General features: G+C 44.6%; 1 long non-coding RNA gene across 1 annotated transcript; it reads right to left on the bottom strand.

The window, feature by feature from the left end:
- Positions 1-42,528: 42,528 nt before the first annotated feature.
- On the bottom strand, positions 42,529-47,364 carry LOC142658633 (uncharacterized). Its single transcript, XR_012850138.1, has 3 exons — positions 47,214-47,364; positions 43,118-43,165; positions 42,529-42,725 (listed from the first exon to the last, which is right to left on the bottom strand). It is a non-coding gene; the product is annotated as an uncharacterized LOC142658633 (long non-coding RNA).
- Positions 47,365-72,089: the final 24,725 nt, after the last annotated feature.

The following is a 72,089-nucleotide window of genomic DNA, read 5'->3' as shown; positions in this document are numbered from 1 at the left end:
ATTTCATCCCTTTTGGCTGAAGTTGATTGGTTCGTCTGACCGTATTCCAGATCAGATAGATCAGTTTTTACAAATCAATGACTCATCCATATCACACACATTACGCTGGGACTCGTTCAAGGCATACCTCAGGGTTTGTTTGAAATCGTCTGTATCATATGTTAAAATAACTTCGGCACGGGTGGAGAGGGAGTTGGAGGAACAGGTCTCAGAAGCAGAGGCAAAATATGTTACAGACCCCACCGATATCCACAGAGCGTCTTGGTTGGGCTTAACTAAATTATATAAAAGGCAGATCCATCTTAAGTCCAAACGTAAGCTATTTTTCACCAGACAATATTACTTTGAAATGGGGAATCAATCCAGTCAATTACTGGCCCATCTTATAAAGCGAGCTAATGATACTAGCACGGTGTTGGGAATTCGAGACTCTGACGGATCAATTATCACTGAAGCTGGAGGTATTACATCTAGATTCAGGACATATTATACTGAATTATACAACTCCTCCACCCCTCACTCTATGGCAGATAATCTAGAGTATTTAGGTGGGCTCACATTCCCTACTTTAACACCTGATCAACAGTCTATGGTAGATGCCCCCTTTACACTAGAAGAACTACAGGAAGCTATCCGTGATATGGCCCTTAATAAATCCCCTGGCCCGGATGGCCTACCAATTGAAATTTACAACAAATACATAGATAATATAGCCCCGCTTCTTCTAGACACCCTTAACCAGGCGGCTAACTTACACACTCTCCCTCCCACATTTTATGATGCTACCATTATTGTTCTTTTAAAACCAGGTAAAGAACCTCTTGATTGTAGTTCATATCGACCCATATCATTAGTCAATGTAGACTATAAAATTCTAACGAAATTATTAGCTAAAAGGCTGAATGAAGTCATCCTCTCTATCATACACGCAGATCAAACCGGATTTATGCCAGGGAAATCTACCGGTATCAATATTAGAAAGGTACAGACCATAGTACAATTGGGCAGGGCACATGACATGCAATGGGCAATTGCCTCTCTGGACACCATGAAGGCTTTTGACTCGGTAGAATGGCCGTTCTTATGGGCCTGCTTGGAACGTTTTGGCTTTGGTCCTCAATTTTGTCATTGGATCAGATTAATATACAAATCTCCTAGGGCTAACGTGGTGGTAAATAATACTCCTTCTCTCCCGTTCTCACTTTTCAGGGGCACCCGACAAGGTTGTCCGTTATCACCCGCCCTATTTGCGATTGCCATAGAGGCACTGGCGATTCGGCTCAGAGCCTCCCCAGACCTTACTGGTATACAATGGAAGGGCAGAACTTCTGTAGTAGGCCTCTACGCAGACGACATGGTCCTTTTTTTGGATAACCCAAACTCCTCGTTTCATGTAGCGGCCAGGTTATTAGATGAATTTTCAAAGTACTCAGGTCTGAAAGTTAATTGGCAGAAATCGGCCATTTTATATACAGCTAAACATCCGACTCCAGACCCATATATGTCACAATATGGCCTTGAACCTGTCTCTAGCTTTAAATATCTGGGAGTGACTATAGTTCAAGATCATGGCCAAACTCGAGATACAGCCTTAACCCCATTACTGACTAAGGTAGGAGATAGATTTAGGAAATGGGCTAAACTCCCGTTATCTGTGGCAGGACGCATCAATTTGGTTAAGATGGTAGTCCAGCCCCAATGTACGTATATCTTGCAACACATGCCTGTTATAGTCCCCATATCGTTTTTCAAATCTCTTAATACCTTGATAATACGCTTTATATGGGGATCTTCTAGGTCTAAACTTAGTCTAGCCACACTGCAGCGGCCAAAACTTGAAGGGGGAATGGCCTTAACGGATTTCCACTTATACTACCTGGCAGGACAGCTCTGCAATATCCAAGGTTGGGTGCGGGATTCCCCTCTGTCTGACACAGATTACTATTTAGCCTCCCTGGTGGCAGGAAAAAATCTGATTAGCTTCCTGGAATACCCTAAGTTTACCCCCCATGCAGACCTACTTCCTATACATGTTCCGGCATTGGCGGTCTGGCGCGCAGCCAAGAAAATACTTGTATACCATGATGTAATCCCGGAACTCCCTCTGTGGCATAATCCCACATTACCATGCCTTCAGTCATTGACTGATGCACGGGTGTGGCTGGATATGGGCATCACCAAATTAGGAGATATGTATGATAGTGGTTTGATCCTTACATTCCTACAGGTCAAAGAGATACATAATACTCCAGACTTGCAGTGGTTTAAATATTTACAAGCACGTCACGCCATACATACTCAATTCCCACCTCATTCCACGATCATCTCAGCGTACCCTCTTATAGGCATACTGAAATCTCAAGGCCCTAAGGGTCTTATCACAGCCCTATACACACATCTGATCTCGGCTAAAATTAACCATACCCCACTCCCGGTCCAGGCCAAGTGGAAGACACAAATACCAGACCTTTCACTGGAAGATTTGACTGACATCTTAAATTCACATTTGACAGTATCTCCGGCTATCAATAATAAACTCATACAATTATACATTATACACCAAGCTTATCTCACCCCAGTGAGATTACACCGAATGGGAAAAGTACCTACTTCAGCATGTCATAGATGTGGTCAGTCAGAGGCAGATTTCTGGCACCTTATGTGGGAATGTTCATACATATTAACATTTTGGACGAAGGTATATGAGGTTATTACTCCGTTATTGCCTAGTTCTCTGACGTTTTCCCCGAAGATAGCCCTATTGGGACTCATTGATGATGAAAACTGGACACGTCACACTGGTATTTTTATTAGAGAATCTTTATTTTTGGCTAGGAAAACAATAGCCATGCACTGGATGGCAGACACAGTTCCATCAATAATCTCCTGGAAACGACTGGTTGATACCGTTGTTACATACGAACAGCTGGTATACTCCCACAGAGGGTGTCCGGACAAATTTCAGGGAGTGTGGGGACAATGGTTAGACTCCAGAGTAGCTCCTGATGATAGCTTTATTCCGCACAGTGCCGTAACTACCGCCGTAGCAGCAGTAGCGGCTGCTACGGGGCCCGCGGCATGAGGGGGTCCGTGTCGCCCGCCGGCACGGGCCCCCACCATGGCCAGAGGCTCCGCTAGCAGCCGCTATGGCTGCTACAGCGGGACGCCACTGAACACTACGGCAGAGCAGGGAGGTATCTCCCCGCTCTGCCATTAACTGCTACCCGACCGCTGGCTGTATTTTTACGGCCAGTGGTCAGGGTCCTTAAAACCCGAGCCATAGACTTTCTACGGCTCGGGTTTTAACTTGCTGCCCGCGCAATCGGGCAGCTGAATGTCGGGTCTCCGGCTGTCAGTGACTGCCGGGGACCATGAGGAGAGGATAGAAGCAGCTTTCGCTGCTTCTGTCTTCTCTGATCACTTGTACACAGCGCTGAGTGCGCGCTGTGTACAGGAATAGAGACAGCAGCAGCGGCGCGGTCTCTATTCCGCCCGGTGATCATGTGACTGGTCACATGATCGCCGGGTGCCGTTACTGACAGACTGCTGCTGCTGGGTCTTACTAGACCCAGCACAGCCCTGTTAGTGACAATCGTCACTATGAGAGGGCTGATTTCCCCTGTAACTGGGGCTGCTGTACAGCTCCAGTTACAGGGGAAAAACATGGTGTAAAAGAAAGAAAAAAAATATATAAAGTTCCCCAAAGGTCTTTTCTGACCTTTGGGGGACAGACCATAGTAATAAAAAAATAATAAAGTAACGTGCAAAAAAAATGTAAATAATAAATACACATAAAATACCCACCCCAAAAAAAACATCCCCCCCCGCCAATCATTGTTGTAACGCCAGCGCTGACCTAATATAGTCATGTAATATATTAAAATTGACGGTAGACAATGACGATCACAAATAAAAGGTCTATTTTAGGGTAAAACTATGTTATTACCAAAAAAAAAAATAGCTGAAATGTAAAAAAGCTTATTTTTTTACTATTATTTTCAAACTTTATGAATACAAATTCTAAAATAGCAAAAAAGGTGTGTATAAAAACGATAAAAAAAGAAATCTGCATTGTCTACGGAAAAAACGTCGCAAAAATCACGTCGTTAGCACAACAAATAAAAAAAGTTATAGCCATTTAACTAACACATTCTAAAAATGGCTAAACGGTGTCTGGTCCTGAAGGCGCAAAATACATGTATCCCCTCTCCACAGGATCTCCACAGGATAGGGGATACATGTGTGATCGCTGGCAGCGATAGGGAGAACGGGGGACTGAAAGTCCCCTGAACTTCTCCAGCACAAACCTCGGACTTCCGGGGTCTGTGTCGGCAGCTCCGTAGAAATGAATGGAGCACCGGTCGTGCTTGTGCGCATGCGTGACCAGCGCTCCTTTCATTTTTATTGAGCTGCGCAGACGCCGGAAGTCAGAGGTTAGACATGGAGAAGTTCAGGGGACTTTCAGTCCCCCGTTCTCCCTATCGCTGCCAGCGATCACTCATGTATCCCCTATCCTGTGGAGAGGGGATACATGTATTTTGTAGGACACACTGTAGGTCACATTTTTTTGGGAGGGGGGACGCTGTATGGCGTTCCCTACAGGGGGGGAACGCTATATGGCGTTCCGTACAGGGGGAGGTGGCTGTATGGCTTTTCCTACAGGGGGGGAGCTGTATGGCGTTCCCTACAGGGGGGCTGTATGGCGTTCCCTACAGGGGGGCTGTATGGCGTTCTCTGCAGGGGGGCTGTATGGCGTTCTCTGCAGGGGGCTGTATGGCGTTCTCTGCAGGGGGGCTGTATGGCGTTATCTACAGGGGGGGCTGTATGGCGTTCTCTAGGGGGGGGCTGTATGGCATTATCTACAGGGGGCTGTATGGCGTTATCTACAGGGGGGCTGTATGGCGTTATCTACAGGGGGATGTATGGCGCTATCTACAGAGGGGGGCTGTATGGCGTTATCTACAGGGGGGGGGGCTGTAAAAAAGGCACTATCTACAAGGGGGGGCTGTGTGACACCCAGGGGAGGGGGGGGCCCAGTCAAAAGTTTGCTATGGGGCCCAGTCTTTCCTAGTTACGCCCCTGATTCCGCAATAGGGTAATTTAATCCCCCGATTCTCAGGCAGGGGATAGGGCTCTAATATCTGTGACCTTGTAGCGCGACATAGGCGACCTGTTTTGTTTTGTTTGATCTATCTATATAAATGTTCCCTTTTGTATATGGAAAACAGCATGTAAGAATCCTGTAATTCACTATTTAATCGACTAGTAGATTATTGCTATAAAGATAACTGTCTTTAATGGTTATATTATATACTGTATATATACTGTCATCATGGATATTGTCATGTTATATCCAATTGCTGTGATACTCTGTATTTGATATTTTGAATAAACGAATTAAAAAAAAAAAAAAATAGAAGTTATATGTACTGTAACTGCTTACTAATTGCCCATTGGTGACCAAATGAGGTGAACTGATATAATATTAGATTACTTTAGCAAATTATAAAGCACAAACTTGAGAATGTATTTTATTAAAGGGGTTTTACAATATTTCAAAATAGTGTGCAAATGATTTACTGCAGTCAAATTTGTCAATTATTAATATACTGTCTATAGCTGAAATGCCTCTAAAAGTCAGTCTCACCTGCAGTCACATGACCTGGTGTTTATCTCCGGTCCTGTACATTGTACACATGGTTATGTCTCCTCTTCCCCTCCCTGAAGTATGGGATGACACACATGACATGCCTCTTATCTGCACTGCTCCCTGCTATCGCGCCTCCCGGTCTCTGGAGGGATTGTGTTTCACATGCTGGGCAGCAGATAGTGCAGAGTCTAGCAGAGGGGTTAGGGGCTGTCTGAGGGGGCCGTCCCCCTCTTTCTTTACACAAACTGCAACACCACCTATGTGGTATATTTGGCAACCTGCACTATATGTCAGTTACAATATGTGGGATGTACCATAAGAAAACTCAAAATTCGCCTGGGAGAACATAATAATGGAATCCACAGCACAGCAATACCCCCCCCCCCCCCAAATGTTTCCAGTCTCTCCAAACATTTTAGAGATTGTCATAACAAATTCACACAGGGTCTGTCTGTTCTAGCCATAGAGTACATTTTCCCAGACGAGGAGGGGATTGGAGGAGAGCGCTGCTAATACGTGAAGCCTTCTGGATTCTGAAATTAAATACACGATCTCCTGTAGGCCTTGACTTTAAAAAAAAATTTCTTTTTTTTTACTAATTTTCAGAGTAACTTGCATTGTTTTGCTATGGATAGCATCCATCCTTTTGTTATTCTAGCAATTTGCTATGTCCATACACCTGTTTCAATGTTGTCATCTTGACCTCTAGCCTGAGGATCATGTGACCCCTAAGCACTGCCTCTTTTAGGTATTTAACTTGTTAATTGTGTCAGTAACATTAGCTACGACTAAGGACACACAGGGTTTGCACCTGAAACCTGCTCAGCGTACTGCTCCATGCATCTCCCCATGCAAGCCTCTCAGGCCAAATGCCATTGGTGAGTTAAACTACAACATTTTTCTTTTTCACAGTATTTTGTTGCTCGCCTTGGACAATCCCTACTTGTTAGAAGGGTCCCTGGACAATAAGCTGATCAGAATGTGTTCCCCTCCTGGGACCCACACCGAACAGCTATAATCTGCGGAGAAGCCTGTCCACATGTGTTCAATTTTCCTGCAGCACCACCAAAGAAAAAAAAAATATGCATAATACAGTGCTAAATTCTCTAATAGAATGTAAGAATTAAAAAAGAAAACTTTTTATGGACTTGTTTTTGGGGAGTGAGTTGTAGATTTTCATGGCACCATTTAATGTACCACAATTACAAAACAAAATACAAATGGGTATGCAAAACTAAAAACAAATTCTTCGTTGGGTGAAATGGGCAAAAAACAGCAACTCCGCCATTGCTTTTTTTGGCTTCATTTTTACGGTGACCATCGGGCTGTAAAAATGACATGTTCACCTTATTCTACAGGGTTGATATGGTTGCGGAGATGTTTACATTTATATTGTTTTTTTTATTTCACCACTTTTACAAAGACAAAAACTATATACTGCAATTTTAATCTATTGCCTCTGGAAGGGCTTAATTGGATAGCAGACCTGGGGCCTTCATTAGACCCCAAAGTTGCCATGACTGCCATCGACACCCTGCAATCTCGTCGCGGGTGGACGGGAGGGCTGTCGAAATGGACCGCCTCCCTCTTTTTAATGCTTTAGAGCCTGCGCAACTTCTAAGGGTTAAATAGGCGGTATCAAAGCGATCTTTGATTCCGCCCATTGCAGTGAGGTCTCGGCTGTAGGAACATGTACATGACAATGTGTTTAGGGCAACCCCTGTCCATATATGGACATCATGGAATTTTGGTCCCCTGCACAGACCACCCTTAATTTGCCAGTGCAGAGAGTTGCCTGATAGAGCAGCTCCCACACTGCCTGTTTTAGTGGGACCATGTACTACATGGTGGCCAATTCATTTGAAAATGGGGCCATGTAATACTACGTTTTCTTTGCAACGCAGCCTGGTGGAAATGAGTGGCTGCCCGAGCCTCCTCTGGTGATAACAGCTGATCACTGGAGGTTACAGCAGCCAGGCACGTGGCATTCAGTTGATCTCCCCGTATGTATGTGCTAAATAACTAATGGGATCAAAAAGAAAATTAGACTGCCACTTACTAAGCATCAATATTTCTATTTCTTTTTAATGATGCATCAGATAATTATAATTATGTCTTTTGATCTATGGGCATAGATAAAAAGGCATCTTTTACAGAGGTAGGGCCATCTAAAGGGCATCGCATCCTAATTGAAACATGTAATCCATCCGCATGCTGAAATCGATTTTTAATATTTTTTTATTTCTACAAAACAAAATCTTGTATTAGAATTTCTTCAGCTGTATTGCACATGCGGTACTACTTTAATTCCCTATGGAGCAGCAAGACACCTCCTGGTTCTCATCGTTTCTGATGCAGAATACTCCATCAATATTCAACACCGTATACTCTGTATACTAATCAAATATCATTAAATGGTTCAGCTCTATAAATAAACAATTCATTAAAAAAGACACGTAAACATACAGAAGCATTAGGTGGTAAGAAGTTACTGCAGAGGCAGCCTAGGAGAACGGAGGGGATTAAGGGGCACAAGAAGAAGGAACTTTGAGATGAATAATTCTTAAAATAACACGTGAAAATTTTGAATCCTAGCTAGGCTTTCCTTCACCTATGGCAAAAGATCAGTTCACTGCCCTAAGCCTGTATATAAATACCATTTTGATGGTTGTACTTTTTGGTACATCCTTCACTGGCCACAACAGCCTCCGTCTCACTGCGTCCCCGTAAAAGGTCTATAAAAAGGTCAGTCAGTGTGATTAGTGCAACTTTCTAAATAGCTTTTATTAAAAATTATTTTTACTTTTTGAGATACAGCTGCTCTGTATTCTCTATACACAGCAGCTGTATCTTTCAATAAATCCTGCTTCTATCAGGTCCGCGGGACTGATGGGTTCAGTGACAACAGGTCCTGTGTTTTTCTGACACGCAGGATCCACCTGTAATCTATCACAACTAAGTTATGACCTTAGATGTGATAGATTACAGGTGGATCCTGTGTGTCAGAGACCCGTAGGACCTGCTGGCACTGAACCCGTCAGGTCCGTGGGACTTACGGATTCAGATCAAAGAGCACAATACAGCTGCTCTGTATAGAGAATACAGAACAGCTGTATCTAAAAATGTAAAAATTATTTTTAATAAAAACTATTTTGAAAATTGCACCAATCACACTGAATGGCCTTTTTTCTTTAAAATAATAAATAAAAATAAATTGCCGCTCAAAAGTGTACATAGCCTTTAAAGAGGCTCTGTCACCAGTTTAATACTTCTCTGTCTCCTACCTAATCTAATAAACGCTTTGATATAGATAACTACAGTGTTGTTGTTTTTTTAAAAAGTTTTTTATTGACAAAGTTCTGAGAATTTTTAGATTTATGCTAATTTTTTCTAAATGCCTAACTGGGCGGTCTTTTTTTGTTTAACCAAGTGGGCGTTGTAAAGAAAAGTGTATAGCGCTGACTAATCAGCGTCGTACAGTTCTCCTCATTCATGCCCAGCTTTATTCACATCACAGTGTGCTCTCGCGAGATCATGCTGTGACGTGACTTCCACAGGCAGGTCCTTCACCGATGCGACGGGAGAATGTCCAGACATCGCCTCCAGCCATGCCAGGACTGCTGCTGGCATGGCTGGAGGCAATGTTGGGTCGCTCCAGTGAAGGACCTGCGGGAGGAAGTGACATCCCAGCGTGATCTCGTGAGATCACGCTGTGCTTTGAATAAAGCTGGGCATTATTGAATAGAAGTGTATGACACTGATTGGTCAGCGTCATACACTTTTCTTCACAACAACAACTTGGTTAAACGAAAAAAAAAAACGCCCAGTTGGGCATTTAGAAAAAAATAGCATAAAATCTAAAAATGACCAGAACTTTGTCAATAATTAAAGTTTTAAAAAAAACATGAACACAGTAGTTATCTACATCAAAGCGTTTATTAGATTAGGTAGGAGATAGAGAAGTATTAAACTGGTGACAGAGCCTCTTTAAATAGAATTGGGTTTTCCTTTGTTCTAGTTATTTGGTTTGAATTGTAGCCCTTATTCACACGACAGGGTTTCCCGGCCGGGTGACGGCCGTTCATAAAACTGCTGTCACTGCTGTTTCTCAGCCATTTTGGATCCGTTCCGTTTCTGTTCCGGGCCGTGTTTCCGTTTTTAACGGCCGATTTTGACCCGTTTTGCATCAGCTTTTTTACCTGAATTTCATTTGTAAACTTTTTGCCACACACTTCCCGCTGTAGATAATGCTACACACTGCCCTCTGTAGATACTGCCACAGCCCCCCTGTAGGTAGTGTCACACAGCTCCCTGTAAGTAGTGCCACACAGCTCCCTGTAAGTAGTGCCACACAGGCTCCCTGTAAGTAGTGCCACACAGCCCCCTGTAGGTAATGCCACACAGCCCCCTGCAAGTAATGCCACACGGCCCTCTGTAGGTAGTGCCACACGGCCCTCTGTAGGTGTCACACAGCCCCCCATAGGTACTGTCACACAGCTCCCCGTAGGTAATGCCACACAGCTCCCTGCAGGTAATGCCACACAGCCCCCTGTAGGTAGTGCCACGCAGCCCACTGTAGGTAGTGCCACACAGCCCTCTGTAGGTAGTGCCACACAGCCCCCCATAGGTAATGTCCCACAGCCCCCCGTAGGTAATGCCACACAGCTCCCTGTAGGGAATTCCCCCAGGGCATTGCTGACGTTCTGGCCGGGGATTTCGCTCCTAGAGAAGCCCCTGATGTTAATATCATATATGGACAGTGACATTAGGGGCTTCTCCTGAAGCGCAATCCCCAGGCAGAGCGGTGCTGATGCTCTGGTCGGGGATTCCGCTCCAGAAAGAGCCCCTGTTGTTACTGTCCATTTATGGATAGTGACGTCCGTGCCTTCTCCAGGAGCACAATCCCCGGCCATCAGCAACGCTCTGCCTGGGGATTGCGCTTCAGAAGGAGCCCCTAATGTAACTGTCCATATATGGATATTAACATCAGGGGCTTCTCTAGGAGCGGAATCCCCGGCCAGAGCGTCGGCATTGCCCTGGGGGAATTCCACTCCAAGACAAGGTCTCCCTCTAGGAGTGTAATCCCCGGCAAGAGCGTCGGCAATGCTCTGACCGGGGATTCCACTCGTGGAGGAGCCATGACAGCAGCATCAGCACCCGGCGGATGAGTGGTCCCCCGAGTGCTGACGCCTGCCTTGCTTGAATGGCGGCCTGCAAAAAACAGACCAGGTTAGGACATGTTCTATAATTTTCAGAACAGAGCAACAGATCTGCATGGAAACAAAAGAAAGGAGATGCATCAGTCTTTTTATATTATATATATATATATATATATATATAATCTGTTCGTATGGATCCACTTCTGGCTTTGGCTCGAAGAACTGAGCCAAAAACTGCATCTAAACTTTGTGTGCGATCCTGTCCTAAAGAAAAGCCCTTATTGCCCTGTTAAAAATAAATTTCAAATGTCTGTTTTTTTCCGGGGGTTTTGCCAACTGAAAAGGCATCCAGGTCTAAATGTGCTTAGTGGTGCTGTCATTATAGGTGATGTAACCAGACATTAGTTGCTAATAGTTTAGTTTCGACTCTGTTAAAAAAATAGGGCTCCCACAGAGGTGGATGGGCCCTTACTTTACCTCCATATGCCTAGCCGTCAAAATGGTCATGACTCCATTAAAAATGAAATACATGATGTGAACAGAAGGGGTGTTGGCAGACTCTATTGATACCCAGGGCATCTTTGAGGGCTGGTTAAGGGGGGCACACAATTACAATTGAATGTGGGCCAGGCGATACAGGGTATTGGGCAAAGGACCCAGAGCATGTGACCCTGGTGCCTAAAGCCAGCAACACTGATTGTAAACAGAACCTAAGTTACTGGAAGTACTTTCAAATGTTTACTCCAGATGTTTTAATTCTTTAGCATCCCTTTCTAATGTGTAGTCATTTTATATTGGAACCATATATGACTGCTATGATTGGTATAAATAAACAGGCGGCATTATAAGAGTACTGATTGTTATAACCTCATTCGAATTACTGCTAAATATTTATAGCTCTATTCAGCATACTGTGTTAGGCTTAGTCTAAATTTAAAATTCACACTCTATTTACGCTGCAAATTTTATACAGAAATAGATACAGTTCTTGTTTTCTTTGTGTGAAAATGAAGCCTCCAACATTTTATGGTTAGTGAACTTCCAAAGTGAGATAAAATAAAGGATCATTTCCCCTTCCAATAATAGCTAGAAAAAAAGCAAACATATTACCAAGAAATATGTCTGCTGTTGTTGGCTAGAAAAGTCAGTTAATTGAGTAAATGCACTCCTCAACATTGAAATTGCAACACCAAGAAGGAAAAGTTTTGGAATTGTGAAAATCACAAGATTGATAGACATGTTAATGATATGCAAATGATAAAAAATTAGAACAAAATATTCCAATAATTTTGTTTTATTCAGTATAGGGTATAAGCGCCATGCGCAGAAATACACGCACTTACACGCCTTGGCATGCTATCAATGAGGTATTAATGGTTGTCTGAGGAATGTTAGGCCACGCTGAATGCACTTGGGCACGCAAATCATTAAGATTGGCTGCTGGCAGCTCCCTTTGCAATTGCAGACCAATGACATCCCAGTTGTGCTCGATGGGAGACAAGTCCGGAGCCGCTGCAGGCTATGGTAGCACGTTTAGGAAACGCAGGCTTGTCCCAGTAGCACGAGCAACATGTGGCCTGGCGTTGTCCAGTTGAAAAACAGCTTCTGGAGAAATGGCTGTACCACTGGTTCAACGACCAAATCAATGTAACGCCGAGATGTTATTGTAACTAAAATGAAGACTAGAGGGGTCCGGGTGCCATACATTATGCCACCCCACACCATAATCCCAGGAGTAGGACTTAGTGTGATATTCCGTTTTTGCAGACCTCTTTATGGCTTTGCCCATATGGCCTACAGACCAAAAGCGTGACTCATCGCTGAAAAGGACATACCTCCATTCCAGTCTCCATTGCCATCTTGCTGTGTACCATGATAGCCTTTGAACGCAGTGGCGTGTGGTCAGAGAAGCACCTGTAGCTAGACATCTGGCTGGTAGCCCAATGTCGTGCAAACACCGTCTGATGGTTTGTGTCTATACTGGTTGCCACTCTAGGCATGGGATGTGACTTCCAATTTCACTTGCAGTACAGAATGGATTACTACGTGCTATTCTTCAGATCAGACGATCCGTCCATTCAGAGTTTCGCCTCTGTGCACATCTTTTTTTTAAACTCGTTTTATTAAAAGTAACTGTCAGAGTCAAACCATCACATACATCAGTAGAACATTATACATTCAATAGTACATATGTCAGAAGAATCAATATATACAAAGGGAATACTCGCAGGTATTCATCATAATAACCCGTGGTTCGCAGACCACACACACATACTACAGGATTCTCAACTCAAACCAGCCCGACCTTTATTACATTACATCATGAAAATAGGAATACTCCCACATTTCAATATTCTATCGCCTCGCCCCAATCCTCTTGTACATCATACCCTGAAGCACCTGGACGTGTCATCTTCCCTAGTCTTTTACCCTCTCCCACCCCCAGCTTGTGCCAGATCAGCTGTCAGCCCTTGGATTGTACAATGAGTGAGACTCGATGAGCACCAACCATCCCAGATCAAATCAAATTTAGCTGCCTTACCCCGATGTTTGTACACTATTTTCTCAAATGGAAGCATGTCATTGACCATTTTGCGCCATTGCGCTACTGTCGGGGACCTATCCGCCATCCATCTCATAGCCACCGCCTTTCTTGCCATAAACAGTGTTTCTCTGAGAAAAATCTTCTCATATAATGACCATTGCTCCTCATTTAACAGTCCCAGTAAACACACCTCCGGCCTGCAAGCTATCGTCCTACCCATCACTGCCGTTAATAATGCAACCACCTCCTCCCAAAAACAAAGAATCCGGTGACAACCCCACATTAGGTGTATAAAGTCTGCCCTCATCTCTCCACACCTATGACATTGTGAGGACTCCATTCTTCCCATACGATGCAACTTTACGGGCGTTAAATAACATTGGTGTATGATGAACAGTTGCACTAGTTTATTATTTGCAGCTGGTGAAACCAGCAGATGGGAGCCCTGCGCCTCCCTCCAGTCCTCTGCTGTGAGTTGTGGAATTAATGCACGCCACCTATCCTCCACCCCCAGGGGTTCCATTCGCATCTTAGCCTCCATTAGATAAGAATAAATTTGGGAGACAACACCCCTCGTAAACGGCGTGCTCAACCTCGCCACCAAGTCACAGCTAGAGTGTGTCACGGAATTCACTGGGAATTGTGCTAATAGAGCATGGTGAAGCTGTATGCAATATAATTCATCCCCTGGCGGTATATTAAATGCTGCCCGAATCTCACTCACCGTCATTACCAACCCTTCTTCCGTTAGCAATTGTGATATAGCAACTACCTCTCTAGATGACCAGTAACTCTTCCCTACCAACCCGTGCAGATGGGAAAAGCTCGGATTATCCCATAGCGGGCTCTCCGCCACCACCCCCACACATCCCAGTAAATCTTTAGCCTGTTGCCAGACTCGTCTCGCCAGCTTATGTAAGGGTAACAGGGAGCGGTGTCTAAAATCATGCGGCTCCAGTATCGGCCACAAATTTTTTAAGCCCAGTACCCGAGCTAGATGATTCTCCGCATTAGTCTCTAGGGGGGGGGAGACCCAAGAAATCAAGTACCTGAGCTGCCCCGCCAAATAATATAGAAAAACATCCGGTAACGCAGCCCCAGCCTCGTCTTTAGGTCTTTGTAAAATCGACAGCTTGAGCTTAGATCTCCCCCCCCCCCCCACACAAACGGCGCGAACATCGAGTTTATTAGTTTAAAGAACTTTTTAGGCACCAACACATCCATGTGCTCCAACACATACAAGAACTTTGGCATCACTATCATTTTTAATAGATTAACGCGTCCTGCTACTGATAAAGGCAGGCCCTTCCACACCTGTAGTTTGTCCCTTAGATACGTGACCAAGGGTATTACATTTAACCCATACGATTTAGAGCTATCTCTAGCAATATTAATCCCTAGGTATTTGAACTCTGATCTTACCGGCAGTCCGCTAAACTGGGTGCCCCATCCACAATTATCCTGTCTCAATGGCATCAGATACGATTTAGACCAGTTAATTAGTAACCCTGAGTACCTTCCAAAATCGTTAATGAGGGAAATAGCCCTGGGGAGGGTTGCATTGGGGTTCGCCATGAACAACGCCATATCGTCCGCATATAATCCTATCCGGTCCTCTCTGTCTCCTATTCTAATTCCCATATATGCAGGATCCTTCCTGATGTTAAGAGCCAGTGGCTCAATGGCCAAAGCGAAGAGAAGTGGTGAAAGTGGGCACCCCTGCCTCGTGCCCCTATGGAGGCCAAAGGAAGGGGACAGGGCCCCATTCACCAACACCTGCGCTCGTGGAGCTTTATACAACAAGGAGACCCATTTAATAAATCTCTCCCCAAACCCAAATCTTCGCAGCACTGCCAGCAGATAAGGCCATTCTACCGAGTCAAATGCCTTTTCCGCATCCAGAGATGCCACCGCCCAGTCCTGCTGCTCCTCCCATCCAATCTGTGTCACCACCTGTACCCGCCTAATATTTTCTGAGGTGGACTTGCCAGGAATAAAACCGCACTGGTCTGAATGGATGATCTCTTTTATCACTCTGCAGAGTCTACTAGCTAACATCTTAGTCAAGATTTTGTAATCTACTGTCAGCAGCGAGATCGGTCTATATGAACCACAATCTTCTGGCTTTTTGTCTGGTTTTAGCAACACTATTATGGTGGCGTCACACATGGATTCCGGAAGAGCGGAATTCCTATAGCTGTGTTCAAACAGGGCCAGCAATTGGGGGGCCAGCAGCTCTCCATATTGTAAATATACCTCCAGAGGAATACCATCCGGCCCTGAAGCCTTCCCCTTGGCCAACGAAGCCATTCCTTCCAAAATCTCATCTAACGTAAATGGAGCCTCAAGCGATGCCATCCCCTCCGCTGTCAATGTGGGGAACCTTATTCCATCCAAGTATCTCTCCATCTCCTCCATCCTATAATCAACTTTTGATGCATACAGCTGATCATAAAACTGTGTAAATTGCTCGAGAATCTCTCCCGGGGAGGTGTATATCTCATCTCCAGGCCCCGCAATGCCCATCACCGGGGGGGATCTAGAACTGTTTCGTACCATTTGTGCCAGAATTTTACCCGACTGGTTGCCCAATTCAAAATGGGATTGTTTGCTAAAGAATAAGCTACGCGATGTCTTATCCCTCAGGATCTGTAAATATTGTCTACCCAGATTCAGCCAAGCATTCCGGTTAGCTGGCGTGAACAAATACCCCTTCCGCCTGTGAACATTGATATGCTATATCCTCCTCCTGCATGGCGGATGCCCGTTTTACATAGGATATGGAGGATCGGAGACACCCCCTTAAATAGGCCTTGAGAGTATCCCACACCAATGACCGATTCTCCATCTGAGCATGTGATTCTATAAATATTGATAACTGATCCGGTATGCGATCATTCTGTTGGATGAGCTGAAGCCAAAACGGGTGTATTTTACCCATCCCCCTTCTGCCTACCTGCGGCCTTTTTAATGTCAATAAGATCGGACTATGATCCGAGATCCCCCTCGGTAAATGATCCACTGTTTCTATCTCCAGGAAAACCGCATGTGATCCAAATATATAATCAATTCTGGACAACGCGTTGTACTGCAAGGTGTGACATGTAAATTCTCTAATCCCTTCATGTGTCGCCCTCCACAAGTCCATCCATCCCATTTCTTTTACCAACATGCTCAACTGAGTGGGCCTACCAGGGCCTCTACTCCCATTCCCCTGCAGTCTATCCATATCTGGGTCCATAACCAAGTTGAGGTCCCCCATCATGATCACTCGAACCCCCGGGTATGCTGCTACAAATCGGACTGCCTCCTGAATTACTGCCAATGAGGCTGGTGGAGGATTATACACCCCCAGGATCACATATGGGCAGTCATCTATAACCGCATGTAAAAAAATGTACCGCCCCTCCGGGTCTACATTGGATTGTAGCAATTTCCATCGAAGCTCTGCATGTACTAAGATGGCCACCCCTCTGGAGTACGAAGTGTGCGAAGCATGACCCGCCCATTGTACCCAGGGCTTATTCAACTGCGCCACAGTGTCCGGTGTCATGTGTGTTTCTTGTAGACACGTTATATGTGGACGCTGTCCCCGCACAGCAGCAAATATCATATGCCTCTTTTCAGCAGACCCCATTCCCCGGACATTCCAGGACATTAACCGTAATCCTGCCATTTCATGTTGTTAACACACATTGGAGCACCATTGCCCTTGATTCTATCCCCCAACCCCTGAGTAACAATTATCCCATTCCCGTATGCATTCCCCTCCATGACTCGTAGGTGTGCAATATCAAAGCCGTGTTCTGTGGTAATGTGAGTTGACTCAATATCCTTCATAACACCTTCAAAAACAAACATTGCTCAACAGGAGCTAACCTTTGTAGCCTATACTCTAGGGGGTAGTTTCTACGGCTAGCGTGTTTCTGCCGCAAATACACTATCTGTATGAGTGTAGCGCCCCTCCGAGCCAGCATCCCCAGGTACTTATAGAAACATTTTTAATACCTGACGTATAATATCAGTCCCCCATACCTTCCATTTAGAACATATAAGGATGTTACTATGGGGCTTGAACTGCCAACCTTATAACATGGGCCTCATGCCCCCCATAACAATTTGCAGATAATATGGTACATCATCACATCATTATCTTAGAAGGATACTTTCAGCTGGAACGTCTGTACTATAAGCAATATGGGGTATCTATGAGTTCCATATGTCAGACATAACTTCCATCCTGCACAGCCACAGCACTCATCTTCGGGGAGATTGCCTATGCTTTCTCGTAATCCATTCTTCCGCCTCAGTTGGATTCGTAAAAAATATGGCTCTGTCTCCATCCACAACCCGCAATCTAGCCGGATATGCCATCGAATAAGGAATCTGCAGGTCTCGTAGTCGGCGCTTGATAGGGACATAGGACGCCCTCTGTCTCTGCAAATCAGGAGAAAAATCCGGATATATGGACACAGAAGCATTTCCAAATCGAATCCCTCCGGCCTTCCGAGCTTCCAGCAGCACCGTATCCCGATCTTTGCAGTTCAGCATCCGAGCAAGCAGAGGTCTTGGGGGAGCACCCGGAGGTGGTAATCGTGCTGGGACCCTGTGCGCCCTTTCTACCACATACGCCAGCGAGAATGGTGCATCTGGGAAGGTCTCCTTCAGCCATTTCTCCACAAACTCTCCCGATCTCTGCCCCTCTGCCCTCTCCGGCAGCCCCACAATGCGGAGATTATTACGGCGCGATCTATTTTCCAGATCGTCGGCTTTCTGGCGCCACAAATCCACTTTACGGTGCAGATCCTGTATAGCCGCCGGTACATTAGCAGTGAGATCTTCCAAGGCCGAAATCCTGCCCTCCGTCTCCGTCACTCTTTCCCGCACATTCTGCAGGTCCTGCCTCAATAGGCCCACGTCCACTCTCACCTCATCTATCTTCGCCGTGAGTGTCGTACGTGTCTCAAGGATGGCTGTCAGCAGCTTATCCGATGCCTCCTGCAACGTGAGTCCCGCATCCCGTTCAGAGGGAGCTGATGTGGATGTCCCTGCCATTGCCGCGGCCTGCCCAGCAGAGCACTCGCCGGCGCCATCTTGGATTACCACGCGGGCATAGGATTTCAGTTTTTCCGCCGCATTCATCGCTTTAGGCGGGCTCATCTTTTTTTTGGAAGATGTCCTTCCCTTCTGACGTAGCTGGTAAGGAATTTTGGCAACTTTCACGGATTACAGTACCGTCAGGAGGATATAATGCAGGATGCCAGCCCGGAGCTATCGCCACACACGTCCTCTCACATCAGTAGCTGGCCACGCCCCCCTCTGTGCACATCTTGCTGTCATTGCTGTTCGTTGCTGTAATTGCCGTTCTCCTAACCTCCAGGACATGCAATGTTGAACAGTGCTGACATCTCGGCCTATGTGTGTAGCGAACTGCCGGAGGGATAAACCAAGGTCTCTCAGTTCAAGGATTCTGTTCCTCTGTTTGCGACAAGTGGCGATAACTGGCACGTGGATGAACAGGTGACGTCTCACAACCATCTCACAACACTTGATCCGATTTTTGAGGTTTCATGTGACTAAAAAACGTTGCTTTCAATCTGGATTTATGTCCCTCCCACATGCCACAAATTGGAGCTAGGTGCTTGAAAATGTGATCATTTGCAGACAACTGCTACTTCCTCGTTTTCTATAACCTTACGGCTTGCCTTTCTTGGTGTTGCAATTTCAATGTCGAGGAGTGTATTATAACAAAGTAAGGCCCTGTCCACATCTGCATTGGAGGCTCTGTTAGGGGCCTCCGTTGCAGATTCTGCAAAAAATACAAGAAGCAATAGCGCAACATGCAGCGCTATCGTTTCCAGTTAACCCACGGACTCTCCAATGGAATCCATTATTGATAATGGCTTCTACTGGGTACCGCTTTTCTCCGTTGTTCGATGGAGCCTGCGCTTCTGCCAGTTCTGTTCTTCTGCTCCTCTGACAGAGCAGAACTACGGAATGCCGAACGTATATGTGAACAGAGCCTTAACAGCAATGCATACAATGCACATCATATTTGCTACCCATGTACTATTTATTATCCATCATCTCCTGCACAAGCATATACTGCAGCATTGTACAGAAAATATTCCCACATGAATCCTTGTCCTCACAGTCTAAATTCTGTCATACAGAACAATAATTCATATATTATGAAAAGATGGAGAGCGCTTAAATTGGTTGTACAAAAGTTAAAAAAAAAATAGAAAATTGTAGTGAAACAAAAGAAAAAACACATTACTTATTTGTTAATCCCCCGCCTATTCAGCGCTGATGCTTTAGTGTTCTCCCACCGGTCTTTGTTTACATTCCAGCAGTAATGACCAATCACTGGCCTCAGAAGTCACATGCTATACTTACTGATATAAATGCAGCAGTCAGTGATCCAGTCATCGATACTAGAATGTAAAGAAAGACTGGTGTTTTTGTTTTTTTTACATTTGTACTTTTATTACATTTTCTTTATGTAATGCCGGGGTAGCGAGACAGACAGGTGAGCCCTAATCTACCCGCGACTCAGTCCCTGCCTACTTGCAACGGCCCGTCCTAGGCGACGGCGTACAACTGGGCGACGGTCCCTACGCTCACTATGTGCACGACAGACAAACAGACAAGGGTACACAGAAGCTAGGGGAACGGGGCAGTTGCCCACGGCAACACCGTGAGCAACAAGAGTAGTGAGCGAGCCGAGTCAAACCAGGAGTGTACAAGGTACCAAACGCAGAACAAGAGAGTAGTGAATGAGCCGAGTCAAACCAGGAGTGTATGAGGTACCAAACGCAGAGCAGGAGAGTAGTCAGTAAGCCAGGATCTATATGGAGCATAGGACAAAAGTACAAGCAGCAGCAGCAGAGCCAGGAAACCGACAGAATAACAGGCAAAGGAGGAGCAGGAAGTGAAGGTATAAATAGACAGAGGGCGGGAGCTAGCTCCATCTGGCCAGGCTGTGATAGGCTCTCCCACTCCTCAGCCTCCCAGCCTGATTGGTAGAAGGAGGAGTCACTCGATCAGACCTAGGAGCAGGTGCAGACTGACTAACCACGGGCGTCGACACAGAAGCTGTGTCTGGCAGATCCTTTATAGTACCCCCCCTTTTAGGAGGGGCCACTGGACCCTTTCTAGGTGGACCTGGCTTATTGGGGAACCGAAGATGAAACCTCCTGAGCAATACTGCAGCGTGAACATCCCAGGCGGGTACCCAAGTCCTCTCCTCAGGCCCGTATCCTCTCCAATGGACCAGGTACTGGAGAGAGCCTTGGACCATCCTGCTGTCCACAATCTTGGCCACCTCGAATTCTACCCCTTCAGGGGTGAGAACAGGGAACGGAGGTTTCCTTGAGGGAGCCAAGGACGGGGAGCAGCATTTCAGGAGGGAAGCATGAAACACGTCGTGTATTCAAAAAGACGGGGGTAACTCCAGTCGGAAGGAGACAGGGTTAATGACTTCAATGACCTTGTACGGCCCTATATACCGGGGAGCAAACTTTTTGGACGGGACTTTAAGGCGCAAATTTTTTGAAGACCGCCACACCAGATCCCCGACCACAAACAAGGGGTTAGCAGAACGTCTTCTATCTGCCTGATTCTTTTGTATGCTCTGGGACGCCTCTAGGTTCTTCTGAACCTGGACCCAGACTGTGCACAGTTCCCAATGAACGACATCTACCTCAGGATTGTTGGAACCACCAGGTGAAACGGAGGAGAACCGTGGATTAAACGCAAAATTACAGAAAAAGGGGGAGACCCCTGACGAGTTACTGACCCGGTTATTAAGGGAAAATTCCGCGAGGGAAATGAAGGAGACCCAATCATATTAACAGTCAGAGATAAAACACCTTAAATATTGTTCTAGAGACTGATTAGTCCTCTCGGTTTGGCCATTAGTTAAAGGATGGAAGGCCGAGGAGAAGGACAGATCAATCTCCAACTTTTTACAGAAGGCTCTCCAAAACAATGAAACAAATTGTACCCCTCTGTCAGAAACAATATTGACAGGAACCCCATGGAGACGCAGGATGTGTTTGATAAACAAGGTAGCTAACGTCTTAGCATTGGGTAGTTTCTTGAGGGGCACAAAGTGGCACATCTTACTGAAGCGGTCTACTACAACCCACACCACCGACTTGCCTTGAGATGGAGGCAGATCGGTGATCAAATCCATGGAGATATGGGTCCAAGGTCTCTGGGGAATGGGTAAAGAACATAGTAAGCCCGCTGGTCGGGACCTGGGAGTCTTGGACCTAGCACAAATTTCACAAGCGGCGACGTAGGCCTTAACGTCTTTAAGCAACCCAGGCCACCAATAGTTTCTGCCAATGAGGTGCTTGGTACCCAGGATGCCTGGATGGCCAGATAGTGCAGAGTCATGATTTTCCCTGAGTACCATTAGCCAGAATTGCAGGGGAACAAACAGCTTGTTCTCAGGAAGGTTCCTGGGAGCTGAACCTTGATCAGCCGCAATTTCGGAGACTAAGTCAGAATCAACAGAGGAAATGATTATACCTGGGGGCAAAACACAAGCAGGATCTTCCTCCGCAGGAGGGCTGGCCATAAAGCTATGCGACAGTGCATCAGCTTTAATATTTTTAGACCCAGCCCTATAGGTGACCAAAAAGTTGAATCTAGTAAAGAACAACGCCCATCGAGCTTGTCTCGGGTTTAGCCTCCGGGCAGATTCTAGGAAAACCAGATTCTTGTGGTCGGTAAGGACCGTAGCCTGGTGCCTAGCCCCCTCCAGGAAGTGGCGCCACTCTTCAAATGCCCATTTAATGGCTAAGAGTTCGCAGTTGCCAATGTCATAGTTACTCTCAGTGGATGAGAACTTCCTGGAGAAGTAGGCACAGGGATGGAGATGGGTGAGGGACCTGGTACCCTGGGACAAGACAGCACCCACTCCCACCTCGGAGGCGTCAACCTCCACGATGAATGGTTCCATTTGGTTAGGCTGAATCGGCACTGGGGCCGAGATAAAGTACTTCTTAAGGACCTCAAAAGCCTGGACCGCCTCAGGAGGCCAGTGGAGGAGATCAGCACCTTTTGCGAGTGAGATCCGTAAGAGGCTTAGCGATGACCGAGAAGTTAGCAATAAATCTCCTGTAATAATTAGCAAACCCCAGGTAGCACTGTAACGCCTTCAGGGAGGCAGGTTGGACCCATTCAGCCACAGCCTGAACCTTGGCAGGGTCCATGCGGAATTCATGAGGAGTGAGGATTTGAAGCAAAAATGGTATCTCCTGCACCCCAAACACACATTTTTCGGTTTTAGCAAACAGTTTGTTTTCCCGAAGGGCCTGGAGCACCTTCCTGACATGCTCAATGTGGGAGGACCAGTCCTTGGAAAACACAAGTATGTCATCAAGGTACACTACAAGAAATACCCCCAGGTAGTCTCTTAAAATCTCATTTATGAAATTCTGGAAGACCGCGGGAGCATTACACAACCCAAAGGGCATGACGAGGTATTCGAAATGACCTTCGGGCGTGTTAAACGCAGTCTTCCACTCATCCCCTTTTTGATGCGGATAAGGTTATAAGCCCCCCATAGATCTAACTTAGAGAACCATTGGGCCCCCTGAACCTGATTGAAGAGATCAGGAATCAAAGGAAGGGGATACTGGTTCCCTACAGTGACCTTATTCAAGTTTCGGTAATCGATGCACGGCCTAAGACCACCATCCTTCTTCCCTACGAAGAAGAAGCCAGCACCTACCGGAGAAGTAGAGGGGCGAATGTAACCCTTGGCCAGGCATTCCTGGATATACTCTCTCATGGCTTCACGTTCGGGACAAGAGATTAAATATCCTACCCTTAGGGAGCTTAGCTCCTGGCACCAAATCAATTGCGCAATCCTATTCTCTATGAGGAGGTAACACTTCGGAGGCTTTTTTAGAATAAACATCAGCGAAGTCCTGAATAAACTCAGGTAGAGTGTTCACCTCCTCAGGGAGAGAAATAAAATTAACAGAAAAACATGACGTCATGCATTCATTACCCCATTTGGTAAGATCCCCAGTATTCCAGTTAAACGTGGGATTATGCATCTGCAACCAGGGAGGGCCTAAAACCAAATCGGACGATAATCCCTGCATCACCAGTACAGAGCACTGCTCCAAATGCATGGAGCCAACAAGGAGTTCAAAAACAGGGGTATGCTGTGTAAAATAACCATTAGCAAGAGGAGTGGAGTCGATACCCACTATCGGGACAGGTTTTGGCAAATCAATCAATGGCATAACTAGAGACATAGCAAATTCCACAGACATAATATTAGCAGAAGACCCTGAATCCACGAAGGCACTGCCGGTAGCAGACCTACCACCAAAAGAGACCTGAAAGGGAAGGAAGATCTTATTAGGTTTCATATTCACGGGAAATACCTGTGCGCCCAAGTGACCTCCCCGATGGTCACTTAGGTGCGGAAGTTTTCCTGCGCTTATTCTTACGCCTAGGACAGTTGTTCACTTGATGCTTGTCATCCCCACAGTAGAAGCAGAGACCATTCTTCCTGCGGAACTCTCTACGTTGTTGGGGAGACACGGAGGCCCCGAGTTGCATAGGTGCATCCGAGTTTTCCGTGGAAGAACGAAGCAACGGAACCTCGGGAGCCATCATGGGGGAGCCAGAGGAGGCACAAAAACGTTCAAGTCGTCGTTCCCTGAGACGTCGGTCAAGACGTACCGCTAAAGCCATAACCTGATCTAGAGAGTCAGAAGAGGGATAGCTAACTAACAGGTCCTTCAGGGCGTTCGACAGACCCAATCTAAACTGGCACCTCAAGGCAGGGTCATTCCACCGAGAAGCTACACACCACTTCCTAAAGTCCGAACAGTACTCCTCAACGGGTCTCTTACCCTGACGTAAGGTCACCAGCCGACTCTCGGCAAAGGCAGTCCTGTCAGTCTCGTCATATATGAGCCCAAGAGCAGAAAAAAAAAGGTCAACAGAGGAAAGTTCAGGGGCGTCGGGAGCCAAGGAGAAGGCCCATTCTTGAGGCCCGTCCTGGAGCCGGGACATAATTATACCCACTCGCTGGCTCTCAGAACCTGAGGAGTGGGGCTTTAGACGAAAATAGAGCTTACAACTCTCCCGAAAGGAGAAAAAGGTCTTCCGGTCCCCTGAGAACCACCGGTCAGGCAACTTGAGGTGGGGTTCAAGAGGTGAGGTGGGGGGCACTACCAGGGTAGCATCATGCTGGTCGCCCCTCTGAGCCAGGGCTTGGACCTGTAGGGAGAGGCCTCAAGTTGCTGAGCCAGGGTCTCAAGGGGGTCCATAGTTGTGTCAGAGACCAGGGTAGAAAAGGTATATGGGCCTGTGATTATGTAATTCCGGGGTAGGGAGACAGACAGGTGAGCCCTAATCTACCCGCCACTCCCTGCCTACTTGCAACGGCCCGTCCTAGGCGACGGCAAACAACTGGGCGACGGTCCCTACGCTCACTATGTGCACGACAGACAAACAGACAAGGGTACACAGAAGCTAGGGGAACGGGGCAGTTGCCCACGGCAACACCGTGAGCAACAAGAGTAGTGAGCGAGCCGAGTCAAACCAGGAGTGTACAAGGTACCAAACGCAGAACAGGAGAGTAGTGAACGAGCCGAGTCAAACCAGGAGTGTACGAGGTACCAAACGCAGAGCAGGAGAGTAGTCAGTAAGCCAGGGTCTATATGAAGCAGAGGACAAATGTACAAGCAGCAGCAGCAGCAGAGCCAGGAAACCGACAGAATCACAGGCAAAGGAGGAGCGGGAAGTGAAGGTATAAATAGACAGAGGGCGGGAGCTAGCTCTGTCTGGCCAGGCTGTGATAGGCTCTCCCACTCCTCAGCCTCCCAGCCTGATTGGTAGAAGGAGGGGTCACTCGATCAGACCTAGGAGCAGGTGCAGACTGACTAACCACGGGCGTCGACACAGAAGCTGTGTCTGGCAGATCCTTTACACTTTAGCCACGTTTTTGGGACTCTTGAACAACCCTATAGTCGTAGCGATGTAACTATTGAAGCAAACTCATGCCTGTCACAGACTTACTTGGTATAAGGGTGTACAGGACCAAACTCCACTTAATGTATAGCCAGAGGCATAACTATATTCTACTGCACTCGGGTTAAAGATTCAGTTTGGCGCCCCCCCCCCCCTAACTTTTTCCCTGACATCTCTTTCCCCCTCGCCATGTTTGCTTTTTGTACCAATCAATGCGGTGATTTTTTTTTCCCTTTTTTTTTCTGTAACTCGAGCATAAAACCATTTTCACATTTTACAAGTAATATAGTTATATAAGGTAGTTAACATAACAATAAATTAAAATAAAATAAAGAGGTCAGTGTGCCTGACTAAAACAGATTGTATAACTGAGGCTAATAAGATTACATGGTGACATAATGAACAGCCTTCTCTTGTAGATAGTGCCACACACTGCCCCTTGTAGATAGTGCCACACACCGCCCCTTGTAGATAGTGCCACACACCGCCCCTTGTAGATAGTGCCACACACCACCCCCTTGTAGAAACTGCCACACACCCCCTCTGTATAAAGTGCTATATCCCCCTCCCTGTAGATAGCACCATTGGGGCTCCCTCTAGGAGTGGAATCCACAGCTAGAGCATTGCCGATGCTCTGGCCAGGGATTCCTCTCCTGGAGGAACCTTTGATATCACTGTCCATATATGTATAGTGATGTCAGTGGCTTCTCCAGGAGCGGAATCCCCAGCCCCCCCTTCCTTCCCTTGTAGTTGCGCCTGGGGCACATGCCCCCCCCAGCCCCCCTCCCCAGCTACGTCTCTGGTATAGTGTATCGGTACAGACTCAAGTAGCACCAGGTAACACAAAAACCAGCAGAAGGAACTTAAATACTTTATTGGCTTTCTGCATCTAAGGGGGTTCAATGAGTCATTCCCCTTCATCAGGAGGTGGATGAATTATTAAACTTCTGAAAATTCTCTATATTAACTAATATCTTATACAACCTCTTTAAGTAGCAATGTCACTACGTATATATCTAAAAGCTCCTCTCCATATAATTAAATCACTGTTTTGAACTTGTAAAAAGTATGCTCTACAATTGCATCTTATTACTTCAATTCTCTCCCACATAATAATTTGTAGTCTTTTCACCTCTTGTTACACTCCATTCCCCCAGTTTTTTTAATATGTAAACCCTGGCTGCTGTCTAAATCTATTGTATTAATTTGAATGTATATCCAGATATATAACCAACTTTATCTCCACATAAATACCCCATTGTTTTTTTTCTCATGTTTTATTTACATAAAATTAACAATGAGATCACTTGTCTTTTTCCTCTTCTCTACAACCCCTAAAGAATTTTCTGTTCCTTCCACAATATATTTCTTTAAATCTTGAGGATTATAACTTAGATGTTTTGATTTAAAGATGGCCTGTCAACTTTTCTGACATGTCTGCTTTTAGTAATTATTTTTCTTATATATATTTATCTTTTCTTTTAAATGTCTGTTGGGCTATTCCTTTGTTACGCCTAATGGAAATGTATGAATGATTTGACAACTGGACATTTCCATTCTCCTTGTCAATAGGGTTCATCCCCTAAAGTGTTGGATTGTGTAGGGATATGCCATATCGACAAGGTAGCACCAATTTATTTATTTAGACATTTCCTATACATTTAAATCTAAGTTTAGCCAAATTCACTTAAATGGATGTGAGCGGTTATACCAGACAGAACCCATGGACAGGTGTGGCACTGTTTCTGGAAGAAAGAAATAATGTTTTTCAAATTTGTATAACCCCTTTAAAATTCGTACAATACCAGGTTGAAACAGAAGATTACCAAAGATTTCTAAAGCCATTAAAGGATTTATTGGGAATTTATATATTTTTTTAATTTAGTTCCATTCAATTTCTAATGGCATAATTTATAATATTCGATTCAGACATTTATAATTTAATAGGTTATTCTTTTAGACTTAAATTTTCTGAGAGGTCTCGTGATGAAAATCCTTTCCTACCACTATACAGAATTATTGTTTTCCATGATAGCCTAGGTTTCTTGTAATCCCAAATACATTTTACAATATTCTTCTGCAGCTTTGTTTAATAATTCAATTTCAATCAGTAGACATCTAAAAAAATATATAGCATTCTTGGCAATATGACAAAACTGCAGGGCGCCAAAACCCTGCCATTAACCAAAGCTACTCCATTAGGGCCCATCCTCCAGTTCCCCATAAAAAAAATACATAGACTAAACTTTCTTTCAAATGGAATGTATCATCAGAAAGTGACATACAGTATTCAATTCATGTTTTTATTATTAAAAAAATAACTATTTTTAAATTTAAATATGTGTGTATATGTGTGTATGTATATATATGTATGTGTATGTGTGTGTGTGTGTGTGTGTGTGTGTGTGTGTGTGTGTATGTATATATATATATATATATATATATATATATATATATATACTTACTAATTTCACATTGGCTACTAGAGCTACGATGGGCTGGAATTTCCTGTTTTCCGCAGTTTGTTGACTGAGGGTCAGTGTTTTTTTTTAACGGCCATCACACGGCTTCATGTATTTCTATGGGGCTATTCACTGTTGTTTTAACGGAACACATGAGCGGCCCTTGAAAAAAGTAGGACATGTCCTATTTTTGTCAGTTTTCATGGATCCCTCAATTGACTCAAGTCTATGAGGGATCCGTAAAAATGGGTGCCGCACAGGTGCAAATCGGCCATAAAAAAAGGAAGTTTTTCACGGCCGATTTAACACACGTTCGTCCGAATAAGGCGTTACAATATAGATAAACAGATAAGGCTATGTATGAATCTCTTATGTTCCCTGGTCTCTGGGGGAGGAGGTTGTACTCTATCACTTCCTAAAGACTGTAATAGTCTATGAATACCATTAAATTCAGTTGCAATAATGTTCACCCACCACGATGCTCTGTCTATACAGACAGTACAGCAAGGAAATGCGTGCCTCCAATATGTCCGCCCTCAGGGAAGTCTTTAAAAATAAACAGCTACAACCATGATAAATTATAAGCACATTTTTTTTCTCGTCTACCAATTCAAATCGAAATAAAATTAAATGGTTCATGGAGAAATTACCAGCTCTCTAGGTGTATTATCAAAAAACATATGTTTGTCCTTATTTACTAATATTAATAAATGCAGATAAAACCACAATTCTGAAATATGCATGTACCTCTATATAAAAAAATAAAATCTAAAAAAACACACAATACAAAAATATCAATGCTTGTTGTACACCAATACAGTTAAAGTATTTAATGCAATAACATATGGTTATTGTAATATAACTAAATAGCATGGGAATAAAGCTGAATTAGCAAGGCAGTTATATTTAAAAAAAAAAAAAAAATGCTTAACCACGGGACCCATGTGGTTAAACACTCATTTTAGCCAGTTGATAATACCAGCAGTAATGATCATAAATTGAAAACGACCACCGTTAATTATACACGTAGGAACTCCAGTCATAAATATGGATTAAAAACACAAACAGAAAAAATGGGACATAAATATCATCAAAACCACAAAAAAGGCCATACTCACTAGGTAGGTGGGTGGGTGAAAACCCGTTCCCATCAGGACGCAGACGGGTCAAAGAATGCTGCAGAAGGAGTGTGCATTAAATAGTGATAGCCCTTCCCACTAGTCTTGAGGGGAGTGGCGAACTAAGTGCTCAAAGGTGTGCGATAAATGTGTGTCAGTGTAGTGCTAGGGTGTGAATGTATGGTAAAAAATAAATATGTATGAATGAAAGTGTCAGAACTGTGTAATAATGTAATAAAAATAAATAAATAAATAAATAAATGTGATGAATAGGGGTCAGTGCTGTGAACAGTACATGGGGTGTCAGTACTATGTGTAATACGTGGAGGGATAATGTGCTGGTCGTCAGGCATGGCGTATCTTGCCGAATAACAGCCTATTTGTAACGCCGCTAGTGTTAGCTAAAGCGGGCTGCTCTGCATTCCAAACCAAACGCCAGCACATCATGCCCTCCCAGCATATAAGACCCGGCTGCGTCCTGAAAAAAAGTGTAGTATACGTAGTAAGAAATATCCATGAAACATGGGGTATTAGTTGTTATTTTGGCCAAAATACGCAAAGCTCGCAACCCAACGTCAAGGGTCCCCAGTGCCTTGCGAGTCCCTAACCAGAACTTTTCGTTCCTAATTTAAAAACACAAACAGAAAAAATGGGACATAAATATCATCAAAACCACAAAAAAGGCCATACTCACTAGGTAGGTGGGTGGGTGAAAACCCGTTCCCATCAGGACGCAGACGGGTCAAAGAATGCTGCAGAAGGAGTGTGCATTAAATAGTGATAGCCCTTCCCACTAGTCTTGAGGGGAGTGGCGAACTAAGTGCTCAAAGGTGTGCGATAAATGTGTGTCAGTGTAGTGCTAGGGTGTGAATGTATGGTAAAAAATAAATATGTATGAATGAAAGTGTCAGAACTGTGTAATAATGTAATAAAAATAAATAAATAAATGTGATGAATAGGGGTCAGTGCTGTGAACAGTACATGGGGTGTCAGTACTATGTGTAATACGTGGAGGGATAATGTGCTGGTCGTCAGGCATGGCGTATCTTGCCGAATAACAGCCTATTTGTAACGCCGCTAGTGTTAGCTAAAGCGGGCTGCTCTGCATTCCAAACCAAACGCCAGCACATCATGCCCTCCCAGCATATAAGACCCGGCTGCGTCCTGAAAAAAAGTGTAGTATACGTAGTAAGAAATATCCATGAAACATGGGGTATTAGTTGTTATTTTGGCCAAAATACGCAAAGCTCGCAACCCAACGTCAAGGGTCCCCAGTGCCTTGCGAGTCCCTAACCAGAACTTTTCGTTCCTAATTTAAAAACACAAACAGAAAAAATGGGACATAAATATCATCAAAACCACAAAAAAGGCCATACTCACTAGGTAGGTGGGTGGGTGAAAACCCGTTCCCATCAGGACGCAGACGGGTCAAAGAATGCTGCAGAAGGAGTGTGCATTAAATAGTGATAGCCCTTCCCACTAGTCTTGAGGGGAGTGGCGAACTAAGTGCTCAAAGGTGTGCGATAAATGTGTGTCAGTGTAGTGCTAGGGTGTGAATGTATGGTAAAAAATAAATATGTATGAATGAAAGTGTCAGAACTGTGTAATAATGTAATAAAAATAAATAAATAAATAAATAAATGTGATGAATAGGGGTCAGTGCTGTGAACAGTACATGGGGTGTCAGTACTATGTGTAATACGTGGAGGGATAATGTGCTGGTCGTCAGGCATGGCGTATCTTGCCGAATAACAGCCTATTTGTAACGCCGCTAGTGTTAGCTAAAGCGGGCTGCTCTGCATTCCAAACCAAACGCCAGCACATCATGCCCTCCCAGCATATAAGACCCGGCTGCGTCCTGAAAAAAAGTGTAGTATACGTAGTAAGAAATATCCATGAAACATGGGGTATTAGTTGTTATTTTGGCCAAAATACGCAAAGCTCGCAACCCAACGTCAAGGGTCCCCAGTGCCTTGCGAGTCCCTAACCAGAACTTTGCATGTACCTCTATATAAAAAAATAAAATCTAAAAAAACACACAATACAAAAATATCAATGCTTGTTGTACACCAATACAGTTAAAGTATTTAATGCAATAACATATGGTTATTGTAATATAACTAAATAGCATGGGAATAAAGCTGAATTAGCAAGGCAGTTATATTTAAAAAAAAAAAAAATGCTTAACCACGGGACCCATGTGGTTAAACACTAATTTTAGCCAGTTGATAATACCAGCAGTAATGATCATAAATTGAAAACGACCACCGTTAATTATACACGTAGGAACTCCAGTCATAAATATGGATTAGTAGGATGATGACAATTTCACATACTGCCAAATGGTTGAATTCCTAAAGGTGTAATTGAATTACAGTACAATTACAGTCATGGTGGAATAGATATGGTGGATAAAGTCAGAACTCCACTAACCACAATCCTATCCAGTTATATTTTCGTTAGCACACTGTCATGTTATGTAATAACTATCTGTATGTTCTCACCGACTATCGTCTTATGCATGTGTGCTGGCTTTCAGCAATTGCAAGATTGGTAATTGACCCCATAGTAGCACGCATTCCTTACCGGAAGGTAAAACTGTAATGGCGCATACGCCTTGTTGACTTGCAGGAGTGCTGATGCTTGTGATACCATGGCATTTGTGTGCAACTATTGCGTTAGGGAGCACTGGTTGATTGGGTCTGTGTTTGAGTCCTACTGCTTGGTGGATCTCCGCTGGTAATCTCAATCCACAATTGGTCCGTGTAATAAATGCGATATTAGTTGGAAAAAAGGGCAAAGGTAGGTTGCGTGCTTGAATCAGAAGTTCTTTGAGGTGCTGTAAGGTCTGCGAGGCCCCAGATGGTGTAGGTCCCGGTGCAGGTTGTGTCGCAAAATTGCTGGTACGAAGATAGAAGTAATGGCAAAACATGTCTTTACTTTCAGACAGGTGGTAAATGTCACACACACAGAAAACCATTAAAAAAATTCTTCTCAGTAGCCACTGAGGCACAGTTCTTACAACACGTGGTTGAGGCAGGCAGACGATGGCTGGCTTACGGTGTACTTGTCGCAGACAGGGCCACGGGCGCCCCTCCCTTAATGCAAGTTATTGCTGGTTGCGGATTCACAGGCCTTTTTAGACCTAATTTGGGACAGTCTCTTCCCTTAGTCTTGCACTATGCTGGCCACTGCAGCTACACCTCTTTCTGACTGGCTCGAACGTTTCCTATACGTTCCCACTCAATCGCCTAGCTAGCTCTCTAAAATGTGTTCACTCTTTAGGACCTGCTGCCACTACAGGCCAAGAAGCCCAGCCTAGCACCAGTCTCCTCTAGGCTCCTCAGTTCCAGTCTCTATCTGGACGGTTCTTCCAGCTGTTCACTTGGTACTCTGGTCACTGCTTAGCTTGCGAGCTTCGACACTCTTTCAGTCTCTCTGCCCTGGGAAACCAGTATAGCTAACCTGTTTACTTCCAAAAGCAGCCTCCTCGCCAAGGCCAGTTTTAGACAGTGTGGCCCTGGGCAAAGTTAAAAGTGGGGCCCCAAATTCTGAATTACTGTATAATAATGCTGTAAATTCAGAAGGTGGTGTGCAGAGAACTGCATCGCTGATTTCTAGTGCGTCCAGGAATTTTGCAAGCCCCAAAGCATACCGTATTTTTCGGACTGTAAGACGCACCTAGGTTTTAGACTACAGAAAATAGGAAAACATTTAATATTTTACTACTTTTACAAAAAAAAAACTATTGGTTAAAAAAAAAAAAATTTGTTTGGTTTCACCACATTCTGAGAGCCATAATTTTTTGTTTTTTCATCCTTTGAGCGTGTGAGTGCTTATTTTTTGTGGGACGAGCTGCAGTTTTTATTAGCACAATTTCTTGGTACATATGGCACATCATGGGTCGGGAAGGGGTTAAGTAAGTAGCAGTCAGGGGGCCCAGCGCTGCCAGATCCCTTGACTGACGACTATAATACGCAGGGACTTTTTAGCAAGATTAAGGGCTGATTCGGACAAACGTGCCGTTTTTGCGCACGCAAAAACCGCGGCGTTTTGCGTGCGCAAATGGCACTTGACAGCTCCGTGTGCCATGTTCATATGGATGCGCGGCTGCGTGCTTTTCGCGCAGCCGCCATCTTTATGACACTCCGTTTGGATGTTTGTAAACAGAAAAGCACGTGGTGCTTTTCTGTTTACATTCATTCTTTTACTGTTATTGCGCGAATAACGCTTGTCCCACGGAAGTGCTTCCGTGGGGCATGCGTGATTTTCACGCACCCATTGACTTCAATGGGTGCGTGATGCGCGAAAAACGCCGACACATAGAACATGTCGCGAGTTTTACGCATCGGACTAACGCTGCGCAAAACTCATGAACTGTCTGCACTGCCCCATAGACTTCTCTAGGTCCGCGCGAGCCGCGTGAAAACCACGCGGCGGGCACGGACGCAAAACATGTTCGTCTGAATCAGCCCTTAGTCTTGCTAAAAACTGCATTTTATAGTCCAAAAAATACGGTATGTCCTGCCTCTCACACAAAAGAATTATCTATATACCGATGTAGCCGTCTTTTTATCTTGACTTTTAACGCATTAAATACACAGTGGTAAGATCCTTTAGCTTGATTAATTCGATGACTTTTCACTGGCTTTTTTTGTGTGCTATCACGCTGCAGCAAGTTATCACTGTCAATATAAAGATGGCTACCTCCGTACATATACAGTTGTTAAATCATACCACTATGCCAGATTAAATATTACCTGCATACTGTTACTGAGCACAACTCACTATTATAAGACCAATATTACCAATAATAATACAATATAAGTTCCAATTAATACCGCCACACCATAACCACATAGTGACTGAATAATACCACCATACTAAATAAAAACCATTATACAAAGACCAATATTACAACCATATAGTGGTAGATGCCAGTCATACACAGGAGCTCTGCAAACAATGTAAATGATTACAGCACATTTTCATCCAGTGACTCACAGGCAGGGCCGGATTATCCTTGGTGGTCTTGGAGCACATGCTCCAGGCCCCAGCCCCTGATTGGCTCAGGGTGGCCCCAGGCATATTTTTTTCTATTTTTGCATCTTTACTTCACAACTGCTGAAAATTTAGCAGGATTTGTGCATAACTACATTGTCTCTAAATGTCTCTACTCATTTACCCAAAAAAAAAGCTGCGTTTTTGCAGCGATTTTGCGCTAATCACGCCAAAACAGCAACTAGGAGAGGAGTAGGACCTTTGGTAACATCATAGTCACATGACAAAGGTTCTAAACCACTGAGGAGGATAGTAAAGTGATAGAAGGTATAGTGGAGGTCAGGTGACCTGAGAGAGGGGAGGGTCTAGCTCCTATTATATCTCTATGCAGGAAGAAAAGATACAAGGATGCTGCAGAGAGAGGTGGAAGGTAATGAGTGGTCTGAAAAGGAGATAGAGCAGTGTATGTGAGGAGGGGGTACATGGGAGCAGTGTATGTGAGGAGGGGGTACATGGGGAGCAGTGTGTGTGAGGAGGGGGTACATGGGGAGCATTGTGTGAGGAGGGGTACATGGGGAGCATTGTGTGAGGAGGGGGTACATGGGGAGCATTGTGTGAGGAGGGGGTACATGGGGAGCATTGTGTGAGGAGGGGGTACATGGGGAGCAGTGTGTGTGAGGAGGGGGGTACATGGAGAGCAGTTTATATGAGAAGGGGGGTACATGGGGAGCAGTGTGTGGGAGGAGGGGGTACATTGGAGCAGTGTGTGTGAGGGGGTACATGGGGAGCAGTGTATGTGAGGAGGGGGTAAATGGGGAGCATTGTGTGAGGAGGGGGTACATGGGAGCAGTGTGTGTGAGGAGGGGGGTACATGGGGAGCAGTGTATGTGAGGAGGGGGTACCATACGCAGAGCAGGAGAGTAGTCAGTAAAGCCAGGTTCAATATGAAGCAGAGGACAATAGTACAAGCAGCAGCAGCAGAGCCAGGAAACAGGCAGAATCACAGGCAAAGGAGGAGCAGGAAATGAAGGTATAAATAGACAGAGGGCGGGAGCTAGCTCCGTCTGGCCAGGCTGTGATAGGCTTTCCCACTTCTCAGCCTCCCAGCCCGAGTGGTAGATGATCGAGTCACTCTATCAGACTTAGGCGCAGGTGCAGACTGATTAACCACGGGCGTCGACACAGAAGCTGTGTCTGGCAGATCTTTTACAGTACCCCCCCTTTTATGAGGGGCCACTGGACCCTTTCTAGCTGGACCTGGCTTATTGGGGAGCCGAAGATGGAACCTCCTGAGCAATGCCCCATTTGGTAAGATCCCCAGTATTCCAGTTAAACGTGGGATTATGCATCTGCAACCAGGGAAGGCCTAAAATCAAATCGGACTATAATCCCTGCATCACCAGTACAGAGCACTGCTCCAAATGCATGGAGCCAACAAGGAGTTCAAAAACAGGGGTATGCTGCGTAAAATAACCATTAGCAAATGGAGTGGAGTCGATACCCACTACCGGGACAGGTTTAGGCAAATCAATCAATGGCATAGCTAGAGACATAGCAAAATCCACAGACATAATATTAGCATTAGACCCTGAATCCACGAAGGCACTGCCGGTAGCAGACCTACCCTCAAAAGAGACCTGAAAGGGAAGCAAGATCTTATTAGGTTTCATATTTACGGGAAATACCTGTGCGCCCAAGTGACCTCCCCGATGCTCACTTAGGCGCGGAAGTTCTTCCGGCTGCTTATTCTTACGCCTGTTCACTTGCTGCTTGTAATCCCCACAGTAGAAGCAGAGACCATTTTTCCTGCGGAGCTCTTTACGTTGTTGGGGAGACACGGAGGCACCGAGTTGCATTGGTTCATCTGAGTTTTCCGTGGAAGAACGAAGCAACGGAACCTCGGGAGCCATCATGGGGGAGCCAGAGGAGAAAGCACAAAAACGTTGAAGTCGTCGTTCCCTGAGATGTTGGTCAAGACGTACTTCTAAAGCCATAACCTGATCTAGAGAGTCAGAAGAGGGATAGCTAACTAACAGGTCTTTCAGGGCGTTCGACAGACCCAATCTAAACTGGCACCTCAAGGCAGGGTCATTCCACCGAGAAACTACACACCACTTCCTAAAGTCAGAACAGTACTCCTCAATGGGTCTCTTACCCTGACGTAAGGTCACCAGCTGACTCTCGGCAAAGGAGGGGGTGTGAGGGTGTGAGGAGGGGGGTACATGAGGATCAGTGTATGTGAGGAGGGGGGTACATGGGAGCAGTGTGTGTGAGGGGGGTAAATGGGGAGCAGTGTGTGTGAGGGGGGTAAATGGGGAGCAGTGTGTGGGAGGAGGGGGGTACATGGCAGCAGTGTGTGTGAGGGGGGTAAATGGGGAGCAGTGTGTGTGAGGGGGGTAAATGGGGAGCAGTGTGTGGGAGGAGGGGGGTACATGGCAGCAGTGTGTGTGAGGGGGGTAAATGGGGAGCAGTGTGTGGGAGGAGGGGGGTACATGGCAGCAGTGTGTGTGAGGGGGGTACATGGGGAGCATTGTGTGAGGAGGGGTACATGGGAGCAGTGTGTGTGAGGAGGGCGGGTACATGGGGAGTGGGGAGCAGTGTGTGAGGAGGGGGGTGTACATGGTGAGCAGTGTGTGAGAAGGGGGTGTACATGGTGAGCAGTGTGTGTGAGAAGGGGGGTGTACATGGTGAGCAGTGTGTGTGAGGAGGGGGTATATGGGAAGCAGTGTGTGTGAGGAGGGTGTACATGGTGAGAAGTCTGGAGACGGGGCATGAGTGGCAGTCTGGGTGGTCACTGGAGGTACATGGGACGCTGTGGGATACTTGTTTATTGATATGTTGTAATTAGTGTGTGTGTATCTAGTGCTTATGTGGTGAAGTGTATGTACCGTCTGTGTGTGAGACGTGTGAGTGGTAAATAGTCTGTGGATCTAATAATCTGTGGATCTAATATTTAGGTGTCTTTTTACGGATCTGAATTTATTTATGGGACAGAATTCATTTTCTAAGAAGGACCTGTCACCAGATCCTAACATCCCATTTACATGTATTACCTTTCGCCCGCTCCCTCCCTGTTTCCAGCGCGAGGCAGTTTAGAACAAATGCGTTTGATTAGAAGACTTCTCCCTGTGCGGTGTCACTGGACACTTCTCCCTGTGCGGTGTCACTGGACAAGGCTGGTCATAAGCTACTTCTCGCTGATTGGACAGCGTCAGAGGCAGTGAAGATGGCTCCACCCAGGGAGATTCACTGTAGTTCACACCTTGTTCGATAACTACAGAGAATTACCATATTGGGCACCTAAAGTCGGAGCATCATTAGGGTATGTTCACACGATAGCAGGCATTTACGGCTGAAATGACAGCCTGTTTTCAGAAGAAAACAGCTGCGTCGTTTCAGCCGTAAATGCTCCTCCTCGTAATATATGAGGCGTCTGTGACGCTCGTATATCTTGAGCTGCTCTTCATTGAGTTCAATGAAGAACGGCTCAAATTACGTTGCAAAGAAGTGCCCTGCACTTCTTTGCCGAGGCAGTCAATTTACGCGTCGTCGTTTGACAGCTGTCAAACGACGACGCGTAAATTACAGGTCGTCTGCACAGTACGTCGGCAAACCCATTCAAATGAATGGCAGATGTTTGCCGACGTATTGTAGCCCTATTTTCAGGCGTAAAACGAGGCATAATACGCCTCGTTTACGCCTGAAAATAGGTCGTGTGAACCCAGCCTTACTCAGGAACAGGGGGGAGCAGAACCAAAAGAAAAACAGCGTTGGAAACAGGGAGGGAGCGGGCTAAAGGTAAAATGTGAGTTGGATGTTAGGACCTGGTGACAGGTCCTCTAAGTCTAGTCTGGGATTAAATTAGTGGTTCAGTTTTGGGGTCTGATTTATTTTGCGCTGTATGGGGGTATTGTTTACACATGGCATGGTGATATTATTTGTATGGAGGTATTATTTGAGTACTGTAGGTATTAGTTCAGCATCACTTGCTTTTTCACAGTATTATTGAGATGCTGTATTGCACTATTTTTAGGCATTGTATAGGTATTATTTGCACATTGAAAGTTATTATTATGTTTGTTATTATGTTGGTATTGTATGGGATTATTATTTAAATATAATATTGTAGTAAAAAGTGGAGCAAATTGAGTACATGAGGATGTATTCAGTCATAATACTTTTTACAGCATTAGGCTCTTTTCAGATATGCATTGGAGGCTGTTAGGAGCCTCCGTAGCAGATCCGCCCAACGTTACTGAAAAGACAGCATGCTGCGCTATTGTTTCCGGTAAAACCATGGACACCCCTACAGAAAGCCGATGAAAACCATTAAAGTCAACTGGTTCCGTCGGCCGCCGGTGGTGTCCATTGTGCAATGGAACTGTTGTTTCCGGAATTTCATTGTAATGCTTCTCTGATGGAGCAGAACAACGGAATCCCCTGACACAGGTGTGAACCCAACCAGCGATGTAAATATGTCCCAGCCTGGTAACAGTGATATTGTGCTAAAGGAAGAAGCAAAGTGTAGCAGGTAGGAGCCAGGTAGTTAATGGTGTTTTTATTATGAAAAATTCTGGTGTAAGATAAGAGATATGTGTTAACTACAGGTTATATTTTCAACCATACAGCTTAAAATGTGTAAGTAACGTTATTATTTTTGTCTGGAGTTGGTGAAGGTCCCCATGTTAGTATGGGGGGCCCCCATATAAATTAACTGCTCCATATGCAAGACCCCCATAATCTGGCCCTGCTCACAGGTGATGTTTTCTCTGATTAGAGTCATTCACTTTCCTTTTTTTTTCTCCATCCGGGCAAGACCACTGTGATGACTTATTCCAGCCACAACTTGTCCCTGCAGAATTTGACACACAGACATGTTGGTTTCTTGTTTTTCCAGCACCCTTCCCACCTACAACCCATCCTCTAAACAAACTCGTAATCGACAGTGCTCCAGATGGTAACAATAAAAGTGCCCCATCAGTAACCATGCCCCTATGTGCCCCCACACAGTAATAAAGCCCCCTTTGTGCTCCGTGTAGATAAAGCCACTGCATCTTCTGTAGATAGCGCCACACGCACAGCCCCTTGTAGATAGTGACACACAGCAACCCTTGTGGATAGTGCCACACACAGCTCCCTGTAAATGGCGCCACACACACACACACACACACACACACACACACACAGCCCCCTGTAGATAATGCCACACACATCCTCCACCTTGTAGATAGTGCCACACAGCAATCTCCCCCTGTATAGTGCGACACAGCTCCCCAGTAGATAGTTCTACACAGCCCTTCTTGTATATAGTGCCACACAGCAATCCCCCTCGTTTAGTGCCACATAGCCCCCCCCTGTAGATAGTGCCCCCTGTTTAAGATACACAGCCCCCCAAAAAATAACAAACATTTTTCACTTACCTGGCCCCGTTTCCGCGACGGAGAGAGCAGCTCCACACAGCCTCCAAACGGGACACTTGCGTAGGCCAGCGTGATACATTGACATCATCACGCCGGCCTGCGCAGAGACTCTGTCCCAGCATCTCACAGGCTGCAGCCTATAGTACTCAATTGTACAATTAAATGTGGCAGTCACTAACACCGGGGGGGGGGGGGCAAAAAGGAAAGTGGCCCAGGCCAATTGCCAAGTTTTCCCCCCTAACGCCGTCCCTGTCCCTGCTACTCACTGTCTCTCCCTGCCTCTCATCTTCACCTCTCCCAACAGATTGTCACCATTAGCAGCATCTCACTGCTTCTATCTGCACCAGCACAACATCTTGTCATAACTCTTCACTCCCTCCTGCACAGACTTGTTATTTCCTGGGCCTTAGTCTGCACTCTGACCACTGTTTGGTGGGCTCCCTGCTGTTTTATACACAAAGCTCCACCCAACACAAAGCTCCACCCCAAAACGGCACCAGGTCTCATACCTTCCCCGCTGGCAGACTGCTCCTGCTCCCTGTTAAGGCTGGCGGCATCTGCTTATGGCCGCATGTTCTCTAGTGCTCCTTTTTTAAAGGGCCAGCGGACATGCAATTATAAAATCTCATATCTAATCCCTGTTGCTCCAGGATTATTTAAAGTGGATCTGTCACTAGTTTATTAATTCCCTATCTCTTAACTAATCTAATAGGCACTATGATGCTGATAACTACAGTGTAATTTGTTTTAAAAAAAAAATTATTATTTGCAAAGTTATGAGCATTTTTCTAAATATGCTAATTTGACTATAATAGCCAAATAGGAGGTGACTCTTTCTTTGCACTCTGGGCAGTGTAATGTTTTCTGTATGACGCTGTCCATTTGTCATACAGCTTCTCCCTCTTCCCTGCCCAGCAACACAGAGTGATCATATAGTCTACATATTCCATTCCGGACTGTGTTTTCAACTGGTGATATCTCCGGTTGTTTCAAAGCTAGAACTGCGATCTCGGTGTCATATGATATATTCGAATCTCATCTTTCATATGCCACCAGAACCGCTAGGTAGTTCACGGCCAGATATATGGCTGTTTAAAGTGATCCCTCCAGTTTTAGTCACTGAGGCCACGATCTGTGATTACATGTACGGCCGGCCGCGGACAGCTACCCGCATTTGCGGGCCATGTCCTATATTATGCGGAGCCTTTCTACGGCATGGACACCTTCCCATAAATATACGGGAAGGTGGCAGTGGGCAATAGAAATGAATGGGTCCGTAATTACGGCTGTATGGTAGCTCCACCTCAGGAGAATCGGCTACCTGCCTGTGTCCAGCTATCCTCTACGTGCCTGTGACCAGTTATCCGCTACGTGCCTGTGTCCAGCTATCCGCTACATGCCTGTGTCCAGCTATCCGCTACGTGCCTGTGTCCAGCTATCCGCTACGTGCTTGTGTTGTCCAGCTATCCGCTACGTGCCTGTGTTGTCCAGCTATCCACTACGTGCCTGTGTTGTCCAGCTATCCGCTACGTGCCTGTGTTGTCCAGCTATCCGCTACGTGCCTGTGTTGTCCAGCTATCCGCTACGTGCCTGTGTTGTCCAGCTATCCGCTACATGCCTGTGTTGTCCAGCTATTCGCTACGTGCCTGTGTTGTCCAGCTATCCGCTACGTGCCTGTGTTTTCCAGCTATTCGCTATCAGCCTGTGCCCAGTGACCCACAATAAGCCTGCATCCAGCCTGAAGCTTCTGGTCTATTACAAACCGTGTAGTCCGGTCTGCATGCATCCATCAAGATACCATCTGCCAGTGCCTGTACCTAGTCCGCTGGGCAAGCCGCTAATCTCACCGGGCCCGCCTCAAGAGGAAGCAACCTCATAGTCTCCCCACAGCAAAGTATAGGGGTTAAAGGCTAAAGACAGGGGAGGCTACTTAGATAACGCCCTTAGAGGTGGCCCCAAGCCAAACCGGTGGTGTAGCCCAGTCAATAATTCAAATTTGTTGTTTTTTGGGGGGATTATGTTCTAGATATATTTGCAATTTGTTCCCCCACCTCGTCAGTTCTTTTTTTTTACTGAATGTATATCTGTAAAAATTAAACCATTGGGGTAACACTTGTGAAATTGCTTGAAATAATAAGATAAGGAGTGTTTCTCATAACCTGTATTAACCCCCTCCCGCTGTGGCCACTTTTGACTTTCCTGACAGTGGCTAATTTTTCAAATCTGACATGTCTCGCTTTATGTGGTTATAACTTTGGAATGGTTTTACTTATCCAAACGATCACCGGACTGTTTTCTCGTGACACATTGTATTTTGTTACTGGTAAAATTTGTTCGATACATTCAGTATTTAATTGTGAAAAACACCAACATTTAGCAAAAAATTGCATTTTTCTAAATTTAAATGTATCCGCTTGTAAGACAGGCAGTTATACCACACAAAATAGTTTCTGATTTAACATTTCCCATATGTCTACTTTAGATTGGCATCGTTTTTTGGACATCCTTTTATTTTCTAGGACGTTACAAGGCTTGGAACTTTAGCAGCAATTTTGCATAAGACCAAAAAAATGGGTCTAATGCAAAAAAAAAAAGCTGCTGGTGATTAGACAGCAGCAGCTACATTAAGTTCTTCTTTTTACACAGTAGTGCAGATCGCAATACAAATCCCAGCAAAGCAGCAGCACAGCTGTGCCCCGTGACTCCAGGGCACAGTTTTTAAAAAAAACGCCTGTGATTGGCCACTCAGATTGGACCTACCAATCGCAGCGATCTCCGATGCAAGGGGGCTGTAACAGCCCACTGGGTGATTAGTAGAGATGGCCTGCTGTCAGGGATAGCAGCCACGTATACTTTGTCACCGGGCCATTAGCATCGGGGATCGGTTCCCGCCGCGCCGTAACTGTACGGCGCTTTGCGGGAAGCACCGCCCGACTGCGCTGTATATATACGGCGGATATTGGGAAGGGGTTAAATATTATAGATATTTTCAAAATTTCTCTTTTTCAGAGTTCTGGAGGAACGTCCTAAATATAGTTTTTTTGGGGGGGGGATTTGTTACCTTACAGTTATGGCACGTGCCACATCTATAGAAAGCTTTTATTGCCATTCACAATGTAAGTGTTCACTTGGAGGATGGTTCTTTCACTGGTACGGTTGCTTTTAAACCCACGTTCAGTGCCTTGGTGTATACACTTGGGTCCTAACAACTTCAACTCCAAATAGAAGATGCTGATGTTTTTGAACAATATCTTTTACTTGTTTTTTTAATATTGTAGGGTAGCTGTTAGTTGAAACATAACTGTCACCTTTTTTCAGCTTTCCTTTTGCCTGTATACTGTAGTGTGGTTGTCTCCCTCTGTATTAAAAAAAGTTAAAAGTTTTTCGATCAAATTCTGTAGCTCTGGATAGGGAATTTATTAACAAATCTTCTGCATACTCTTTGTCTAGAAATTGTTTAGCGGTTTGTTTGACATACGGTTGCAGGAATTTTTCAATATACTGGCATAGATTGGATGGGAAAAATAGGTCTTTTGGATGGATCTGTCGCATCCTTATGCATCCAGTGATTTAAAGTTAAATACTGGTAATATTTGCTGAGACATTCTTTTTAATGGGAAGCGTCACTACAGCTTTTTTTTTATTCAATCAACCCATATGAAAATAACCACACAAAACAATCCTACAACAGCCACCAGCATTGTATGTCCATAACCTGTTACCCGCAGCATGGCCGTTGGCTTAACTCACCTTCTTCATATGTTTCAGTCTCCTGATACCGCGCCGTGCTGATCAAAACTGCAAGAAATAGAATGTTTCTTATGAAGTTATTGTAGGTGATTGATAGGAACACTGGGAAACAACACATTTTAATGCAATCAATGCAGGTCCACAAAATGCATTATTTATAAACCATTTTGATTTGGAGTATATGTTGTACAGAAGTATGTCCGCTGTCACATCTGAGAGACAGAAATTGAAACATGCCAGGTACAATTTCAATATGATTAAATCTTTTCACATCAGCTTTGATTTAGTCTATAGAAATGTGAAGACAAAATTTCCCAATATAGGAAAGTATTCTTTACAGACAGAGAAGTCAAACTTGGGAATGCTCTATCGCAAAATGTAGAAGTGATGATGGATGTGTCCAGGGCCGGCCTTAGGGGTGTGCGACCTGTGCCATGGCACAGGGCACATCACTCCAGCAGGTGGAAGGGGGCACTACGCTGGCTCCCTCCCCCTGCTTGTTAAAGAAGTGACCGGGCCCGTCGACTCAGCAGCCGCCTTTCCGCCCGTGCGCTTCTTCACTCAGTGGCATCACTACCGCTGTAGCAGCCATAGCAGCTGCTATCGGCGACACCGGGCATGAAGGTGCCCGTGCCATGACCGGTGGAGCTTCTAGCAGCCGCTGCGGCTGCTACAGCGGTAACGACGCCACTATAGCAGAGCAGGGAGCAGTGGCGTAACTACCGCCGTAGCAGCCGTAGCAGCTGCTACAGGGCCCGCGGCATGAGGGTGCCCGTTTCGCCCGCCAGCACGGGCCCCCACCATGGCCGGAGTCTCCGCTAGCAGCCGCTATGGCTGCTACAGCGTGACGCCACTGAACACTACGGCAGAGCAGGGAGGTATATCCCCGCTCTGCCATTAAACAAGACATGTATCCCCTATCCACAGGATAGGGGATACATGTGTGATCGCTGGCATTGATGGGGAGAATGGGGGACTGAAAGTCCCCTGAACTTCTCTGTCACAAACCTCGGACTTCCGGGGTCTGTGTCGGCAGCTCCGTAGAAATGAATGGAGCGCCGGTCGCCAGTCCCCCGTTCTCCCTATCGCTGCCAGCGATCACACATATATCCCCTATCCTGTGGAGAGGGGATACATGTCTTTTGTAGGACACACTGTAGGTCGCATTTTTTTTGGGAGGGGGGACGCTGTATGGCGTTCCCTACAGGGGGACGCTGTATGGGGTTCCCTACAGGGGGGGCTGTATGGCGTTCCCTACAGGGGGGGGCTGTATGGAGTTCCCTACAGGGGGGGCTGTATGGTGGTCCCTACAAGGGGGGGCTGTATGGCGGTCCTTAAAGGGGGGGGCTGTATGGCGTTCTCTACAGGGGGGGCTGTATGGCGTTCTCTACAGGGGGGGCTGTATGGCGTTCTCTACAGGGGGGGCTGTATGGCGTTCTCTACAGGGGGGCTGTATGGCGTTCCCTACAGGGGGGCTGTATGGCGTTCTCTACAGGGGGGCTGTATGCCGTTCTCTACAGGGGGGGCTGTATGGCGTTCCAACCAAAAATGTACCTGTGGTGCGTATATTTCGGACGGCAACATGTCCATTCCTGCTGCGGAAAGTTGCCAGAATCGCTGCGTTTTTCAGAGGAGATGTCTCCATCTCCTAACATTGTGAAAAACGCAGCAAAATAAGCGCTATTTTCTGCCATAAAAACCACAGGAAATGGTGCGTTTTTGCCGCAGTGGAATGTCTGCATTTTTCAACGGAATTGCTGCGGAAATTTTTTGCAGCGATTCCATTGTGTCTGGACAAGCCCTAATACAGTTGGCCATATGTATGTTGCAGAGTGGAATTCTATAGCTGATTCTCTGAGTTAATCCATTGCAGAAGGTTAACCTATAGTACTAGGGAAAGCTTCTTAAAAAATATTGCCCCCTTGATTTTGTGGGCTAAATAATAACCATATTCCAATTTAACGTTTCTTAGATCAATAGGAGTATGACATTGTAACATTGAAGATTAAAAAAAAAGACATAAATCCCAATAGTTCAACCTAGTCTTACACTGTTGATCCAGAGAAAGGTTAAATGCTCCATGACAATGAAGCCACTTTTCCTAATTTTAGGAAACATTCCCTTACCGACTCTAAATAAGGGAATCCCTGGATCAACAATCTCCTTAGGCTGGGTTCACACGACCTATTTTCAGGCGTAAACGAGGCGTTTTACGCCTCGAATTACGCCTGAAAACACGGCTCAAATACGTCGGCAAACATCTGCCCATTTATTTCAATGGGTTTGCCGACGACCTGTAATTTTACGCGTCGCTGTCAAAAGACCACGCGTAAAATAACAGCGTCGTCAAAGAAGTGCAGGACACTTCTTGGGACGTAATTTGAGCCGTTTTTCATTGACTTCAATGAAGAACAGCTCCAAATTACGTCCGAAATTGGCGCCTCGCAATACGCGAGTACGAGCAATTACGTCTGAAATGCAGGAGCTGTTTTCTCCTGAAAACAGCTCCGTAATTTCAGCTGTAATTGTCGTTATCGTGTGCACATACACTTATTCTAGTACATCTAGCTTATAATATTACTTTTATGACTGACATCCAGACCCCTTTGGAACTATTTTAATGAAATTTAAGATCTAAAACTTTCAGTGACTATTTCCATTATATATATATATATATATATATATATATATATATATATATATATATATATATATATATATATATATATATATATATTAAAGCGTTTTCCCGCTAGTTTAAAGTACAAACAACACATGGCAGAATCCAAGCTGAATTAAAATATATTTTACTAGTCCTTTCACAGCATGTGAGTTTAATGTAAAGGTTTCTATGTGTTTTTATTTCACAACTGACAATGGAGCCTAAATGAAGTTCTCAGTTTTGTGCTCTTCATAGGAGGTTGTGTGGTTCTGTTTCCGCTGATGAGGAGTCTCACTGTATTCTACTTTTAAATGATGTCAAACTACCCATGATCATTCACACATCCTAAGTGGTAAATCAACGCTGATTGTTTGTATGCCTTGAACGGCGCTCCACGTTTTCTGTTCACCCTGAACTCAAGGCCGAAATGATTTCATGGCATTGTTTAAAAAGAGAACACGCATTTGTCAGACAGAGATGTAGTCCCAGAAGGGAGTATCAAGCAACACCAGGTAATTTACAGCCATTCTCTATTCAGCGAAACAAAGGTCCCTACAAGATGTGCTCAGTTAGCAAAGCAGAACATTACAAGTATTGATCACGTGTGTGTGTGTGTGTGTTTGTATATATTTATATATCTTTTTAGCTACTAAGTGACTTTCTGTACTCCGCCACAAATGGACCGGTGCTGTGCTGCATGACCTTTACTGAGACTGCTGTATTATTTCACTGTCCTGCATTATATAGATCGAGCATCAGTGGAAATGTCCAAACTTGCCAAAAAAAATCTACTCTAGTGTGAATCAAGGCAAATTACGTTCCCTTGGAGCATTGTACAGTAATCTTGGTTCACTATTCACTGTAGTAATAAAAGGAACAAGTGCACTGTAATCATTCAATAATCGGCTCTAGTAAAGGTAAGCAGCAAACTCATTGCCTGTTGACCACAACCAAATTACAATATAAATGAACATACAAGTGACAATAACATGCCATATAAAGTAGGAAAATGTCTTCCTCCGAAACTCCAAACCTGGGGAGAAAAACAAACTAGCAAAAACAGAATGCAATTTAAAACTACAGTAATATTTACATAAGACTTCCCTATATACATGGAAATAAATATACTTAATGATCCTTTAAAAAGAACCTTTCACCTGCCCATACATGTGCAGCATGTAATAGGCAGGGCTTCACAAACACTGTCTCCCGTAAAATTATTTTTCTAACTTCCTCCGTTATTTACGTATCGGTGCCGTTATATTTGGTGCCGATATGTAAATAACCCCCTGAACTGTCAATGGGGCGTTTCTATCTAACTAAATGGCAAGGGGGCGTTATACTCTTCGCTCTGACACTGTCCAATCCGTGTCAGGGCGGCTTGCGATGTGTTCCCTCCCGCGAGAACAAACAGAATGGTGGTTCTGCAGAAACCTGGATGTAAGTAGATGATCTTCTCCCCTTCTCTTCTTCTCCTCCTCCTCGTCTCTTCTTCTTCTCCTCCTCCTCCTAGTCTCTTCTTGTTCTCCTCGTCTCTTCTCATTCCGTGGCGGTGGGAGTATCGTCGTGAGTCGCCATGCGCGAGGGTGCGCGCACGCCCTCTGCAGAACCACCAGCCTGTGTGTGTTGTCGCGGGAAGGAACACAGCACAAGCCGCCCTGACACTGTCCACAGCTGATTGGACAGTGTCAGAGCGAAGAGAATAACGCTCCCTTGCCATTTAGTTAAATAGAAACGCCCGTTCAGGAGATAATTTACATATCGGGTGCCAAATATAACAGCACCGATATGTAAATAAAGACGGAAGTTAGAAAAATAATTTTATGTGAGACATTGTTTGTGAAGCCCTGCCTATTAGATGCTACACTTAGCTGCACATGTATTGGCAGGTGAAAGGTTCTCTTTAAGGATAGGGAGTGACTCCCGCATTCTTACATATCTTTTAAGGAGTCATAAAATATGAAAACATTTGGCATACTGCCTTTTATACAAAACAAATACTTTAAACCTACTCAAAGGTATCATTTAAGTTAACATTAAAGGATATGTCATCAGTATATGATCGGTGGGGTCTAACAGTCCGACCCAAGAATAAAAGCACATTGCAGTAATGTAACGTTTTTTGTAGCAAATGTCTTCAGGGTTGAACACAGGGGAGTTTCAAGTTGGTTGGAAACCCCCATGTGACCAGTACCGGAAGGCCCTTACATACTATGGGATTCAACTGTATCCGTGGATTAACAGCACTGGTGAGGAAAGGAAACCGTCGGTTTCCTTCCCCGCCATTCGGCGCATTTCTTGTGATGCAGGCGGCATGATGACGTCATCCCACTGCCTACATTGTTCCAGACCTGCATCGCTGGAGGAGAGCATGGCATGGAAATGGGGACAGTAGAGTGTGGCACCATGTACAGGGGGCACTGTGGCACTATGTACAGGGGGCACTCTAGCACTATCTGCATGGGCACTGTGGCACTGCCTAGCTGGGCACTTTGGCACTACCTACATGGGCACAGTGTGGCACTGCCTTCATGGGCACAGTGTAGCACTGCCTTCATGGGCACGGTGTAGCACTGCTTTGATGGACACGGTGTAGCACTGCCTACGTGGGCACTGTGTAGCACTGCCTACGTGGGCACTGTGTAGCTCTGCCTACGTGGGCACTGTGTAGCTCTGCCTACGTGGGCACTGTAGCACTGCCTACGTGGGCACTGTGTAGCACTGCCTACGTGGGCACTGTGTAGCACTGCCTACGTGGGCACTGTGTAGCACTGCCTACGTGGGCACTGTGTAGCACTGCCTACGTGGGCACTGTGTAGCACTGCCTACGTGGGCACTGTGTAGCACAGCCTACGTGGGCACTGTGTAGCACTGCCTACGTGGGCACTGTGTAGCACTGCCTACGTGGGCACTGTGTAGCACTGCCTACGTGGGCACTGTGTAGCACTGCCTACGTGGGCACTGTGTAGCACTGCCTACGTGGGCACTGTGTAGCTCTGCCTACGTGGGCACTGTGTAGCTCTGCCTACGTGGGCACTGTGTAGCTCTGCCTACGTGGGCACTGTGTAGCACTGCCTACGTGGGCACTGTGTAGCACTGCCTACGTGGGCACTGTGTAGCACTGCCTACGTGGGCACTGTGTAACTCTGCCTACGTGGGCACTGTGTAGCTCTGCCTACGTGGGCACTGTGTAGCTCTGCCTACGTGGGCACTGTAGCACTGCCTACGTGGGCACTGTAGCACTGCCTACGTGGGCACTGTGTAGCACTGCCTACGTGGGCACTGTGTAGCACTGCCTATGTGGGCACTGTGTAGCACTGCCTATGTGGGCACTGTGTAGCTCTGCCTACGTGGGCACTGTGTAGCTCTGCCTACGTGGGCACTGTGTAGCTCTGCCTACGTGGGCACTGTGTAGCTCTGCCTACGTGGGCACTGTGTAGCACTGCCTACGTGGGCACTGTGTAGCACTGCCTACGTGGGCACTGTGTAGCACTGCCTACGTGGGCACTGTGTAGCTCTGCCTACGTGGGCACTGTGTAGCTCTGCCTACGTGGGCACTGTGTAGCTCTGCCTACGTGGGCACTGTGTAGCACTGCCTACGTGGGCACTGTGTAGCACTGCCTACGTGGGCACTGTGTAGCACTGCCTACGTGGGCACTGTGTAGCACTGCCTACGTGGGCACTGTGTAGCACTGCCTACGTGGGCACTGTGTAGCACTGCCTACGTGGGCACTGTGTAGCTCTGCCTACGTGGGCACTGTGTAGCTCTGCCTACGTGGGCACTGTGTAGCACTGCCTGCGTGTGCACTGTGAAGCACTTCCTGCGTGGGCAATGTGTGTGGCACTGTCTACATTGGCACTGTAATGTAATCTAAATGGGCCCTGTGGCATTATCCAAATGGGCATTGTGGAACTGCCTACATGGGTACTATGTGTGGCACTACTTACATGTGCACTTCAGCTTCTACCTACATTGGCACTGTGGCACTACTTATATTGGCACTGTGTCACTAGCTATATTGGCACTGTGGCACTAGCTACATTGGCACTATAGCATTACCTACATGGGCTCTGTGTGTTGCACTGCCAACATTGGCACATTGTGTGGCACTATATACATGGGCACTGTCTACATGGCCACTGTGGCACTGCCTACATGGCCACTGTGACACTGCCTACATGGCCACTGTGGCACTGCCTACATGGCCACTGTGGCACTGCCTACATGGCCACTGTGGCACTGCCTACATGGCCACTGTGGCACTGCCTACATGGCCACTGTGGCACTGCCTACATGGCCACTGTGGCACTGCCTACATGGCCACTGTGGCACTGCCTACATGGCCACTGTGGCACTGCCTACATGGCCACTGTGGCACTGCCTCTATGGGCACTGTGTCACTATCTAAATGGACACTGTAGCACTACCTACATGGGTGCTGTGTGTGGCACTATCTACAAAAGACATTGTGGCACAATCTACAGGGAGCAGTGTCTGGCACTATTTACAAAGGGGCTATCTATGCTGTTTTTTACGCTTCCAGTAGTGGTCAGCACATATCCATTAGCCTAGCCCTTTGTATTACAAATTCTAATTTGGATAAGTGTAGACCAATACTCGTACAAAAAAAACCAGATACTAGCAGGAGCATGTCGAAAATAACTCGGTTTTTAAAGTATACATTTGGAAGCCCCCTTTAAAAACCCTGCTTTTGCCCCTGTTCCTGTAAAAGGACCTGCAGACATAAGGTCAGATGGCCATATGTTTTCAGGGCTTGTTACTGTTGAAAGACATGCAGACGTAAGGTCACATGACCATGTAGGTATGTCGTTAAACAAGAGAGTAGAGCAGCAAGGCTCCAAAGAAAAGAGTGTGAACTGCTATGTAAGTATATGAGGTCTGTATTTGTTTAAGTTGTGTGGGGTCTGTATGTAGGGGGTCTGGCCTGGGTTCTGTATTAGTTTAGGGGGTTAGGTCTGGGAGTCTGTATTTGGGGTTCAGGGGTCTTGTTTGAAGTCTGTATTTGTTTAATGGGTCTGGTCTGGGGACCGTAATAGTTTAGAAGGGCACTAGTATGTATGTATTGTAGGGTCTAGTCTGAGGTCTGAATTTAATGGTCTGAGTTAATATATGTATTATTTTTTTAAGTTGATATATAAGCCTTGTGTCTAAATTTGCATAGGGATCTAGTATGAAGTCTGGAATAATTTAGGGGGTCTGGTGTGACTTAGGGATATGGTCTGGTGTATGGAACAATTTAGGAGGTTTGGTTTCTAAATTTTTTGTTGCTATAGGGGTTGGAAATCGCTGCAGAAGCGAGGGGCAAAGAGGTCTCGGCAGGAAACTCTGCAGTCATCAGGCGAAGTCGTCATAACAGTCTGTGTCAGATGGAGAAAATAAAATAGCACAACTCCCATCAGAGAAGATGTCTCCTGTGAGTCACTAGATTTATAGAGGAACTGTCAGCTCTCCTAACATGTCTGTTATAGGAAATCATTGTATTCCACAAAAAGTATTTGACTAGTCCAAGACATATATACAAATGGGTGATTGTCAGAAGGATGTGTTTCTACACGGTGTAATACTGTCAGTGATGGTTGGGGACTGTCAGTATGTAGGGACACAGGACTTTAACAAGGGGAATCATAACACCTACAGTGAAGGAAATAAGTATTTGATCCCTTGCTGATTTTGTAAGTTTGCCCACTGTCAAAGACATGAACAGTCTAGAATTTTTAGGCTAGGTTAATTTTACCAGTGAGAGATAGATTATATATAAAAAAAAAAAAGAAAATCACATTGTCAAAATTATATATATTTATTTGCATTGTGCACAGAGAAATAAGTATTTGATCCCTTTGGCAAGCAAGACTTAATACTTGGTGGCAAAACCCTTGTTGGCAAGCACAGCAGTCAGACTTTTTTGTAGTTGATGATGTGGTTTGCACACATGTTAGATGGAATTTTGGCCCACTCCTCTTTGCAGATCATCTGTAAATCATTACGATTTCTAGGCTGTCGCTTGGCAACTCGGATCTTCAGCTCCCTCCATAAGTTTTCGATGGGATTAAGGTCTGGAGACTGACTAGGCCACTCCATGACCTTAATGTGCTTCTTTTTGAGCCACTCCTTTGTTGCCTTGGCTTTATGTTTTGGGTCATTGTCGTGCTGGAAGACCCAGCCACGAGCCATTTTTAATGTCCTGGTGGAGGGAAGGAGGTTGTCACTCAGGATTTGACGGTACATGGCTCCATCCATTCTCCCATTGATGCGGTGAAGAAGTCCTGTGCCCTTAGCAGAGAAACACCCCCAAAACATAATGTTTCCACCTCCATGCTTGACAGTGGGGATGGTGTTCTTTGGGTGATATGCAGCATTTCTCTTCCTCCAAACACGGCGAGTTGAGTTAATGCCAAAGAGCTCAATTTTAGTCTCATCTGACCACAGCACCTTCTCCCAATCACTCTCAGAATCATCCAGATGTTCATTTGCAAACTTCAGACGGGCCAGTACATGTGCCTTCTTGAGCAGGGGGAACTTGCGGGCACTGCAGGATTTTAATTCATTACGGCGTAATGTGTTACCAATGGTTTTCTTGGTGACTGTGGTCCCAGCTGCCTTGAGATCATTAACAAGTTCCCCCCGTGTAGTTTTCGGCTGAGCTCTCACCTTCCTCAGGATCAAGGATACCCTACGAGGTGAGATTTTGCATGGAGCCCCAGATCGATGTCGATTGACAGTCATTTTGTATGTCTTCCATTTTCTTACTATTGCACCAACAGTTGTCTCCTTCTCACCCAGCGTCTTACTTATGGTTTTGTAGCCCATTCCAGCCTTGTGCAGGTCTATGATCTTGTCCCTGACATCCTTAGAAAGCTCTTTGGTCTTGCCCATGTTGTAGAGGTTAGAGTCAGACTGATTAATTGAGTCTGTGGACAGGAGTCTTTTATACAGGTGACCATGTAAGACAGCTGTCTTTAATGCAGGCACCAAGTTGATTTGGAGCGTGTAACTGGTCTGGAGGAGGCTGAACTCTTAATGGTTGGTAGGGGATCAAATACTTATTTCTCTGTGCACAATGCAAATAAATATATAGAATTGTGACAATGTGATTTTCTTTTTTTTTTTTTTATATAATCTATCTCTCACTGGTAAAATTAACCTAGCCTAAAAATTCTAGACTGTTCATGTCTTTGACAGTGGGCAAACTTACAAAATCAGCAAGGGATCAAATACTTATTTCCTCCACTGTATTTGTCAATGCTTGCACAGAAAGGTGGTGTTGACTATAGACACGGCATAGCAGGGCGGCAGTGGAGAACAGTGGCCCAAGTTTGGGGAAAAGTCCAGGGTCAATTGTCTACTTAATCCGCCACGGTGCACAGTATATTGCAATTTTTACAGTAGACCAAGATATGTTAATAACAATAACTGTGAGCAGGCATAAATTCCAGGATGTAATATCCAGCACTTTAATAGAATTTTAAATAGATCTCAATTTAGAGGAGATTATTAGCTATTCTGTCCTCTCAGCTGTGATTCCCAATAGTATTTTCTCATCAAAGGATGTCTCGCTGCCAGTAGGATAACAATTCCCCTTAAACTGGGCACCATAGGCAATCTGCTATGGGAATCAAAGTTCTCTTTAATTCCCTAGGGACATTTGCGCTATATTACGGCAATAATGTTTATAAAGCAATTACTATGCGTTGTGTACTGAAAAAAAATTTGCCCTCTTTCCCAATCTCCTCTATTGTTGCTTATCATAGTCAATGTTTTTTTTTCTTTTTAAACAAAATGCAAACCTACATAAATACATAATTACTGCATTAATATAAGGAGTAAAGCTACCTAACACCCAGATCAACCATGTAAAAAAGAACCCCCCTGTAAAATTAAGTAGTTATGCAACCTTTGGTAGCAATAATAATTCTAAATAAAACCCTCCTATAATTTGACACGAGAGCTTTATATCACTTTAGGGGAATTTTAAAATGGATCTGTCATTGAAATATGTTGCCCTGGTAAAGGGGGTTGTCTCATCTTAACAACACCTTTTCCATACCTTCCAACATTCAAAAGCTGTAGAGAGGGACGATAGATGCACTGCAGTGTTTTTTTTTAAATTAACATTAAGCCATGCATCTAATCCAATATCTGTCCACACATGCCCAGTCCCCTTTGTACCCCCCACACAGTAATAGTGCCCTCCTCTGTGTAACAAACATTAATAGCGCTCCTTTGTGCCTCACAAGCCATGACATACTACATGTAAAAAACAAATTTATTTTTAGGGAAACACTTTAACCCAGGAGTCTCAAACACGCAGGCCCCATGGGACCACTGAGGCTGACATCTGTGGCCTGCGGGACAGCAGAGCTTTGCATATATGGACAGTGACTTCAGTGGCTCCTCCAGCAGAGGAATCTCCGGCCCCAGCGTCGGCAATGCTCTGGCTGGGGATTCCACTCCTAGAGGGAGCCCCAATGGAGCTATCTATAGGGGGCAGTATCTATACGGTATGTGTGGGGCATATCTATAGGGGCTGTGTGGCATATCTATAGAGGGCGTTTGTGGGGCATATCTATAGAGGGCGTTTGTGGGGCATATCTATAGGGGGCGTTTGTGGGGCATATCTATAGGGGTGGAATATATCTATAGGGTGTGTGGGGGATATCTATAGGGGGTATGTGTGGGGCATATCTATAGTGTGTGTGTGGCATCTACAGACGGCATTGTGACATTATCTACACAGGTCACTGTGGCACTATCTGGGCACTGTGGCACTATCTATAGAGGGCACTGTGGCACTATCTATAGAGAGCACTGTGGCACTATCTATAGAGGGCACTGTGGCACTATCTATAGAGGGCACTGTGGCACTATCTATAGAGGGCACTGTGGCACTATCTATAGAGGGCACTGTGGCACTATCTACAGAGGGCACTGTGGAATTATCTAAAAAGGGGCTGCCCGATCTTGACATTCTTGTGTCTGCCAAACGCTGCCAACTGAGCAGCCAGACTGCATTTAGCAAAAACTGGAGAACTGGATTGTTAATAAAGTATGTGGAGTAAACACGCAAATTTCCAGTAAGTTTAAACCTAGTGGTATTATTATTGTAATGTAGTATTGTTCTAGTAATGTAGTATTGTTCTAGTAATGTAGTATTGTTCTAGTAATGTAGTATTTATAGTAGTGTAGTATTATAGTAATGTAGTATTGTTCTAGTAATGTAGTATTTATAGTAGTTTAGTATTATAGTAATGTAGTATTGTTCTAGTAATGTAGTATTTATAGTAGTGTAGTATTATAGTAATGTAGAATTTTATAGTAATGTAGTAGTGTTATTGTAATGTAGTATTATAGTAATATATTATTGTTATAGTAATTTGGTATTGTTATAGTAATGTAGTATTATTATAGTAATGTAGTATTGTTATATTAGTGTAGTATTATAGTAATATAGTAATGTAGTAGTATTATTGTTATAGTAATGTAGTAGTATTATTGTTATAGTAATGTAGTATTATTGCAATGTAGTATTATTATTATTCTAGTAATGTAGTATTTTTATATTAGTGTAGTATTATAGTAATATTATAATGTAGTAGTATTATTATTATAGTGATCTAGTCTTGTTATAGTAATGTAGCATTATTATAGTAATGTAGTATTGTTATATTAGTGTAGTATTATAGTAATGTAGTAGTATTATTATTATAGTGATGTAGTATAGTTATATTAGTGTAGTATTATTATAGTAATATAGTAATGTAGTAGTATTATTATAGTGATCTAGTCTTTTTATAGTAATGTAGTATTATTGCAATGTAGTATTATTATTATAGTAATGTAGTAGTATTATAGTAGTTAAAATAACTAATTGATTAACAATAATTTAGTATTGTATCAAATTTGAAAGTAATGCGGCAGGTCAACTTCAAATCTTTTCTATGTGCGGCGCATTTACCCGGCCGAGCTTGAGACCCCTGCTTTAACCCATCAAGGTCCCAAGGGAACAATACATTGCATGAAAGTAAGGGCATAAATCACAGCATGTGCTTATAAACAGGCAATTTTTCATATAAACAAGATTTTTCTTTATTAAGCATATTCCTTGAAATGTTAATTTTAAATCACGTCCTTGCTTCAATAAATATTTTTTATACTATGTATAGGAAGGTACTACTTTTATAGAGTACTGTACATTACAATGACCCACTTTTGTGCACTAGTTTGTTGTGTCCCAGTATATACATAACAAGATATCCTGTAGAGATATTTTACTGCATTGTATTAATCATGGGAACTGTAGGACGATACAAACTTTAGGTAAGGGAGTTTTGGGAATACCTATTTACTGTAACACAATCAATAGACATTGATTCTCGAAAAAGCTCAGCAGGATAAATAGTGGAACAGCAAGAGATAAAGCACAATCCCTCAAGATGATCTTCTTTGTATAAATCTTTTAGTAGCTCATCTCTTACTTACTGATAACTTGTAATTTGAAAATACACAAAAGGTTTAAACGAAATCTACAATATAATAATCTGAAACCACACAAGTAATGAAAAAAGTGATTTATGGATTTACAAACCACATGTATTGTTTTAGTTATGATGGTTACTATTTCTATTCTTTATTTTATAGCACCAACAGATGAATATTAAAGGGGTTTTCCACTACTGAACAACTGATGACCTGTCCACCGGATAGGTCATCAGCATATGATCGGTGGGACTCCGACACCCGGACCCCACACCGATCAGCTGCTCCTACTGCTTGCGGGCACCGGATGTCATTGCACAGTATGCAATGTACAGAGCTGGAAGCAGTTGTCTCCGTACATGACATAGCGGCCATTCTGCCGAACTGCTAATCACTTGAATAGGAGAAGAATTGCAGCTCGGCCGCTATTCCGTGGCTGGAGCCATCTGCTTCTGTCATGGATGTCCGGTGCCCGGATACAGCCGAACCAACTGATCGGTGCGGGGTCCGGGTGTTGGACTCCCACCGATCATATACTGATGACCTATCCGGTGGACTATGAGTCAAAAAGAGAAGGGGACCTGTCTATAAAAACTTACAATCTAAAATAGTGTTTACATTGCTGTCTAGTTGCACAGTTGTATTATACAGAGATTGTCAAAGGTTTGGGCACTGACTGGTAGTACTAAGTCTAAAGTGGGGAAAGTACCAAGTGCGGGGGCCCTCAGGCTGAACTATACACATATTTAAAAAAATGTTGGTGATATTTTATACATATTTAAATTTATGTGTGTGTAGACTGGGACAGCTACAGCATCTCATTTTTAGAGGGTGGATGATTTAATGACAACTTGATTGCACTACTGAAAGCCTAGATAAGGCAGGATAGTTATACTATATAACCAGGGCCAGCCATAGGATAGATGGCTCCACATGCAAAATTATCTTTTGGCGCCCCACCCCATCATAAAAAAATGCCCCATAAAAAAGTCTAAGGCACCCCACCGTATAACGTCCTATATGGTGCCCCCACACACAGTATAATGCCCCTTTAGTGCCCCACGCAAGGTAGTGCCCCTTTAGTGCCCCACATACAGTATAATAATAATATTTAATAATATAATTTATTATAACCCCTTCAAGGACACAGTATTTGGTCCTCTAATTGTGCCCACACAGTATTATGCCCCCTAATCGCCACACAGAGTATATAGCCCCCTGTAGTGCCCCTACACAGTAAATTGTCCGCTTAGTGGCCTCCACACAGTATAGTGCCCTCTCCCCTGGCTACCACACACAGCCCCCCCCCCTTGTAGATAGTGCCATACAGCCCCACCTCTCTCTTGTACACAGTGCCCCCACCTCACCCTTGTAGACCGTGTCATACGGCCCCCACCTCCCATTGTAGACCGTGTCATACAGCCCCCCACCTCCGCCTAGTAGATAGTGCCATACAGCCCCCCACCTCCGCCTTGTAGATAGTTCCATACAGCACCCACCTCCTCCTTGTAGGCAGTGATATACAACCCCCCACCTCCCACTTGTAGACCGTGCCATACAGCCCCCCCACCTCCCTCTTGTACACAGTGCCCCAGCTCGCCCTTGTAGACAGTGCCATACAGTCCCAACCTCCACCCTTGTAGACAGTGCAACACAGCCCCCCACCTCCCCCTTGTAGAAGGTGCCATACAGTCCCCCACCTCCCCCTTGTAGTGCTCCCCAAACAAAAAACATTGTACTCAGCTAGACCCGCTTCCCACGACGAATGGAAGTGCTCCACAACGCCGACTACGGGATTCTTGTGTAGGCCAGCGTGATCCAGTGATGTCATCACGCCGGCCTGCGCAGGGATCCTGTTCCTGCGCCTGATAGGCTGCAGGCTGAACGGCCTGTAGCCAAGTACAGAGTTTCCCAACCTTTCCGAACTCTAGGCATTCCTGGAAAAAAACTTCCCCAGGGCACCCCTACCAAAAATTGTTTAGAGAAAGACAGACCGAAAATGGCTAAAAACAAGCACTGCACTCTTAGGGTACATTCACACAGCGTTTTTTAAAAGTCAGAAAAAAATCTGCCTCCTAATAATTTCAATTAGAAGTCAGAGGTGGAAACCACTTGAAGACCATCAGCCCACCACTCACAGTAAATTGACCATCAGCCCGCCACTCGCACTAAAATATCCATCAGCCCGCCACTCACGGATGACCTCTCTAGATAGTGCCACACAGCCCCCTTGTAGGTAGTGCCACAGTGCCCCTTGTAGTTAGTGCCACACAGCCCCTTGTAGGTAGTTCCACACAGCCCCCTTGTAGGTAGTGCCACACAGCCCCCTTGTAGGTAGTGCCACACAGCCCCCTGTAGATGGCACCCCCTGTTCCTGTAAATGGCGCCACTGCAGCTCCCTGGATGGAGCACTTGATGTCTCAGTCTATGTGGACAGTGACCACAAGGGCAACTCCTGAAGCGGAATCCCCGTCCACAGTGTTTCCGACACTGTGACTGGGCATTCCACTCCAGGAGAAGCCCCTGACGTCTCGTCCATTTATGAACAGTGAGGTTAGGGGCTTCTCCTGGAGCAGAATCACCAGCTACGGCACTGTCAAAGATGTGGATGGGGATTCCGCTTCAGGAGTTGCCCCTAATGTCACTGTCTATATATGGACAGAGACATCAAGCTCTCTGTTCAGGAGTGGAATCCCTGGCCACAAGGGGATTCCGCTCCTTCAGGGAGCTACAGTGGCGCTATGTACAGGAAGGGGGGGGTGCCATCTACAGAGGTGGGGGGTGCTATCTGCAAAAAATCTTTTCCTCCTCCTCACATGCACTTCGCACTGTGAGGAGGAAGACAGAAAGCCTGGCCGTGGCAGTGGTTCAGAGGAGTGTTGCGTACCCCTGGAGGGTTCTCACAGCACCGGGGTGTCACAACAACCCAGTTGGGAACCACTGGCCTAGTAGATAGCAGAGCAGGGAGATACCTCCCTGCTCTGCTATAGTGTTCAATAGTATCTGCGTCCTAAGGATGCAGATACTATTGAATGTGGTGTCGATACCACTGTAGCAACCACAGCGGCTGCTAGTTGTGCCGCCGGCAGCACGGGCGCACTCAGGCCCAGTGTTCTCGCTAGCAGCCGCTATGGCTGCTGCAGCAGTAGGGACGCCACTGAGAGAAGAAGCGCCCGACCAGAATGGCAGCTGCTGAGTCGCCGGGCGCTCCTGAAACACAAGCAGGGGATGGGAGCAAGCCAGCCTGCCCCCTTCCACCTGCTGGAGTGATGTGCCCTGTGCAATGACACAGATCGCACACCCCTAAGGCAGGCTCTGTATATAACACACATATAGATAACTTTTTCCCTGGTCGCTCCCTAGTACCCGGGGGAGGGGCAATACGCCATCTCTTGCTGGAGACAGAATTAGTCTAAGGAAACTTTTGTGACCATTAATTTACATTAAACCTGTTGCCACTAGGCAATCTGCTGTACTACCTATGCAGTAAAGATGGGAATATCCACAAAATGAACTCCCCAGGAAACTGTTTACAAACAAAAAAGAAATCGCTGCAAATTTTTTTTAAATAAACGAATGTCATTTCTCATCTACAGACTTACATTTATTTGAAGAAACTAAATACATGGGATATTCCCTTTATAACACACAATTGTTCCATTTTATTCGATGTACAGAACGAAGGTCCTCAGCGCGTACTCTGACCTATGTCTGCCTGCTTGTTGTTTTAATAAGGGTACTCCACCGTCTCCTCATATAGTTTTGTGTGCAACAACTTCTCCTGTTATCCACGGGGAGACATTTATTTTGTTGCAAGACTGGATTTACTGTACATACGCTATATGGACAAAAGTCTTGTGACAAACCTCTTAATCTTTCAATTCAGTCCCATTGCCACAGCAGTATATATAGTATAAAATCATGCATAGCTAGCTCTGCTGACTCAATAACTGCAGAGTTTCAAACCCCCTCTGGCATTACCATCAGCACAAAAACAGTGTGTGTCCGGAGCTTCATGGCATGGGTTTCCATGGCTGGATAGCTGCATGCAAGCCTTACATCACCAGGCACAATGCCAAGCGTCGGATAGAGTGGTGTAAAGCACACCGCTACTAGACTCTGGAGCAGTGGAAACGTGTTCCGTGGAGTGACAAACCACCCTTCTCTATCTGGCAGTCTGAAAGATGATTCTAGGTTTGGCAAATGGCAGGAGAACGTTACCTGCCTGACAGCATTGTGGCAACTGTAAAGTTTGGTGGAGGAGGGATAATCCCAGGCGCTTTTCTCAGTGGTGGCCTAGGGCAAGTAGTTCCAATGAAGGGTAATCTTAATGCTTCAGTATATCAAGACAATTTGGACAATTGTAGCTTCCAACTTTGTGAAAACAGTTTGTTGAAGGCCCTTTTCTGTTCCAGCATGACTGTGCCCCAGTGCACAAAGCAAGGTCCTTAAAAGCATAGGTGGGTGAGTTTGGTGTGGAAGAACTTGACTAACCCGCACAGAGCTCTGACCTCAACCCCATTGACACCTTTGGGATGAACTAGAACTGAGATTGCGAGCCAGGCCGTCTCATCCAACATCAGTGTCTGTCCTCACAAATGCGCTTCTGGATGAATGGGCAAAAAGTCCCACAGACACTCCAAAATCTTGTAGAAAGCCTTTCCAGAAGAGTGGTAGCAGTTTTAGCTGCAAAGAGGGGACCAACTCCATATTAATGTCTATGGATTTCGAAAAGCATGTGTTAAAAGCTCCTGTGGGTGTAATGTGTAAGTGTCCCAATAATTGTATCCATACAGTGTTTTTTAATCTAGTTTTGTAAAGAAACATAAATCCAGAATATGTTCCATTGAAGATTCAAGCTTGTTATCCATTTTGCTTCATCTGTCGGAGGGGATTATAAAGTCAGGAGCTCAATAGTTCCATCATATTGCACTTTAGATGTTTTTGTGTAGATTTTTAACCAGAATTACATCTTGCAGAACGCTTGGACAGAGGAACTTACTTGGGAAGGTTAAAATTTACTTAAGACAAAAGTCAAATGAATAATGTGACCAATAGACCAATGGTGTATTCTAAATTTGTAGAAATAGTTTAGAGGTTAATGTGGCAGATTTATCAATGTATTTATGCCCTCTTTCAATATAGTCCCAAAAAGTCCTGGGACTCATTTATCAAAATTTCCTATCACTTTTCCGTTTAAACCCTGGCGCTATGTTGATGCATATAACCCACTCGGCACTGGGGAAAAGATTGGCGCAGCATTCTGATGGTGTACCAATGTTAATATACACCATTGAGCCATGCCATTAATACCACTGACAGGCGAGATGAATAACATTAATTATCCCGTTACAATGGCGCTTGTCAAGTGGTGGGATATCATAGGCAGCTAGAACACAATCGGTTCTTGAAGTTGATGTGTTGGAAGTAGGAAAAAAGGGCAAGCAAGAATATAAGCGACTTTGATAAGGGTTAAATTCTGATTGCTAGACAACTTGGTCAGAGCTTCTCAAAAACGGAAGATCATATGGGGTACTAAGTACCTAACAAAAGTGGTCTAAGGAAGAACAACTTGTGAACTGGCGACAGGGTCATGGGCACTCAAAGCTCATTGATGCACTATAGAAGAGCTACTGTAGCACAAATTGTGTGTGTGGGTGCATGTGCGTCGCTTACTTGGGTAAGAGATGGCACCAGGATGCACTATGGGAGAAAAGCAAGCTGGCGGAGGCAGTGTGATACTCTGGGCAATGTTCTGCTGGAAAACCTTGGGTCCTGGCATTTATACAGATGTTACTTTCACACGTACAGCCCTTCATAGCAATGGCATACCCTACTGGCAGTGGCCTCTTTCAGAAGGATAATGCACCCTACCACACTGCAAAAATTGCTCAGAATTTTTTTGAGGAACATGACAAAGAGTTCAAGGTGTCGAACTTGGCCTCCAAATTCCCAAAATCTGAATACGATCTGTAGAATGTACTTTAAAAACAAGTCCGATCCATGGAGGCCCCACCTCGCAACTTGCAGGACTGAGCCAGATACCACAGGACACCTTGAGAGGGCTTATGGAGTACATGCCTCGCTGTTTAGGCGGCATGAGGGCGACCTAGACAATATTAAGCAGGTGGTTTTAATGTTATGGCTGAACGGTGTATCTCCCATAATGTCTTCTAGTATCATAGCAATGATTTTGGATATGAACATTTTCTTCTGTCTGCATCTTTTGTGATTAATATTCAGGCTTATGTTAAGGACAAAGGTGACAGGGCTGTCAACATGACATATATTCACAGTCACACTTTGTAAAAACGGGGGACCTTTGGCTTGTGTCCGTAATATAAAAAAATGAGGTCTGATTTTTCTGAAGCTGGAGGAGCTTGTGTAGGTTATTGTGCTTGTAATTATCATCATTTTACAGTTCACAATAAATGCTGCTAATGGCTTTAGATTAGTATTCGGAGCTAAAGTTCACAGTAAACGTTGCTCATGTATTTAGATTAGTATTCTGAACTGTGGACATATAGTACTTAACTTTATGATTCATTTTTTTTAAATGACAAAATGAAGGCGGGGAACCCTTTTGCAGCTTTTGCATTGGGGTCCAGGAGTTTCAAGTAATGCTTTTGACTGCCATGCTACTGCAGACATTCTGCTCCTTCCCTGACAAGCAGGGAAGTAAACTATTTCTATTGGCTGCGCTGCAGTGAACAAAGGATCACTATGCAGAGACCTAGCTGTGGGGAGAGTGACTTAGCATGCATGTCCACCAGTGCTCAGCTCACTAGGTGGACGTGCACATTGCTTTACACAGCGAGATATGCTGCCGACAACGATAATATTTCACTTTTTTAAAACAATACGACCAGTAGAAGATTGAGTTTGTTCGGTCATCTGCTGATCGTTCCGCTGTTTACACAGGGCAGTTCTATTAACGCTCGTCTGCCCGATAATCGTCCTTTGTAAAACCCCCTTCACCTATCCCCTCCCTCTACTCCGTAGAGAATAAAACCTTTGAGTAATCAGTTAAAGGTTAGAGATAAAATGAATAGGCATTTACCAGATCAGGATCAACGTGAGTTCTCAAGAAGGGAATTCATTAGAAAAAGGAAGAGGGAAAAGAGCTGAATGAGCTATCGAGCCACAACTTCCATTTAGTCAATAGGCTCCTGCAAAGGTCAATTCATGCCAACAAGTATTATTGACTCCTTTTAATAATCGTTTACATATTGGGATGACAATCATCTTTCCAGTGATGGACAATTTGTAGTTTTGTGGTTATTAAGGCATGAGTGATGATCGTGGTGTGATCATTAGGTAACATTTCAAGACCTAGTCCCAATAATTCTAAGGCTGGATCGGGTGAAAGCCGTGTCTCTCATAGCCCAGACAGCATGTCAAACACTTTATTCCATAAACTATTCACCACAGGGCATTCCCACCAGAGGTGGAGAAATGTTCCAACATCAGATTTACATTTCCAACAGAGATTATCTAATCTAGGAAAGATTTTTTGTCATTTTACCAGAGTGAAGACGTACCAGTGGTAGAATATTTTCTATTAAAGCTCGTCTGCCAGATAATCGCCCTGTGTAAAACCCCCTTCGCTTATCCCCTTCCTATGTCAATATCTTCACAAAGGTGTTCAGCATTGGATTATTGACTTGCTTTTGTATTATGAAAAACTTTCAATAAAAACTTAATGAAAAAATAATAATAACTAGGAGCATATACGACATATAAAAGCCATCACAAATTTAATTACACCTATTCTCCCTTACCCATCCTCCCATCCTAGTCTGCAACCATCCGCATTTAAAGCGTCCCTCTAGTTATACTTTCCATTCGAACTAACATCTGGCATGTAGAGATGCTTCTGCTCGTTGGGCGGTACAGTTGTTGTGGCAACCATACAACGCCCGAAGAGTATCGTTCACCAGTCCAATTCTAAGTGGAACAGTATAACTGGACTCACATTTAAAAAAAATAAACATTATTCATTCAATCACCAATAGGTTCCTCTCCTTTCTGAATCAGAGAATATTGTAAAGTAACACAAGGCTGGAGATGTGGATCCTTGTGGCTGCAAATAGTTTGGCACTGGCACTCGGACGCAGCAGCGACAAATGAGATGGCTGCTGGATACAGGAGTGGGCGAAAAGTACCACAGGTATCAGACGACTTTAGTTATTAGTCAGGAACTGATGTAGAAGCTGTAGAAACAACATTAACACTCAGGCAATGAGTAAAGGCTCTGGCTGGCTTTAAAGAGCACACGTGAATCCCCTCATGAAGCAGCCAATGGAATACATGGCTGCAATGCAATACAGCACAGAAAGACTTGTCCTCCACCTCGAGTTACATAAATTACAAATTTCATTCCCCCTAATCCCCCCTACCCATCCTCCCAAAAAAATAAACATTATTCATTCAATTACCAATAGATTTATCTCATCCCTGCAACAGATAATATCTTGCTCAGGATCGGTTACCAGCTTGTCCTCCACCTTGAGTTATTTTGGGCTTTCAAAATGTTGTTTCTATTACTCACTGCATATATATATATATATATATATATATATATATATATATATATATATATACTGTATATAATAGATGCTTTAATTTGTTTTTAACCTGTAGAATGGAGAGTGCGTATACTAAGGTGTATAAGGTCTTTAAAATGTTTATCGACACCTCTTTCTAGATAGTCAAAGAAGTATAACCATAGATCCCAAATAATTTCCCTACTTGTAAAATGCTGTAAGTATCTCTCGACAGACTTCCATAGTCTACCAATCGCTTGGTATCTCCATAAGCTATGTATTCGATCTGCTTTATATTCCCCACATTTGGGGCAATCCTGCTGAAATATAGGTATATAGTTATCCATTGGGTTATTGAATGCTTTGTAAGCTCTGCAGCTTACCTTCCTTTGCATTTCTCGACATAACTCGGACGAGATGGCCTTCTGCACCAGTGCCCCGCCATATAGGAGTCATCTTTCCCCCTTCTTTCAAAAGATGCTCCTTCAGGTCTCTATGCCACTTCTCTCACACTTCACCCCCAAATATGCTATTCTCCTGTTTAGTTAAAGGGGTTGTCCACTACCCGACAAATGATATATTATTGATGCGGGTCCGACACCTGGACCCCGCACCGATAAGCAGCCGCGGCTGCCTGTGGGCACCAGATATTATGGCACATTATGCAATGTACAGAGCCAGAAGCAGTTGGCTCCATACATTGCATAGCGGCCATGCTGCTGAACTGCAGCTCTGCTCCTATTCACTTGAATAGGAGAAGTGCTGCAGTACTGCAGCTCGGCCACTATTCCATGACCTGAGCTATCTGCTTCCAGCATGGACATCGGAGGCAGCCGGAATGGCTTAACGGTGCGGGGTCCGGGTGTCGGACCCCCGCGGACAACCCCTTTTAACTTTTTCTTTATAAGGCTATGTTCTAGGACCTTGTTTAGATCTCCCTTAACTTATCTGTTAACTTAATAAAGTGCAAAAACTGACCTTTGTCAAGGTCACATTCCTCCCTAAACTGAGTTAAAGTATTAATATTCGCTATTGTTCTAGTCTATTTGTTCCTAGCCTTGGTCCATTCTCTCTATTTCCTTTATCTCTAAGCTCAATACATTTTTCTATCTAAACGAATTCTGTCCATTTCATGGAAAGATAAACATTTCCCTGAGTATTTTCCAAGTAGCCCTAGTGTCACGCAAAAGAACTGATGTTTTACCTAGAGAGGACAGATTAGCTGTACCTTCATGCAAGAATTCATTCAGTGTGAGGGGGAGACTTCTTGCTTGATTAACAAATTTATTTTGCTTAGAGTAAATTTAAAGTGAAACTGGGCACATTTTCATAATTACTAAATTGGATCTACTAAGGTAATCCTTTCTACTAAGGTAAACTTTCACTCTGGTCCTTCAAATCCAAGTTTCTAAGGTACTCTACACATATCCACAAGACATGCCATAAATGTCCGATAGATGCGGTTCCCACTTTTGGGACCCACACCTATCCCTTGAGCGGAGCCCCCTGACCCCGTCCTACCTTCTGTTGCTGGGCTCTGGCCACTGCCTTACAAGGTCGCTTGGTTTTCCAACAACAGGCAAGCGTTTTGCTATGCTGTTTTCAGAACTCCGATAGTAGTGAATGGGAGTATCGGACACAGTGAGCTACGCATTTTCTATAACCCTCTAGTTCCGGAAACAGCATAGCAAAACACGCTTTGTTGTTGTAAGAAAACCCGGCCACCTCGTGAGGCAGTGGCCGAAGCGCAGTGATACTACTTAGGAAGGTGGTCAGGGGACCTGTTTTAAAGATTGGTGCAGTTCTCAGAGGTCAGTCCCACATCTGTTGGACATTTATGGTGTAACCTATAAATATCCTGAAAATATTTCCTAGATGGGAATACCCCTTTAAGAAATTATTTCACACATACCAAGTTTTGTATCCATCTAATTTTAAAAATGTGTAGTTAGCATTTTTCATCTTTTCAACATGTGTCAAATACTCGCGTTATACACTAAAGACACACATATTCTGCTCTTGATTGCACATACAAAGCTCAAGAAAAACACAGTAATGCAGGACATACTCATAAGAAGCTGTATGTCAGAGAATTATCTGGCTGCCCTCAAATATGCTAGACTCTGTTCACATAGCGTTATACGGCAAACATAGAGCAGTAATGTATGTCACTGTATTGCATGAAAGTAATTTTTACCATTTTATACAATAAATGTAACTGCACTGTGTCTGAGGTCTTACAGATCGTCAACAGTAAGACACAGATCTATGATATCACTTTACAGAGGGATTACGTGACACTACAAGATAATGGAGGGAATTGTTTCTGAGATTTAACAGCTGCTGAATTGAGCTGAAATGGTTCAATTTACTTTAAAGTGCTTAGCAAACAACTGTACATGTTTCAGGTGGTAAACTTGTGCAATTCTTTAAGTTACTTTAAAGGGGTATACCAGCTAATAAAAATTGATGGCCTATCCTCAGGATAGGCCATTAATAGCTGATGGGTTGAGGTCCGACTCCCGGGACGACCCCCCCCCCCCGATCAGCTGTTTTGAAGGGGGTGCAGCACTCGTACGAGCGCTGCTTCCTCTTCATTTCTTCTTGCTCACGGTGAATTTTCGACACGCATTTAGCGGTGATTTCACAGGTATTGCAGCCTTTTCTCCAATTGAAGTGAATGACAGAATCGCCGCTAAATGCATGTTGAAGATTGACAGTGAGCAAGAAGAAATTAAGGGAAAGCAGCGCTCGTACGAGAGCTACGGCCCCTTCAAAACAGCTGATCGGCAGGGGTACCGGGAGTCACACTTCGACCCGTTAGCTATTGATGCCCTATCCTCAGGATAGGCTATCAATTTTTATTGGCTGGAAAACCCCTTTAAGTATGTGATAGAAAAGACAATGAATATATCTTTATGTAATAATGGGGTATGCCTTTTTTAGACTGAAAAGAAAACGGGTGCATTACTACTAAAACTCAAGACGCAGACGCTACAGGTGTTAAAAGTGAATTGTCTAACCTTAATTTTAACTTGTGTTCATTTTGGGACCGAGGTATCTGCGGTTTACTGGATGAATTGGTTCTGAGGGATCACCCTCCAGCTATACAAAACTGATTTGTGGCCATACAAGTCATGCAACCAAAATACAAAGCACAATACACTAGAAAACATAATTTTTGACTTCTCTCAAGTAGTTAAAATTGCTTTCCAGTTGTTTCTGTATTTGTTTGTGGGACAACCAATGAGACCACCATTAACTAGGTGTATTTGGCATTTAGCGCTCAGGATTCATTATAAGATGGGTCACAACACCAATAGGAAATTGAAAATAGTGTCCATTATCGCCAAATTTTAAATGCTTAAAATAGTTTTTACTAAACAAAAAAGCTTACTGTCACAAAAGCCCTTAGGCCAAGGCAATTTAAGCATTAGGACCACACACTTCAGTACCAGCCATTAAAAGGGGTAAAACATTGTGTGACAGGTCTCTCCTGGTTTTAAAAAGAAGAAAAGGGAGTCTGACTTTAGACTACAGGTTAGCAAAGAATTTTATACAGCTACAATACATTAAAGCGTAGCTAAACGTTCAACAAACTTCTAAAACGAAGCGCTTCTGCTGCTTCGTTTTAGCGATTGGTGGGGGTCTCAGTGCTTGACATGTTACTATGACATGTCAGAAGTTTGTCGAACGTTTAGTTACCCTTTAAAGATTACAGAACTAGTAGAAAAAGTGTTAGAGGCTCCACCGCAGGTTCCATCGCGTTTTATGGGAAATCTCGGCGGTGCTCGAATGGCTCAATTGTAAGTCAGTGGGGTCTGTTGGCATCTCTTGTACCCATCGTGCCCTTTAGAACCTTGTAGCGCTAATAGCCATTCTGGATACAGGAGCCATGTAGACGAGCAGGACGCTTTATCTCCCACTGAAGTGTCATGAGCAGCCGGGACCACGGACTTTAGCAAGATAGCTAATAAAAGTGATTAAGAAAAACAACTATTGTGCACACTTCTGCACGATAATAAATTTTTCACTGAAAGTGGAAGTACGCTTTAAAGACAAAGCCAAAATGTATAGTGCAGAAATGTATGCAATTACCAGGGTTCCCAAGAAATCCGCAACAGCAAGACCTGTTACTTTTACAGTAGGGAAGGTAAATTGATTTCCACAGGATAAGTAATAAATATCGGATTGGTAAGTCTCCGACTGCTGGGACCCCCATCGATCATGAGAACAGGCTTACCTTGCCGTTCCTGGGAGCCCCAAAGGAATGGAGCGGTAGTGAGCATGCTCAGTCACCGTCGCATTCATCTCTATGTGGCTGCTAAGCGCTATCTTCGGCAACTCCATTCCTATGGAGCTTCCGGGAACGGTAAGGTAAGCCTGTAATCGTGATCAGTGGGGGTCCCAGCGGTCAGACCCCTAATGATCATAAATGTATCACCTACCCCTTTATCTTCCATCATACAAAAAAATGTAAATATTCACCCTTGAATACCATTTTGTTTGTTTTTTTCATTATTTTTTTTGTTTTTTTTTTAGAATAGGCTCAAAATACTGTGGTGATTAATTTCTTAGTATATCTTTATAACGGTTGATGAATTTCTTCAAATGAATGAGCAGTAACATTTTAGGAGGGGTTAGACAAACTTGCAGGGAAGGGTTGTTCTGTATTGGATTTCTGTGAAACCTTAAACTTTTCTTTCATGAATAGCTGTTAACTGTCTCTTTTATGGCTCAACTCCCATGAGCCTCTGGTTTTACACTGAAGTGGCATGCTTCAACACATGCCATATTATGAAGGTCTTTTCTGCCTAAAGCATTGCTCCTAAGGGTATGTTCACACGCTAGCTGTCATTTACGGCTGAAATGACAGACTGTTTTCAGAAGAAATCAGCTGCCTCGTTTCAGCCGTAAATGCTCCTCCTCGTAATATACGAGGCGTCTGTGACACCCGTAATCTTGAGCTGCTCTTCATTGAGTTCAATGAAGAACGGCTCAAATTACGTTGCAAAGAAGTGTCCTGCACTTCTTTGCCGAGGCAGTCAATTTACGCGTCGTCGTTTGACAGCTGTCAAACGACAACGCGTAAATTACAGGTCGTCTGCATAGTACGTCGGCAAACCCATTCAAATGAATGGGCAGATGTTTGCCGACGTATTGTAGCCCTATTTTCAGACGTAAAACGAGGCATAATACGCCTCGTTTACGCCTGAAAATAGGTTGTGTGAACCCAGCCTAAGGGAGTAAATGGTGGCACCATACAGCAGCATGCTCGAGTGTTTATGGGTCCGTATTAATGACTGTCCATAAAAACCATGTGAATGAGGCCTGAATGGGAATGACGCATCAAAAGTCATTTTAGTCGATCCTCAAGATTATTTTGATTTACGCCAACCAAAAGGTGAAAGACTGCAGTTAGATCCGTTTATAAAATTAAAATAATGGCAATAAAAAGATAGAAACTTTAATTCTATCTCTACTGGTTTCAAGCGGAAGACTGAACAATACAAAATATCAAAAAAGTATTTAAATGTGAATTATGACGTATTGTGGCGCTCCATTAAAATATATTACAGAAAATTGTGCTCAAGCAGGAAGAAGTCAAACTAATTGGATGCAATCAGTCATCAAGAGCAGATGTTCGTAATTGTTAGAGGAGTTGATAAGCAGCCAGATTTGAAAGACATGGTTTCCATGTATCCAAAGTCATACTAAATAAGCTGGAACAGCTCAATGTATCCTCTGATGAGAGCACAATTAAAATGTTACAACACAATAATATACTTGCCAACATCCCAGATCAATTTCTCGTGACACTTTGCTGTGCAACAGATGCATCTACATTTAAATCAACACAATTATTCGGTGAAGTTTGACATTTGGAATAAAATATAAATCTATCAGAGTTTTGCTTAAATGTGTGGATCTGGTTGATATTTTAAATGTCACTTTTTTTTTACTTTTGATCTCCTGTCCGATCTTAAATTGGGTGTGGAGAGATGCAGGCAACATACTGGATGGCACAGTTGCCAAGGCAACCGTACAACATCCGAGGAGTCTCTTGCCAGGGTCCTATTCTAATTAATAGGACTGGAGATTGACTTCTTGGCCAGGAGATCAAAAGTAAATGACACTTTTATAATGCAGCTAAAGTTATATTTTTCAGAGAGCTATAAATAACTGATTACCATGAGATAATTCACTGGATTAACCCGTTAAGGACTCCACCTGTCTCAACTTCAGGATGCAGCCATATTTTTCAAATCTGACATGTCACTTTATGTGGTAATAACTCTGTAATGCTTTTACTTATCCAAGTATTAGTCTGAGTTGCTGTTTTTTTTGGTGACAATGGGTACTTTGTTAATGGTAAAAAAAAAATCAATTTGTTTACTCTTTATTTATTAAAATAAATCTAAAATGGAACAAAAATGTGAAAAATTAGCATTTTCCTACAATTGAAATCAGGAAATACTGGACAAAGACATTCTAAGGCCCCATGCACACGACCGTAAAAACTCCCGTAATTACGGGCCGTAATTACGACTCGTAATTACGGGCACATAGACTTCTATTGGCCACGGGTACCTCCCCGTATGCTTACGGGAAGGTGCCCGGGCCGTTGAAAAATATAGAACATATCCTATTTTAGGCCGTAATTACGGCACGGGCAGGCCCATAGAAGTCTATGGGGCTCCTGTAATTACGGGTGACTACGTGTGTGCACCCGTAATTACGGGAACGTTGCTAAGCGACGTCAGTGGATAGTCACTATCCAGGGTGCTGAAAGAGTTAAACGATCGGCAGTAACTCTTTCAGCACCCTGGACAGTGACTTCCGATCACACTATAGATCAACGAGTAAAAAATATAGAAGTTCATACTTACACAGAACTCCCTGCTTCTTCCTCCAGTCCGGCCTCCCGGGATGACGTTTCAGCCCATGTGACCGCTGCAGCCAATCACAGGCTGCAGCGGTCACATGCACTGCCGCGTCATTCAGGGAGGTCGGGCTGGATGTCGAAAGAGGGACGCGTCACCAAGACAACGGCCGGGTAAGTATGAATTTCTTTTACTTTTACTTCGGAAAGGGCTGCCCCTTCTCTTTATCCTGCACTGATAGAGAGAAGGGGCTGCCGATTAGTTCAGTGCAATTTTGCAGAGAAAACGTGCCCGTAAATACAGGTGGAATACTGGTGACACCGGACCCGTATTTACGGGCACGGGTTCGTAAACACTGGTGCAATACAGGTCGAATACATGTGAC

This window comes from Rhinoderma darwinii, chromosome 8, assembly GCF_050947455.1.
Source record: "Rhinoderma darwinii isolate aRhiDar2 chromosome 8, aRhiDar2.hap1, whole genome shotgun sequence".
Classification (NCBI taxonomy): domain Eukaryota; kingdom Metazoa; phylum Chordata; class Amphibia; order Anura; family Rhinodermatidae; genus Rhinoderma; species Rhinoderma darwinii.
The sequence above is the reverse complement of the archived record's forward strand: the minus strand, read 5'-3'. Positions and strand labels throughout refer to the sequence as shown.